Source organism: Bufo gargarizans, chromosome 9 (genome assembly GCF_014858855.1).
Source record: "Bufo gargarizans isolate SCDJY-AF-19 chromosome 9, ASM1485885v1, whole genome shotgun sequence".
NCBI classification, from domain to species: domain Eukaryota; kingdom Metazoa; phylum Chordata; class Amphibia; order Anura; family Bufonidae; genus Bufo; species Bufo gargarizans.
In genome coordinates, this window is record NC_058088.1 from 179,119,098 (window position 1) to 179,172,919 (window position 53,822).

Consider the following 53,822-nt stretch of genomic DNA (forward strand, 5'->3'; position numbering starts at 1 on the left):
ACGGATCAGTTTTGCCCTAATGCATTCTGAATGGAAAAGGATCCGCTCAGAATGCATCAGTTTGCCTCCGTCCCGTCTCCATTCCGCTTTGGAGGCTGCCTGCAGCGTTTTGGTGTCCGTCTGACGATACTGAGCCAAACGGATCCGTCCTGACACACAATGTAAGTCAATGGGGACGGATTTGTTTTCTCTGACACAATAGAAAACGGATCCATCCTCCATTGACTTTCAATGGAGTTCATGACGGATCCGCCCAAAACACAAGTGTAAAAGTAGCCTTTAATGTCCCTGTGTCCTGTATGTATGTACAGTATATAGCAGCATACATTTTTTGGTACATTACACAGGGACAGATATATGGATTCAGCATATAGTGGCCCCGTTCTTTGCTTATACATTAGACCAGAAATCAGCAACCTTCGGCATTCCAGTTTTTGTGAAACTACAATTCCCAGCATGCTCCATTTATTTCTTTGAGAGTTCTTATTATGGGTTAAAGAGGACCTTTCATCGGTCCAAACATTGTGAACTAAGTATCATGCCATATACAGCGGCGCCCGGGGATCTCACTGCACTTACTATTATCCCTGGGCGCCGCTCCGTTCTCCCGTTATGTCCTCCGGTATGTTCGGGGATTTGGTTATAGTAGGCGGAGTCTGCCCTTGTTCTCCTGGGTGTCTCCTTCTCCTAGGCTGTAGCGCTGGCCAATCGCAGCGCAGAGCTCACAGCCTGGGAGTTTTTTTCCTCACAGGCTGTGAGCTCAGCGCTGCGATTGGCCAGCGCTACAGCCTAGGAGAAGGAGACACCCAGGAGAACAAGGGCAGACTCCGCCTACTATAACCAAATCCCCGAACATACCGGAGGACATAACGGGAGAACGGAGCGGCGCCCAGGGATAATAGTAAGTGCAGTGAGATCCTTGGGCGCCGCTGTAAGAACAAAACGGAAGTTACTCTGTGTGCATTCAGTTTCCGTATGTCCGTTCGGCAAAAAAAATTAAAATAGAACATGTCCTATTATTGTCCGCATTATGGACAAGGATAGTACTGTTCTATTAGGGGCCAGCTGTTCCGTTCTGCAAAATACGGAATGCACACGGACGTCATCCATATTTTTTGTGGATACATACAGTTGTGTGTATGAGGCCTAATACTGAGAAAGACTGATTTTCTATACTTAGAAAGCTAATACACAATACTGGTGTCTTTATAATCATATATTGTGCCTGTGAATAAACCAGTAATATGTATTAGATTTCTAAGCATAGAAAACCCTGCTTCTCAATATATTAATGCCTTATTCACACAGTCAATGATTTCGAGGCAAAACCAGGTGCAGATCTTTCCATTATACCTTGGGTCTGTGTTGCCTCCACTCCAGGTTTTAGCTCACAATCACTGATGGAAATCACTGACTATGTGAACAAGGCATAAAGCTATAACCTTTTATTATGGGTTAAATGAGGGAGAAAAACCCCCAAAAAACTGAAGTCTGTCTTGGGATTTGAACTTGGGACATCTACAAATCGAGGTTGACCACTTATCTTCATATTGAGAAGAGTAATGTTTTACACTTAGAAAGCTAAAACTTATTATTGGTTTCTTTATAATCATATATTATGCTTGTGAATAAACCAGTAATATGTATTACATTTCTAAGTATAGAAAACCCCTCGATCCTCGATGTGATAAGGCTATAGCCAGGAGATAAGTGGTTAGCCTTGCATGTAGATATGCCTTATCACATTGAGAAGAGTGGTTTCTATACTTAGAACGCTAACACTTATTATTGGTGCCTTTATAATAATATATTGTATCTGTGAATAAACCATATGTATATTAGCTTTCTAAGCATAGAAAAATTATATTCTCAAGTAGTGTATATGATGATATGTACATGCTGGGACACAGCTCTTCCCTCAGCATGCTGATGTCTAGTCCTGTCAATCAAGTGGACAGGGGAGCGTGCAGAGTGCAAGGGTGGTACAAAAGCAGTGCTCCAAGGATTCAGCCCCACCATGCTCATTTGCATATAATAAAAACACAGATATGTCTGCAGCTGATCAACATACAGACAAAAGAAAGGTATCGTTTTAATCAGTATGATCAACCCTACTATATAACTACTTCAATGGTCAAAATAGACCTAGAATCCCTTTAGGGGTCTCTAACTAATGTTAAAATTAATATTTTTATTGATATGTATTAAAAGATTATCCTTCACACACACAAGAAAAGGGGAGTATATAAAATTATCAGTGTCTGGTAGCATGTGAGCTAAATCCTCTTATAGTGACTACCACAGTCACTAATTACATATGTCGGTTCACGGACAACCAAGTGGTGGGTGTGTTTGTGGGAGTCGTGTTAGTATTTGACATGTATTTCACACTTATATACAGGTAGGCAATACGGGTCTCATCCACCCGTCTGTCACCACCATCAAGAGTTAACCAATAGATATTTTGCAGCGATCTCCAGACACGGTACACCACTTGCTACACGCGTGCACTCCTGTCAGGGCCCACAGTCTCTATTCCCTGCCAGGGGTAGACGTGCTGCAACAATGTTGCCACGTCTCGCCACTATCTGCACTTGAATTGGTCCTCAGCTGACCTTCGCTGAGGGCCTGCCTCTATTACTATTGATAGAGGTCTAGCAGTGGCCTATTCCCTCAGTCTAAACACACCTTACACACTAGCTGTCCCTCGTCCTAACTTAATCCGATCCTCACTGCCAAACAACTGTCTAAAACCTAAAGACGCGCTATACCACCCCTCCCAGCTAAGCCTCCTATGAAAAGACAAAAAAAAGAAACACGAGAGGCACAGGTTTTTACTAAAAGAATAGACTTTATTAAGCATTGTAAGTCTTTCTAACTGGAAACCAAGCTCCTCCATGAAGCACTCCTAAACATTCTGCATCGTAAGTTCACCACCTTCTCAACAACAGCAGACATTCTCATGAGTTTTGCCGCTCTAACTTACATTGATAAACTATGGAGATGCTGGGGGCAGGGATTACAGGACAGGAAGATTTCGGGAGGTGGGAGATAGTTACACATTACCCATCCACTAAACAGGTGACTAGCATAAAAGGAGTGGGGCGTTTATTAACAGGGGAGAAAATATAATCCAGAAGCCATGTTTTATTTATTTTTTTTAGATTTTTTTTTTTAGATTTTTTTTACTGTAATTAAACACAGACAGTATTAGTTAAACATGAAATTACTAACAAAGATTCATTGCAGTGAAAGATTCACCTAGCTAAATAAAAACCTCCAAGAAAAAAAAAAAATTAATAAAAAAAATAACCTGAAGAGAAAGCGGGAAGTTTATATTAATTAAATCAGGTGTAACAGGGAGCGGGCTTACGAAATATATATACTTACACTTTGAAAGATTTCCTTTCAAAGGTTTCGGTTTTTTCTTTAAAAAATAATTCATTAGCCATTAGTTACCACTAAACCAGGAAGAAAAGAAGCGTAATATCACAAGTACGTGTGCGCAGCGGATACAGATGGGTCAAAGGTCTACACCCAAAAGGAATCGGGTGCAAGGACGTTTTTTTTTCATATTTTTTTGTTGTTTCTTACATTTAAGTCTTAACAAGTAAATGTTAGTTTTACTTTTATGTTTTTTTTTGTTTTCATTTCAACATCTATAAAAAAAAATAAAAATAAAAAGTTAAATCTGAAAAAGACACGTTATTTCAGCAGTGGGAGAATCATCTCCGAGGATGTGACAGAGCCATAAAAAGTAAAATTAAATGGTCAAGAATATATGACAAGTCAAAAAAGACCACGAATGGGTTTTACCGGCTGCACCCGACATCAATAATGGAAATGATTGGATGTCGGCAGGCAGCGTTGCACTCCACAGTCTTCCTTGCACAACACAGTCGCTATACGGCCAACATGGTCAATGGACGGGCGGTATACGGCCATGACACTACGGCGAAGATCTATGTTAAATGTGCTGGCTGGCAAAGGTTTCGTCTATGGTGTGTTGCGATAGAAAAGTGGGGAAGGCCCCGGCCCCCAGAATACTGGGAGTGGTTGGTATCAACGTCATAGTACTGCACTGCTGTGTAGAGTCAGGTAAAAGTGTCATGAATGTGTCTTGTCAGACTGTGCACAATACAAGAAGACACAAATACTGTTCCCAAAGCTTCCTGCCGTCCAACGGCCAAAAGCCGTGGCCCATTTTGGCCTTGGGAACCTACCAAGGTTGATTTGAGCAATATGTATTATAATCAAGAAGTGTAACATCAACAATAACCGCCCGCCCTCCCCTCCCCCTTAACACCAAAAGTATATAGCCTAGCCGGGGTAACAATTCTAACAGAAGGAAGGGCTGCTACCAACCCCTTCTACGTTACGCGCGCTTAATCGGTTTAAGCCTACGATTCTTGTTTAAAATTACCTTTCCAAAATTAAACGAGACAAAAAAAGTCTATTGAAAAAAAGTTTCGCTGGCGTATACGCCAAGCTGTCTCTGTGCGCATCCTGAATGCAGGCAGGACACACGTCACGGTGGACACTGGCGCGTCTAACGTCAGAAAGGTTATCAGGAAAAAGTGCAGCTTTAAACAATTCTGTGATATAAACGAGATTAGCGGTTACTTAAAAATTCAACGTCACAAGAGATTACGGTTAGTGAAAAATCATTTCGACAAAGCCCGGGTTGAGCGTTTCTAGCCCCTCTTGCCCAGCTATGTAAAATAATGTGCGTAGAATGCATGATAAAAAAATAAAAAAAAGACTAAAGCAAATGTTGAACATTGTAGCTAAAATCTAAAAAATTTTAAATAAAATGTAATCAATACGGCAATTAATAGTGGATAATGAAGTGGATGTTCACGTGTGATTAAAATTAGTTTTCATCGTGAAATGCAGTAAATACGATAAAAAAAAATTATTATATTGTAACGGCTTAAAAAAAAAAAAAAAAATCACAAGTTGACACTTTGGGTGGGAACTTGCTGTTCTTTTCCCCCCTTGTGAAATGTCAAGACCGGTTCCCCCCTTATGAACAAAACAGTTTTGCCCTCGGGTTACCTTGTGGTCATCATGGGCATGATCCGTGGCCACGGTAATAAGTCCATCCGGGTGGCCGTAGTAGTAAACAGAGGGGGATTTTCGTCACGATTCCTGGGTCGAGCGCCCCCCCACCCCCAGGACATGTATTTGATAACAATGCCTAAAAGAAGAGACCCGAGCAGCAGGGCATCAGAGGATGCCGACATCAGAAGGTGGCTTGGCATGAACTCCCGTCAAGAATGGGAATGTGAATGCCTAAAGCCTGTTATGCCGCCAGATGGTATTTTTTTTCTTTTTTTGAGGTTTGATAAAGACCATTGTAACGTTACCTCCCCTTCTTTTGTATAAAGTTTTGAGAAAATAAAAAATACAATAAATCCCCCCCCACAAACGCATGCAATGTAAAGGGCTAATAACAGCACCGCGACACTGCCAAACTATTCTACCAGCTGTGCGCTGGATCGGCTCAGCTCTGCCGAGTACACACTGTAATAACTTCTAGTCAAGGTGGGATGGAAGGGACAAAGTACTATTATAAAGGGGTAGGAACCGGTGTCTATCTTATCCATGTGATTCACGCTGTAGGTACCACTATGCTCAGTAGAGGATGATTGGGATCATAAAAAGAAATAAATAAAAAAATGATAATTTTGTGTAGAAGGCTATAAAACAGAAAAACTGAGCCTTACCGATCCCCTGTCGCCACTTCGGTTTCTGCATCCTGGCCACCATGTGACTGCTGCAGCCAATCGCTGGACGCAGCAGACACCACTGTGGTCACATGTCATCACTAGAGGCCAGGAAACAGAGACCGATAAAGGCCCCTATACACAATAGTGCATTGTCAGCAGAGTCTAATGTGTATGGGGAGCTCCCAAATCTACCTCAAAAAGATGTCGGGGGAGATAAGGATTGGGTCCAGTGAATATTTTCATCTGATCCTTTTGTGCTCCCAGGAGATAAGCATGGGCGCGCACGATAGGATCCGAAAGATGGTGAAAGAGGTATCTAACCCCGGCTTTTTACGCTCTCCCCATTGACAGTACATACACGCTTGGCTGAACTAAATGTGTCTAAGTAAAGGGGATCAGTAAGGGTTCATAGGGTTCTAAGCTTTTTATAAAAAAAACTGCAAGGGGCTGGACAAACCCTTTAAGCGTCTCAATCCTTGAAACAGGTACAATCTAGGGCCGGTTTCACAAGGTCATAATATGATGGCACTTAAATGGCATCTGTCAGCAGTTTTGTACATATGACACTGGCTGACCTGTTACATGTGCATTTGGCAGCTGAAGGCCTCTGTGTTGGTGCCATGTTCATATGTGCCCGCATCGCTGAGAAAAATAATTTTAACATATGCAAATGAGCCTCTAGGAGCTGCCAAGCGCACAGGTAACAGGTCTGCCAGTGTCATAGGTACAAAACTGCTGACAGATGCCATTTACGCATCCTCAGCCAACACAGTTTATGGCTCAGTTGAATAGTGAAGAGTCCGGGTGTTACGGCTGGAATAGGGTCGCTGTATTATGGCCGTGTGGAAATGGCCTAAAGGCTGATCAGAAGTGTCACAGACTCTTCTCAATGCTGCTGAATCATTGGATTGGTGACGATCAGAGCCCCCATTTCTCTTTAATAAGCCGTTGAATGGAAGATCAACTGTATAAAGACCTCTCAACATAACTGGACCTAAATTGGTGACAAGTTCCCTGTAACACCAAAGAATTTGGCTAATTACTACAAACAGGGAAATGGTACTGGTTGAACAGCGTAAAATAATGACCGCCTCTCCCCAATACACAGGTATAGCAAGCGGATTTATACCAACAGCCAAAGAAGCTATTAAACCGAGAGATGTACAAAAATGCTCCGTAACCCTCATGGATAGAAACGTGAACCACCATTATTCCCACTTATATATTTATAAGGCAAGTAAGGGAAGGAAAAAAAAAAACAAAAAAACACCAAATCTCTCTAAAAGTCCCAAAAGAGAGAAGGAAAAAATAAATAAAAAAAGAACTGCTTTGGGCTACTTTCACACTCGCATTTTGTTCGGATCCGATCAGATAATACAACCGTCTGCATCCGTTCAGAATGGATCCGTTTGTATTATCTTTATTACGGTTCCGTATTGTACACCATTGAAAGTCAATGGAGGATGGATCCGTTTTCTATTGTGCCAGTGAAAACGGATCCGTCCCCATTGACTTGCATTGTGTGTCAGGACGGCTTGGCTGGCAAGAAGCGTTTTGATGTCCGTCTCCAAAGCGGAATGGAGACTGAACTGAGGCGAACTGATGCATTCTGAGCGGATCCTTTTCCATTCAGAATGCAAACTGATCCGTTTTGGAGCGCTTGTGAGAGCCCTGAACGGATCTCGCAAACGGAAAGCCAAAACGCCAGTGTGAAAGTAGACTTCCCACCGAACAGTCCCCTCTCACTGGATGCAAGACGCTGCCCATAGTCTGAGCTCAGAGAATCACACAAAGACAACTTAAAAGATGGGAGGAAGGACTTTGGAATTTTAAGATCGTTCCCTACTGGGAAAAAAGGGAAGTCGTTCCTATATTTCTAGTGACGGGTGCAGAGCAACAGGCTGCGAGCCCATCAAACCAAGAAAAAGCCGATGGGTGTCGGGGTGTTTCTTTCATCAACAAGAGTAACAGAAAAAAAAATTGTCATTTTTCGTTAGTTTTGGAGAGGTGGGCGCCAAGCGAGGATTCCAAAAAAATGGAGCGCTGGACACGAGAGCTAAATCTGCCCTCTCCTGTTCTAGTGAATTACACGTCCGGAGTACAGTTCAGACTCACCACAAACCTCCCCCCAGCAGCGGCAGCGTTCTCGAAGGAATACTGGTTCTGCTTAGGATGCAAATGTGGCTTTTTAACTAAATATATATTTATAGGTTACATAAATAGATCTCTCTCTGCCTCTCTCTGTACATAAAGTCTGTGCACAAACGTATGCATATTCACAATATACACAGTGAGCCCTGTCAGACGAGTCCTAGGTGCGTACCCGGCACGGATCCGCGGCAGACGCTGTTATGCACATACAATCATTCACAGTACGTCTTCGCCATGAGGTTTCACCTTTTGTGACATCAAGCAATGTGTGCGAGGCTCCCCTGCCTAGCGGGGTTATTCCATTTGCTACCAGTGGGCTAAAATGGAGAGTTGAACCCTTCTCTGCTCCATTTCCTCCAAACTTTGGAGCAAAGACTATACGAGTGGTTGGAACAATCTGCAACGTATCATGATATAGGAGCCTGCTAGGAAATGAAGGTACGCAGCCACGTCCGGAGGTGCCGCTGACAGGAGTGGGTGCGGAGGGCACGTGATCTCACCAGCGTTCTATATGGCTAATATTGCCCCAAAATGTATGAAAGAAATGGAGGATTTATTTTTTTCCCGGTAGCAATTGAAATGACCCAGCATAAAACACAGGCTTGACCTTATCTGAAGGCAGGAAAAATCTGCCCATGACAGTCCTCTTTCCTGAATGTCCCCTTTGTACAAAGGCCATATTTATATATATATATATTTTTATATATATATGTACATATAAAAAATAATATTAATAAAATTCTGACAAAAAGTCCCACATTATCTACAGGATCGGGTAGTCTGGCAGGAGGATAATAGGAGGAGGAGTGTGAGGCAGGGAGGCACGACTCAGTACTGAGAGTCAGTCAGTATAGATCACCTTTCTCCTAGTCCGGAAGCAGAACACTATAAGCTCTGCTTCATCACAGTAGTATCCTGTGGCAGAGACGCTCTATATATTGCAATTCATTCCTTCTATGGACAGGAACAACTAGCAGCATTGCAATATACGTCACAAACCAGAACTCATGGCTTCTGTACTATATGGGTTGGTAGAAATAAGACGCAAGTCACATACTTGCGTCAGAACCGGGATCATACTGAATCAGTGTTTTCATATATGCCCTCGTGCTAGGCAGAAGGTCCATTAGCACGGAGGACAATGTATGTGGGCACCACAGTAGACCTTGACAGAGCACCATAGAAGATTTTGGTTAAGTATGTGTGCAGAGGGACTGCATGTTGTAGTTTTAAAGGGGTGACGGGGTGTCTGTGCCTCCCTATCATACTCTCCTCCTCCAGGTTTGCCCTGCACTGCTCACTCCTCCTTCTGGAGGGCTGCTGGACCCAACTTTTCGTCACGGCAGTTGTCCGCGCCTTCGCTGCTCATTCCTGTGAAGTGAGGGGTGTTTCCATTGCTGCAAGGCTCACTGCATTCTCTGGGTAAGGCACATGCTACGGTTTGAGGGCTGGATTCTTCCTCGGTGACTGCGTTTCCACCGTTCCCATTCACATGGGACGGGCTACGGCCTTCTGTCGATCCCTAGAGGTAAAATGCAAACGTGAACAGAGTGACGAGAAATGATATCTCATTTGACATTGTATCTATGCTCACTGCTGTTTGTCATCATCTACAACAGTTTTATGATAACCTATACTTTTAATGATGAGCTGATCACAAGGGATGCCAGCACCTCTTGAGATAAGCGGTTATTGCCAGGGGAAAGCACCGGCATTCTTCATCTGGTTTGCAGCAGCCTTCCCCTCTGCTTTAGCTAATGTGGTGGTGGTGGGGAATCTGAGCAGGAGACTCCCTCATCTTACATCCATATTCCCTGAGCTGACTAAAGGCTCACGTCCATGACTGTAACGCGGATAACGGCCGGGTGCGTGCCTGCAGAAATGACAAACTGACAAGTAAAGGAAATTTTTTTGCAGAGACTGAGAACAGCCAGATGGATGCAGACAGCACATGGGGTGCTGTCTGCATCTTTTGCAGCCCCACTGAAATAAACGGGTCCGCATCCGATCTGCAAAAAATGCGGACCGAACATACGGTCGTGTGGATGAGCTCTAAACCAGATAATCAGTTTATGCTAGCCAAAGATATTTGGCAACCCAGTGATTTCTGGGGGATCCATCACCAATGTAATGGTTGCAATTAGGAGAAGTAAAGGTCAGGGCTCTATTAGACCAACAGATTATCTGACCAATTTCTGTCCAATCAGACCAGTAGTTGGATCTGTGTGTGAATGACCATCTGACCAATCATTGGTCAGAAACTCTGTCAGATGATCTGTTAGTGTAATACAGCCCTGGATTAAACAGGATAGATTTGTTTGTTAATATATGAAGGATTAAAGGGTTTTTCTCAGACACACCTGACTGTGGAGGTGCGATCACTGGGGGCCCCGCCGATCACAAGAACGGGGTTCCCCTGATTGAATGGAGAGCATAATTTCTGCTCCAAATCAACTCTATGGGACTGCAGGAGATAGCTGAGCCTTGTACAGTTATCCTCAGCAATCCTATAGAGATGAATGGTGCAGCAGACGTGTGACCGTCGCTCCATTCAGGTGCATCAACCCTACCAGACGCTTCTCATCAGCAGCATATGGCGTAGGTGTTGTTCCTAAGGTAAACCCCTTTAAACCAGGGCTAGCAGTGTCTTGCTGCAGCTTATCTTACCAATATATCAACACGCATGTTCCTAGGAACATCAGAACCAAATAAAATCTAATAAAATAAGACAATATATCTCGTTTTATGTAAAACCACATCTGAGAGGTTTAAAATTACGGCAGCTACAGAATTGCCCATCATCTACAGACCACCCGTGCTTGTTACCTGTTTGTTCACTTTTTTGTTTGTTTTTGTCACTTTATTAACTGAGTTGTTATCTCTTCCACGTCTGAAAATAAATAAAAGTGAGTAAAAAAGCTATGAAAATGGACATTATACATTTCACATTATACAGCTGATATTTAATTCAGTAAATTGTATTCAGCCGACCACATCTGGCACTTAAGATACAGACAATCTTAGGGTATGCGACCACACAGCGAGGGGGCAATGCGGATGCAATGCTGCAGGTACCACCCGGCCGTATGAGCTGAAACATGGTCAAATTAACTAGTTAGGACCGCAAAATTTAGTTAGTCTGCATTGTTAAAGGCCACATGGCACCCGCAATACCATTAGGCCACTAACAATGCAGACCGACTAAACAGTGCGGTCCTAATTAATTGGACCACAATGCAGCTCATACGGTTGCACAGTATTGCACGGCCATGCGTGTGTCACAACCATGCCATGTAGTCATACCCTAAGGATCTGTACACATCATCGTTCTGGCTTCAGGTTACCATGGAAGCCGCAATGCTATAATAACACAGTCGCATGATGGACACAAGAGGCATCCGACGGGCCACACTGACTTATAATACGGTCCATCAGTTTCGGCAGATAAGTCAGTTTTTTTTTTACAGGAAAATATACATTTCATATGAGAAACAGAACTGCATGCGTTGAATTAAAGGGGCTGTCCAGCACTTTACAAGGCCTGTCCTAATGGGTTCCGCAGCAGCGCTGGAACTACAAAGCCCTGTCTGTCGTGCACTGCACGGAGCTGGATACTGCAGTGCTGCTCCCATTCATTTAGATGGGAGCCACTCTGCAGTAACCAGCTCTGTCCAATGTACAACGGATGATGCTGTGTAGTTCTGGTGCCAAGCTACTGTAGGACAACTGATGGTCAGGGGTGCCAGACTTCCACTTATCAGATAGTGATGGCCTATCCTGAGGACCATCACTTGTAAAGGATTGGACATTTAAGCAGAATACCACTATCCACAGACCTCCAAAAACAGATCAAACACATTGTATCGTACACTCACCCTTTTCCTGGACCCCCAACAGAGACAACTTGCATGCCAAAAGCTCCCCGACCTCGGGAAGGTTTACTTCCGGCCCACTGTCCTACAACCATACCCGCAATCTCCAACTTGCCTCCTTGTGGGGGGATTGGATGAACGCCTGAATTGGAGGGAAAAAAAAAGGAGATTTTTGTATAACTTACCAGTTAAATCTCTTTCTCGCTCTTCCTTGGGGGACACAGACCTTGAGACCTTGGGTATAGCTCAGCTCCCTAGGAGGCGTGACACTAAGTAAAACTGTTAAGCCCCTCCTCCATCAGCTATACCCTCAGCCTGGAGATAGAGGCTACCAGTTGCGTGTCCAAGTAGTGAAAGGATAACAACCAATAACGGAAACAACCAGCCAGCAACCCAACGGGGCGCCAGACCATAACCCTGTAACCAAACACAGAAGGGTGGGTGCTGTGTCCCCCAAGGAAGAGCGAGAAAGAGATTTAACTGGTAAGTTATACAAAAATCTCCTTTTCTCGCCCATTTTCCTTGGGGGACACAGACCTTGGGACGTTCAAGAGCAGTCCAAGAAGGGAGGGACCACAAACCCAAGGCGGAACACCACCAGAGCATCAGGAAACCGCTGCCTGCAAAACCAGGCGGCCCAAAGCAGCATCCGCTGATGCATGCGTATGCACTCTATAGAACCTTGTGAAAGTGTGCAGAGAGGACCAAGTGGCTGCTTTGCACAACTGTTCAGCCGAGGCCCGATGCCTCTGCGCCCAGGAAGCTCCGACTGCTCTGGTGGAATGAGCAGTGACGCTGAAAGGCGGAGCTCTACCCTTGGCTCGATAAGCCTCAGACACCGCCAGTTTAATGAAACGGGCAATAGCCACCTTGGAGACCGCCAAACCCTTGCGCGAACCCTCCGGAACCACAAACAGGGAGTCCGTGCGCCGAAAGGATCCGGTGACCTCCAGATAAATCTTCAACGCCCTGACCACATCCAGACGGTGCAGTTCCCGTTCTCTGGGGTGGGAAGGAGAGGGACAGAGCGACGGAAGGACGATGTCCTCATTGATGTGAAAGGCGGAGACCACCTTTGGCAGGAAGGACGGGACAGGCCGAAGCACAACCTTATCCTGGTGGAAGATCAGGAAAGGTTCGGAGCAAGAAAGAGCCGCTAACTCCGACACCCGTCGGAGAGATGTGATGGCCACAAGAAAAATGACCTTGCAGGACAGAAGGCGAAGGGAGACCTCCCGTAAAGGCTCGAAGGGGGCTGATTGGAGCGCCGAGAGCACCACATTCAGGTCCCAGGATGGAACTGGAGGGCGGTACGGCGGAACAGAGTGAGCCACCCCTTGTAAGAAGGTCTTAATTGGCCCCAGAGGGGCCAGGGGACGCTGGAGAAGAATAGACAGCGCCGAAATCTGTCCCTTCAGAGAACTGAGGCTCAGCCCCAGGTCCAGACCCGACTGGAGGAAGGACAGGATCGTGGGAAGAGAAAACCGGAGAGGTGGGATGCTCCGGGACTCACAGAACCCCAGATAGGACCTCCAAACCCGATAGTAGATCCTAGAGGACACGGGCTTACGAGCACGGATCATGGTGCGGACTACGTCCGCGGAGAAACCCCGTCGCGTTAAGACGGCGGTCTCAATAGCCACGCCGTCAAACGTAGCGAGCCTAAATGCTCGTGGAAGATCGGTCCCTGAGAGAGAAGGTCTTCCCTGGAGGGCAGTGGCCACGGTGCGTCTGCCAACAGCAACATTAGGTCGGCGTACCAAGACCGGCGGGGCCAATCCGGGGCGATCAGAATCGCGGGAACGCCCTCTGCCGCGATCCTCCGAAGAACCCGTGGCAGGAGGGGGAAAGGAGGAAAGACGTACAGAAGGGAGAATTCGCGCCACGGAAGGACGAGCGCGTCGGCGCCGTACGCCTTCGGGTCCCGTGCCCTGGCCAGGTATCGGGGGACCTTGTGGTTGAATTTGGAAGCCATGAGGTCCACGTCGGGGCGACCCCAGCGAAGACAAAGGGCTTCGAACACCTCTGGGTGCAGGGACCATTCTCCCGGGTCGATGGTGGACCGGCTCAGGAAATCCGCCGCCCAGTTGTCCACCCCCGGGATGTAAATCGCGGATAAGGCCGGCACATGCGCCTCCGCCCAGAGGAGAATGAGGGTCACCTCTTGCATCGCTGCAGCGCTGCGAGTGCCTCCCTGATGGTTTATGTATGCCACAGCCGTGGCATTGTCCGATTGGATCCGAAAAGGGTGGCCCCTCAGTAGATGGGTCCAGTGTCTGAGGGACAGAAGAATCGCCCTCAGTTCCAGAATATTGATTGGAAGTCTGGACTCCGATAGAGACCAAACGCCCTGGACGGACCGGGGAGGGAAAACCCCCCCCCCACCCCCGTAAGCTGGCATCGGTGGTAATCACCAGCCAGTTCAGTGGGAGGAAGGACCTCCCCCGTAGAGGGATATGCAACCACCAGCTGAGGGAAGCCCGAGCCAGGGGAGGCAGAAGAAAGGTCCTGTCCAGACTCCTCGGTGATTTGTCCCAGGCCGACAGAATTGCCCTCTGAAAGGTGCGGGATCGGAATTGTGCGAACGGCACCGCTTCGAAACAGGCAACCATCTTCCCCAACAACCGCATGCTGGATCTGAGGGAAGGGCGGTGATGACGGAGGAGACTGCGAACAGACCCGCAAAGGGCCAGACGCTTGTCCGACGGGAGGCGGACCTCCGCCAACTCCGTATCCAGGAGCATCCCCAGGAAGATCAGTCGTCTGGAGGGGGTAAGAGAAGACTTGGGGTGGTTGATGATCCAACCGAACCGCGTCAGGGTCTCCAGAGTGAGTCCCACACTGCCGGATGCCTGAGAGAAGGAGGGTGCCTTGACCAAGATGTCGTCCAAGTAAGGGAGAAGAAAAACACTTCTTGAACGCAGAAGGGCCAAGACAGGGGCCAGGACCTTGGTGAATACTCGAGGAGCCGTCGCCAGACCAAAGGGAAGGGCGACGAATTGGAAGTGATCGTCCCCCACCGCGAAGCGCAGGAAGCGGTGATGACATGGAGCAACCGGAACGTGGAGATATGCATCCTGAACGTCGATTGAGGCCATGAAATCCCCTCTTTCCAGGGAGGCCACTGCGGACCTGAGAGACTCCATCCGGAATCTCTGCAGTCGGAGAAAACGGTTCAGGCGCTTTAGGTCCAAGATCGGTCGCACTGAGCCTTCCTTCTTGGGAACCACAAAGAGGTTCGAGTAGAACCCCCTGAACCTTTCCGTCGGAGGCACGGGGGCGACGACACCCTTGTCCATTAGAGAGCGAATGGCCGTGAAGAAGGCGGCCGCTCGTACGGGATCCCGCGGAGGACGGGACCGGAAGAAACGGTCTGGCGGAATGGACGCAAATTCGATCTTGTATCCGCAAGATACAATCTCGAGCGCCCATGCGTCTGAGATGTGGGCCCGCCATACGTTCCTGAACAGTAGAAGGCGGCCCCCCACCCGGGTGGGTGGGGGCGCACCTTCAGGCAGAGGGCTGCTGGCCTGTGGGAGCCCGTGTGGGCTGGGGCTTGCGCCAGGTAGATTGCGTCCGAAAAAACGGCTTCTTGCGTCTATCCTGGGCTGGGCCAGAGGAAGAAGAACCGGCCGCGGGTCTAGACCCGGTGGGCTTGCGAAAGGACCGAAAACGGGACGAACCAGCGCGACCACGGGGGGCGCCCCTCGGCCTGGACTGGGGGAGGTGAGTACTCTTCCCACCCGTGGCCTCAGATATAAGTTCGTCCAGACGGGTTCCGAACAAGCGGGAACCCGTGAATGGTAGGCCAGCCAAAGAGCGTTTGGAAGCGGCGTCCGCCGCCCAAACCTTCAGCCAGAGTTCCCTCCTGACAGAAACTGCCAGGGCAGAGGAACGGGCAATGAGGGCACCCGCATCAAGAGAGGCCTCACAGACAAATTTTCCGGCCTGGACAATTAGTTGGGCTAAGGAACGGAGGTCCTGTAGAGGGACGTCCGACCCTAACTCCCGTTCCAGTTGCAAACCCCATTCAGAGACCGCTTTACCAGCCCAGGCGGAGGCAAAGACCGGTCTAAGGGCCGAACCAGAGGCAGTAAATATGGCCTTGGAGAGGGATTCCGTACGACGGTCCTCAGCAGACTGGAGGGAAGATCCGTCTTGTACAGGAATAGTAGTGCTTTTGGACAGGCGAGCCACGGGAGGATCAACCTTAGGCGGGGACGTCCACGTGGTCACAGAATCCGCTGGAAAGGGATAACCAATGTCCAGCTTTTTGGGTGTAACAAAGCGGACGTTAGGCCGGGTCCAAGCCTTGGACACCACAGAAGAAAAATCAGCGTGGATGGGAAAGACCTTGGAGGCCTGTCTGGGGCGAAGAAAGGACACGCCGGCCTGTTCAGAGCTGGGGGGGTCATCGTGTATGTGAAAGGTATCACGGATGCTAGTGATAAGATGCCCCACCGCGGACGCCAATTTGGACGGAAGCTCTGAGTCCATGTCCACGTCCGAATCCGCCAGTTCTCCCTCAGAAGGCGTATCCCTTTGAGAGGATAGACTTGACTGAGCTCGCACGCATGGCGGAGAGAGCGAAGCATCTGGAGAAGATGTGCGCTCAACCCTTGAACGTTTCTGAATATGCCGGGCCCTGGAAGATTCGCTGGGAGGCAGGGAATCAGTGGGGGCGGCAGAAACGGTAGTCCCAGCGGGTGCGACAGGGATTGTGGCAGCCTGCGGGAGAGGCGGTCTATCCACGAGACGGCCCACTACGTGTGTAAGGCTTTCCACCGCCTGAGACAGAGACCTAGCCCAGTCAGGGGGTTCAGAGGCACCGGGGGGCGCAGCAGAAAGCGGGCCCTGCACCGGGGCCTGACATGCAAGGCAATGCGGCTCAGATTGCCCACGCGGAAAAAGTTCCTTGCAGGCGGTACAGGCATGGTACCAGGGTTTGGGGGCACCCGTGGGATCTGACATGTTGAAAAAGTGGTCGTACCCTGATACAGAGACCACAAGGGGTTGCAGCAGCTATGACCAGGAGGGTTAGGAGAGGGTTAACTGTCCTACCAGTGTCAGAAGAACGTCAGGAGTGAAGTCCGAAACGCAATCTATGCACCAGGAGTCTCCCACGTGGCTCAGCTTCCAGAACGGAGTGAGGAAGCGCGGCAAAAAACCTCAGCAGAGGCGCGGGAAGAAGCTCCGCCCCCTACACGTTTGAATGTCTCCTGTGAAGGAGAACGTAACTCCGCCCCCAATGACGCGCGCGCGCGCGAAAAAAGAGCACGCCCCCTGCTGCCGTGACTCTCAGGTTTATGCAGGAGCGTGAAAAACGAAAAACTTTTGTCCGTAGAATAAGGCCCGCAGGCCCAAGTGCGCGGCGATATGCAGGTGGGTGACCTCACCGAGCCTCCTCTGTCACAATGTCCCCCGCCGAGCCCGAACCGCCGATGTCGGGCCTAAGCCCCGCCCCCCGATCACGCACGGAGCGGCGGCGGCGGGGAGGGAGAAGGATGTCAGGAGAGTAATCCGGGCCCTATAAACAGCGTGGGGAATCAGCCATTGGGGAGCGGAAGCAGCCGCAGATGGGGAGATCTACAGAGCGCTCAAATGACGACCACGGGTGCCCCCCCAAACCCAGTGCAATAGGGACAGGGTATGGGCTGGAAAAGCCATCTTACCTGTCTTCACCCTCAGTTCCTTCCAGCAGGGTCGCCCCTTCAGCTACTGGCACCGCAGTGGCAGGAAGCTGGGAGAGGGGCTTTGCGTGCGGGCGACCCCCTAGCTGGCGGGATGTAGGGGAGCCATTGCTGCCCAGATCCCCTATTGCTTCTGTGGGGGAGGCAGCAGTGCAGATAGTTGGCACTGGCGCAGCTCACCCCGGGAGAGCAGAGAGGCCAATGCGTCTCTGGTATCCCTAGGAAAAAACAAAAAGAAAATAACAAATTAGAGAAAAAATTACAACAAGGAGAAAACAGCCCTGCAGTAGCAGGGAGTGTCTTGCCTCCTTGGACACTAAGCTAAAACTGGACACGCAACTGGTAGCCTCTATCTCAGGCTGAGGGTATAGCTGATGGAGGAGGGGCTTAACAGTTTTACTTAGTGTCACGCCTCCTAGGGAGCTGAGCTATACCCAAGGTCTCAAGGTCTGTGTCCCCCAAGGAAAATGGGCGAGAAAGAAAGTTACAAACAAAACGAAATACATCTTGTCTCATAAGATATAAAATACGCACCTGAAAAGCCTCTGTTTCTTCCAGGAGGAGGTGGGGGCATGGAACCCATGGCTCTAGGATACAGAGGTACAGGGTAAAACGGTGGCATCATAGGGGGCATAAATGGTGGCGGCGGAAGAAGAGGTGGAGGTGGTTGGCGATTGAAATTGATCCCCTCCAAGATGCTCTGTCTCATCTTCTCCACTTTGGCTGCCTGCTCTGCCTGCAGTGGGAAATAACAGACCACCATAATCTTGACAATGCGATTTACTATACAAAAAAACAAACATATCTAAACTGGCATTTTCTGAGAACCCATTATTCCCTTGGTCAGTGTCCTACCATCAAACATGGGCTTTACTAGGCAAATCTAAGACAATTGCAAAATAGCCTTCTTACCTGGCCATCACAAAGCTCAATTAATGGGACCTTCTCGCGGCCAGCCCGGATTAGCTTGCTCTGGAAAAGCTTCCCATCAAAGTAAATCCAAGGACAGCAATGTTCCCAAGGTACAGGCTGGCCACAGGCATCATTGGCAAAGAGTGCAGTGTCCACCCCACTCATGAAAAGAGCTGCCAGTTGCACTCCACGAGCATCTAGTTTTTCAATCTATTCAATATCAACAGTGTATTAAAATCAGCAAATTTCTCCTAAGCTTTAGGCCTCATGCACACGACCGTTCCGGTTTTTTTGCGGTCCGCAAATTGCGGAACCGCAAAACACAGAAGACGCCCGTGTGCCTTCTGCAATTTGCGGAACAGGACAGGCGGCCCATTGTAGAAATGCCTATTCTTGTCCGCAAAACAGACAAGAATAGGACATGTTATATTTTTTTTGCAAGGCTACGTAACGGAGCAACCGATGCGGACAGCACACGAAATGCTGTCCGCATCTTTTGCGGCCCCATTGAAGTGAATGGGTCCGCATCCGAGCCGCAAAAACTGCGGCTCGGATGCGGACCAGAACAACGGTCGTGTGCATGAGGCCTTAGACACATCCTGAAATATTGATGAAGAGTCCATCTCTTACCTTGAGCTCTTGAAGTTGGTCTGGCTCATACAGTTGAGAAGATACAGCTTGGGCTAAGAAGGCTTCCAGCTCATGCCTCAGTAATATCCTTCCTCCCGGCCACTGCATCATATACCTGCAAATAACAAGAAGCTGTGACTCCTCCACGTCCAGAAAAGCCCAACGACTCGTCCAACCCTGTAAAAGGAGAATGCCAGTGCTCCTCACCGTAGTACGCAGCACATCAGGAGGAGATGAGTGGGGACGTTGGCTGGGTTAAGCATGCTGGGGGTATCTGACTTCATACATGCCAGGAAGGCTCTCATTCTGCGGTTCTTGTCTTCTACAGCTTTGCCGAGCCATAGTTTCTTCAGATTGGGGCAGGTCCATTCTCTAAAGGTCAATGCTGACACCAGCTCTGGTGTTTGAGGAGACTTTCCTTTATAGGCGGACCATTCCTTGATGATCACTGGTGGAACTGGGGACGTAAGTGAACAAAAAATAAATAAAAATAAATGACACTGGAAAGACGGATCTGGCATTTCAATGCATTTGTAAGAATGATCAGGATCCTGATCAGTCTTACAAATGCCATCAGTTGGCATACGTTTTGACAGATCTGGCAGGCAGTTCCAGCGACGGAACTGCTTGCCGGATCACTCTGCTGCAAGTGTGAAAGTACCCTAAGCTGACCAATCACAGATGCAGTGAAAGTACCTAAAACTAAACTATTATAGAGTTCCAATACAATCATATGCAGATGGTTACATGCACATGCTGATCCCAATGCAAAGACCCCAGGTCCCTACATTATTAGTGAGCACAGAATATATTGGTGATTACTCGTGATTCTAGTCCTATGACTTATAGACTATATAGAATGAATATCCAGAAAATACGACAACTCGACAGGGCAGCAGTGAACAGCAGATGGAAATATTCTTAGGAAGATTATGCAGCTTAGCAGAACAAAGGATTTGTGTAGAGCAAGCACAAAACTAGCAGAGACCGGAAGTAAACACGTAAACTCTGGAAAATTTCAGTAATATCAGGTCCGGAGATTTACTGGTGTTTGCCTTTCACACGTTTCATGTCGGGCGTGTTCTCACGGCAGAGGAAATGTTCCGGGTGATTAGGAATGGGGCAGGTACTTCAACACACCCACTGTAATTTTGGGGAACATTTACGGGTCTCAGAGAAAATCTGCATTTAGCACTAGGGCGGGAAAAAAAAAGGGACAGATATTGCGGATGACGTTCACACACAGAGCTCCTCCGGGTACACTCCAGAAAATATCTGGATAACCTTGTAGGTGCGAATGGGGCTCAAGTGTCATATAGAGCTTGTGGTTTATTATTAAATAACCTATTAAATGCTGGGAAACTACATACCCTTTATACACAGCGATTGACACAAAATCAAAACAGTATAAATACAATATATGAAATAGACAAGCCATAAAAAAAGGTACATTAATCACTTACTGTCCACAGGCAGGCGACGACGCATGGCTAGTCGCTCCAGGCGCCTCTGGGTCTCAGCAAGGCTGAAAAGGACCCCATATACATACTGACGAGCTGGGCGGAAGAGGATGGCAGCAGGAGGAAGGTCTGCATTGCACTCGTCCTCTATGCAAACAGGCAGTTTAATCTCACCCTATGGAGAACAAAAAAATAGATAACCTGATGAGGAGAGTTATCTTGGCTGCCATAGCAGTAAGTAGTGCTATACACAATACAGCGAAGGTAAATAGACTGTACAGGGCAATGATCGGGAACAAATCATTCATCCCATCCCAGTGCTCATTCAAGTGCACTGGTGACTTGCAGCGCTGGGGTCCTAGGTTCGAATCCAACCAAGGGCAACATCTGCATGGAGTTTATATGTTTGTGTGGGTTTCCTTCCACACTCCACATATTGATAGGGAAGTTAGATTGTGAGCCCCATTGGGCACAGCTTGATGCTAATGTCTGTGGAATTTGTCAGCGCTATATAAGTGTGTAAAAATGGATTTTTTGTACTCACCGTAAAATCCTTTTCTCGTAGTAGGCATTGGGGGACACAGCACCATGGGTATATGCCCAGCTGCCACTAGGAGGCTGACACTAGAAACAAAAAAGTGTTGGCTCCACCCAGGTGGGCTATACCCCTCTGCTAGAGCCAGAATAACTCAGTCAGTACAAAAAGCAGTAGGAACGCCACACCTGAACCAAAAAGAAACGGAGTGCCAACAAGTCTTGAACTGGGGAACCCGACAACCACAAGCAAACGCCGGAACCACGAACAAGAATAAATGCTCCAAAGGAAAGGGTGGGATCTGTGTCCCCCAATGCCTACTACGAGAAAAGGATTTTACGGTGAGTACAAAAAATCCATTTTTCTCGTGCGTGGCATTGGGGGACACAGCACCATGGGACGTCCCAAAGCAGTCCCTGAGGGAGGGAAGAAGAATGCCAAGACGGCAACCTAAAGCACCGCTGCCTGCAGAACCTTACGCCCCAGGCTGGCGTCAGCAGAAGCCAGGGAATGAATGTGGTAAAATTTAGAAAAAGTGTGAACTGACGCCCAGGTGGCGGCCCGGCAAAGCTGGGCAGCCGAAGCCTGATGACGCACCGCCCAGGAAGCCCCAACTGCCCTAGTCGAATGAGCGGTCAACCTGGAAGGGGGAGCACGGCCCTTCGCGGCGTAGGCCTCCTTGACAGCCGACCGAACCCAGCGAGAGATGGTGGCCTTGGAGGCAGGCAAACCTTTACGAGGACCCGCCGGAACCAGGAAAAGAGAATCCGAACGACGGAAGGGTTCCGTGAGGCGAAGGTACCAGCGGAGGGCCCGAACAACATCCAGGCAATGGAGAGACTTCTCCCGAGGGTGAGAAGGATTAGGGCAGAAGGAAGGAAGGATAATCTCCTCATTGATGTGAAACGAGGTGACAACCTTAGGGAGAAAGGAAGGAACGGGACGCAAAACGACCTTGTCCTGATGGAACACCAGGAAAGGCGACCGGCAGGAAAGCGCCGCCAGTTCGGAAACCCGACGGATAGAGGTGATTGCCACAAGGAAGGCAACCTTAAACGACACAAACGACAGAGAGATGTCTGCCAAGGGCTCAAAAGGAGAGGACTGAAGAGCATCGAGGACAAGATTCAGGTCCCACGGCTCCACCGGAAGGCGAAAAGGAGGGGCTCGGCGAGCGACACCCTGCAGAAAAGTCTTAACCTGAGCCCGCGCGGCCACAGAACGTTGAAAAAGGATCGAAAGGGCAGAAATCTGCCCCCTGAGAGAAGCCAGGCGAAGCCCCTTATCAAAGCCAGCCTGAAGGAAGGCCAGAATATTAGGGACCGAAAAAAGGAGGGGACGAAAACGTGCGGACTCGCACCAAGCAAAATACGCCCTCCAGGTCCGATAGTAAATACGGGCCGACTGGGGCTTCCGAGCGCGAAGCATCGTCTGAATGACAGAGTCCGAGAGACCACGGGCCTTCAGGACCGCGGTCTCAACAGCCACGCCGTCAAACGAAGCTGCGGTAAATTCGGGTGGAACAGAGGGCCCTGCGAAAGGAGATCGCGGCGCAGGGGAAGACGCCATGGAACGTCGGCGAGCAGGAACACGAGATCTGCGTACCACGCCCTGCGGGGCCAATCCGGAGCCACCAGAATCGCCGGCACCCGGGCTGCCTTGAGACGCTTGAGCACTCGAGGCAGAAGAGGGATGGGCGGAAAGAGATACAGAAGGTCGAACTGAGACCAAGGCAGAACTAGGGCATCGACCGCTAGAGCTTGTGGATCCCTGGACCGCGCAACATAGCGCGGAAGTCTGTGATTCAGGCGAGACGCGAAGAGATCCACGTCCGGAGTCCCCCACCGGAGACACAGTTGATGAAACACCTCCGGGTGGAGAGACCATTCGCCCGGGTCGACGAGCTGACGACTGAGAAAGTCTGCCGCCCAATTGTCGACCCCGGGAATGTGGACGGCGGAGAGAACGGGAACGTGGTCCTCCGCCCATCGCAGGATCTGAGAGGCCTCTTGCAGGGCCATCACGCTCCTGGTGCCCCCCTGATGATTCAGATAAGCCACGGCGGTGGAATTGTCCGTTTGAATCCGGATCGGGAGGCCGCGCAGACGAGAAGTCCAGTGCGACAGCGCTAAGAAAATTGCCCTGAGTTCGAGAACGTTGATCTGCAGGGAGGATTCCTGAACAGACCACAGACCCTGAACCGTGAGGGACTCGAACACCGCTCCCCATCCCGAGAGGCTGGCATCGGTCGTGATCACCCGCCAACTGGGAGGGAGGAAGGACCGGCCCAGGGACACCGTCCGAGGAAGCAACCACCAGGAGAGATCCAGGCGAATCTGAGGGGGGAGACGAACAAGGCGATCGAGACCCTCCGGGGACTTGTCCCACCTGGATAAGATGAACATCTGAAGGTCCCGAGAGTGGAATTGGGAATAAGGAATGGCTTCGAATGAGGCCACCATCCTCCCCAGGACGCGCATACACGTCCTGATGGTCAGAGAGGACGGCCTGCGGAGAAGATGCACCCCCGCCTGAAGAGAAGAAATCTTCTCTGGGGGAAGGAACACCCGCCCGAGGCGAGTGTCGAAGAGCATGCCCAGAAAGAGCATCCTCTGGCGTGGGATAAGGGAGGACTTGGAGTGGTTGACAAGCCACCCGAACTGAGCAAGAGCCGAGAGGGTGATGCTCAGGCTGGACAGATTGTCCTCGGGAGACGGGGCCCGAATCAGAAGGTCGTCCAGGTAAGGCACCAAGGCGACCCCTCTGGCACGAAGAAGAGCCACGAGGGGAGCTAACACCTTGGTGAAAACCCTCGGTGCGGAAGCCAGACCGAAGGGAAGGGCTACAAATTGGAAATGAAGAGAACCCACCGCGAAGCGAAGGAACCTTTGGTGGGGAGAGGGCGATGGGAACGTGGAGATAGGCATCCTGAATGTCGATAGACGACAGGAACTCGCCCAACTCCAGAGAGGCGATCACAGACCGGAGGGACTCCATGCGGAAATGACGGACCCGGACACAGTGATTGAGCGCCTTTAGATCCAGGATAGGACGGAGTGAGCCGTCCTTTTTGGGGACAGTGAATAGGTTCGAGTAGAAGCCCCGAAAACGTTCTGACTCTGGAACCGGAACGATGACCCCCAGAGCACGAAGGGAATGAATGGCCTGAAAAAACCTGTCTGCTCGGGCGGGAGACATGGGGGGGGACGTCAAAAAGAAACGACTGGGCGGAAGGTCGGTGAATTCGATTCTGTACCCAGAAGAGACCACCTCGAGAACCCAAGCGTCTTCTACGTTTGCCCGCCAAACATCCCGAAAGACGAGCAGGCGCCCTCCCACCATGACGGGGATCGAGTCATGCGGAAGGAGGCTTAGTGGACTGGGGACGAGCGGGCTTGGGCTTGGCGTGCCAAGAGGGCCTGGACTTAAAGGAAGGCCTGGAAGGCTTCTTGTCAGATCGGGCAGGAGGGGCCCGAAAGGACCGAAAGGACTGCGTCCGGGAGGACGACCCGGGGAAACGACGGCGGCGAGGCTGATTCTGAGGAAGAAGAGAACTCTTACCTCCAGTGGCCTCGGAGATGAGCTCCTCCAAGCGTTTCCCAAAAAGCTTTCCACCGAGAAAGGGAAGAGAGATAAGAGCCTTCTTGGAGGCGGAGTCCGCCGCCCAGGAACGAAGCCAAATGGTGCGGCGGATAGCCACAGAGTTGGCGGCCGCACGCCCAGAGCGGCGAGCCGATTCCATAGAGGCGTCACAAAGAAACTTGGAAGCCTGATAGATCTGGGAGGCAAGCACTGCCAAGTCCCCCTGGTCAGAGTCAGCAGGTAAGGCACGGAGAAGTTGCTTTGCCCAAATAGCGCATGCCTTGGCGACCCAAGAGGCGGCAAACGCAGGGCAGGATGGCGGCGCCCGCTGCGATGAAAACGGACTTGGCCAAGGAGTCGACCCGTTTATCAGCGGGATCCGACAAGGAAGCCGCATCAGCCAGGGGAAGCGTAGTAGCTTTCGCCAGACGAGCGACCTGAGGATCCACCAGAGGGGGAATCGTCCAGAGATTGACCGAATCCTCTGAGAAGGGATAAGGGACATCAGAAGCCTTGGTGAGATGAAGGCGCCGGTCAGGGTGACGCCACTCCTTGGCAAGGAGCGCGTCCAGATCCTCGTGATTGGGGAAAACCACGGTGGACCGCTTAGAACGGCGGAAGGACACTGCCTCCAGGGAGGAGGACGAGGGAACGTCCTGTACATGGAGTGCGTCCCGAACGGCCCTGATGAGATCCTGCACGGCTGCCGACATCGCCGAACACCGCTCAGATTCAGAATCTGAAGCGGAGGAGTCCCCAGGAGCGGCGGAAGCGGCTGAAGAAGAAATCTCACCGGACTCAGACCTAACCGGAGAGCGATCCGGGGTAACTGAGGAGGAGTGGGACCCAGTCGAGACCGTACGTGGTCGCTTGCGGGACCGAGTGCCAGAGCGAGGATGGGAACTGTCGCCAGGCGCATCACCAGCGGTAGAGGCCCTGCCAGAGGCAGCCGCAATCTGGGCAGGGAGACTGTCCAGGGACTGCGCCAGGGATTGGGAGAGGCTAGCAAGGCTACCTATGGCCTGGGACAGGGTAGCAGCCCATTCCGGGAGAACCGACAAGGTAGGGGCCGCAGGAGCGGACTGGGCGGGCCCGGGGGCGAGGCACTGCACACAGAGGGACGTAGGTTGGCCGCATGGGAACTTCCTATTACACACAGAGCAGGCGTAATGAGTGGAAATGGCGGCGGGGGGAGTGGGGGCCTGACCAGAGGAAGACATGAGGGCGGATGGTGGAACCTGGAAAGAAAGAAGTCAGCCAGAGGCTGCCTACCACGACCAATGGTGCTGTGTCCCAGGAAACCGATCGCAGGAGGATCCGGGCGCAGAGAGAAGATGGCGACGCACGCGAACACCGCTCAGATCAGAGGCACTGAGAAGCCGTTCGGAAGAAGAAACGCCCCCCCAGCAGCCCGCGCTGGCGCTGGATTGGGCGGAAAAAGGAGATTTTTGTATAACTTACCAGTTAAATCTCTTTCTCGCTCTTCCTTGGGGGACACAGACCTTGGGTATAGCTCAGCTCCCTAGGAGGCGTGACACTAAGTAAAACTGTTAAGCCCCTCCTCCATCAGCTATACCCTCAGCCTGGAGATAGAGGCTACCAGTTGCGTGTCCAAGTAGTGAAAGGATAACAACCAATAACGGAAACAACCAGCCAGCAACCCAACGGGGCGCCAGACCATAACCCTGTAACAAAACACAGAAGGGTGGGTGCTGTGTCCCCCAAGGAAGAGCGAGAAAGAGATTTAACTGGTAAGTTATACAAAAATCTCCTTTTCTCGCCCATTTTCCTTGGGGGACACAGACCTTGGGACGTTCAAGAGCAGTCCAAGAAGGGAGGGACCACAAACCCAAGGCGGACCACCACCGGAGCATCAGGAAACCGCTGCCTGCAAAACCAGGCGGCCCAAAGCAGCATCCGCTGATGCATGCGTATGCACTCTATAGAACCTTGTGAAAGTGTGCAGAGAGGACCAAGTGGCTGCTTTGCACAACTGTTCAGCCGAGGCCCGATGCCTCTGCGCCCAGGAAGCTCCGACTGCTCTGGTGGAATGAGCAGTGACGCTGAAAGGCGGAGCTCTACCCTTGGCTCGATAAGCCTCAGACACCGCCAGTTTAATGAAACGGGCAATAGCCACCTTGGAGACCGCCAAACCCTTGCGCGAACCCTCCGGAACCACAAACAGGGAGTCCGTGCGCCGAAAGGATCCGGTGACCTCCAGATAAATCTTCAACGCCCTGACCACATCCAGACGGTGCAGTTCCCGTTCTCTGGGGTGGGAAGGAGAGGGACAGAGCGACGGAAGGACGATGTCCTCATTGATGTGAAAGGCGGAGACCACCTTTGGCAGGAAGGACGGGACAGGCCGAAGCACAACCTTATCCTGGTGGAAGATCAGGAAAGGTTCGGAGCAAGAAAGAGCCGCTAACTCCGACACCCGTCGGAGAGATGTGATGGCCACAAGAAAAATGACCTTGCAGGACAGAAGGCGAAGGGAGACCTCCCGTAAAGGCTCGAAGGGGGCTGATTGGAGCGCCGAGAGCACCACATTCAGGTCCCAGGATGGAACTGGAGGGCGGTACGGCGGAACAGAGTGAGCCACCCCTTGTAAGAAGGTCTTAATTGGCCCCAGAGGGGCCAGGGGACGCTGGAGAAGAATAGACAGCGCCGAAATCTGTCCCTTCAGAGAACTGAGGCTCAGCCCCAGGTCCAGACCCGACTGGAGGAAGGACAGGATCGTGGGAAGAGAAAACCGGAGAGGTGGGATGCTCCGGGACTCACAGAACCCCAGATAGGACCTCCAAACCCGATAGTAGATCCTAGAGGACACGGGCTTACGAGCACGGATCATGGTGCGGACTACGTCCGCGGAGAAACCCCGTCGCGTTAAGACGGCGGTCTCAATAGCCACGCCGTCAAACGTAGCGAGCCTAAATGCTCGTGGAAGATCGGTCCCTGAGAGAGAAGGTCTTCCCTGGAGGGCAGTGGCCACGGTGCGTCTGCCAACAGCAACATTAGGTCGGCGTACCAAGACCGGCGGGGCCAATCCGGGGCGATCAGAATCGCGGGAACGCCCTCTGCCGCGATCCTCCGAAGAACCCGTGGCAGGAGGGGGAAAGGAGGAAAGACGTACAGAAGGGAGAAGTCGCGCCACGGAAGGACGAGCGCGTCGGCGCCGTACGCCTTCGGGTCCCGCGCCCTGGCCAGGTATCGGGGGACCTTGTGGTTGAATTTGGAAGCCATGAGGTCCACATCGGGGCGACCCCAGCGAAGACAAAGGGCTTCGAACACCTCTGGGTGCAGGGACCATTCTCCCGGGTCGATGGTGGACCGAACAAATTAGAGAAAAAATTACAACAAGGAGAAAACAGCCCTGCAGTAGCAGGGAGTGTCTTGCCTCCTTGGACACTAAGCTAAAACTGGTAGCCTCTATCTCCAGGCTGAGGGTATAGCTGATGGAGGAGGGGCTTAACAGTTTTACTTAGTGTCACGCCTCCTAGGGAGCTGAGCTATACCCAAGGTCTGTGTCCCCCAAGGAAAATGGGCGAGAAAATGGAACCTCCCAGAGAAACGCCCACAAGGGGAGGGAGCAAGAGAGGAAGCCCGGGAAGCCCAGGAGGCGGAGACGGAGCCCGGCCACGTGACCGCGGCCTAGGCCGAAGCAAAAGCCGGGGCCTCTAGTGATATCCAAGCGCTGCCGGACGAGAGAGAGAGCGCGGCACCCCTGCCTGCCAGCGCTGGAGAAGGCAAATGTCAGCACCGCGGACAGGCAGAGGAGGAGGGGACACAGTCACCTGAGGTAGGGAGAGGGGAAAGCCGAAAAACGGCCGTCTTAAAGGAGCAGACCCCATTAAAAAAGCTCCAGAAGGATGGGTGAGAAGGAGAGTAAAGGAAGGCCACAGGCTATACAGGGGCCATACTCACCCTCCGATTAATTCAGGCGCAGCATGACCACCCCCTCGGCGGACTCAACACGGAAGCCGTGGGTCCGCCGGAATCCACTGCAGAAGCAGGTCACGTTGGGGACTGGGTGGCTGCAAGGTACCCGAGTACGCGCCCGCAGGGGGGCAACTAAGGTGGAACACGATGGAGCCACCCCTGCTACCTGTAGAGAAAAAAAAATAATATATAAAAAAATTAGCAGAAAGACCTGCTAGCAGGTCATGTCTGCCTCCTACGGACACTAGAACTAGACTGAGTTATTCTGGCTCTAGCAGAGGGGTATAGCCCACCTGGGTGGAGCCAACACTTTTTTGTTTCTAGTGTCAGCCTCCTAGTGGCAGCTGGGCATATACCCATGGTGCTGTGTCCCCCAATGCCACGCACGAGAAAATAATAATAATAATTTACATGATGCAATTGTTTCCTCTGTATGAGGATGCCACAATCACTCATTCCCATACAGATTGTTGGTCAGCAGCACATCTCTGTTTACACCTTGGTCCCATCATTTTCTGGATTGGTGGTGGACCGAGAGACCATGGTATAATAGGTTTACACAGGACAATACTCTGCCGACAAGGAGCTTTCCTAGAAACACTAGATCCCAATAATTGCTCTGTGTAAAGGTGCCACTAATTACCCGATGAACAAGTAAATGTCGCATCGCTGGTCCGGTCACCTCAATCATTTCTAAGCGGCAGGTCACCCTGCTTAAACAGCAATCTGCTGCCCAGAAACAATGAATCTGTATGGGTACAAGGAATCACATGCAAATGCAGTTTTCACCTCCTCTGATGAGCAAGCAAATGTCAGAAATGAACAGATCATTCCCAATAATTGCCTGCTGTGTTGACCTTGTAAAGGGGTCTTTGGAGAGGTCTTATCCTCATAAAAAATGCGATGGCCTATTAATACGAGATGCCAACAAGTTCTGATTGGTGGGGGTCAAACTGCCGAGATCCCCAATGATCCAGAATGAAGGACCCTTTCACAGTTTTCCCTGCACAGCGATGCTCCCCATCAGACAGGGTGGCAGGAATGATTACTGGGCAGAAGGACCAAAGGGACCTTAGTCCCATAATTTCCTGGATTGGCGGGGGCCTCAAAGACCATGGTATAATTTTGCAATGGGGAAATATCGTAGCAGTCGTGTTGCAAACCACATAATTCTGAAGACCATAGGTCCATATATTGTAGGCCGAAATATGAAATGCACATAGCTATGAGCTGCCTACTGCCCCCTATGGGCAAAGCTCAGAACTGAAAAATTGTCTTAAAAGCACTTCCCATAAAAGTACATGAAAAGAGATGTCCTGGGTTATAATTTATAATGAAAAATGTACTACAGCAAACTAAAATAAAAAGAGGAGAGTGATGCATTCGAGACTCTCCTAACATGGCCACTGCTGTGTTATCATCAATGTTTGCAATGTAAAGAACTGAATGAGGTGGGATACAGTGACCTCTCAAGTTGGCCATGCAAAGCAGGGCCTACAGCATGGAGCGAGGAGAACAACCACATGAAGCAAGGTATATCCTGTCCTCTCTGTCCTTGGATGTCTTACCTTGGTAAGGACATGGTAAATGTATGGATACATAAGACCACGGCGATGTCTGTGTTCTGCCACCCGTAAGACTTCGGGGGCCACTGGAGGTAGAGGTGGAGTGGTGATGTCCATGTGGTTCCGTGTCGCCATGGACAACAATGATGGAATCTGGGATTCATTGTGCCCCATGTTCTGGCCAGTCTCTCCACCTCCTGTCTGGTGGCCCCAGTTGTGGGATAGTTTGTCACCAGAGGATTCCTCCCAGTTAGTCTTATGCTGACGGGAATCTGTCACATGACTGCGTAAAAAGAGAGAAAGAAAGAAAAGTCTCTCACAGCAAGATTTCCAAATCATATGGTTAAGGCTGCAACTAAACTAAACAACAGCTTAAAGAAATATATCAGGTTTCTACAACAGTGAAGGAACGTCGAGTATTACTTGGATGCGGCGCCATTCTGGTCTTCATCAGAGGATGAGGAAGGTGAAGATTCCTGGCCTGATGAAGGAGAAGGCTTCAAAATCAAATGATTGTGGAACTTGGAACCGGTCGTGTCATATGGGAGAGACCAGCCCGAAAACTGGCCCCCTTTCAGAAGGTTGTCATCATGGAAGTGAGAGAAGTCACCCATGTGGTGAGGAGGAAACACAAAGCCCGAGTTGGGGCCGGGAGGAAATGCGTGGTGCTGATACTGCAGCTTTGCGGGCATCTGGTGTCCGAACTGTAAGGAAAGACATTTGGTAATTTTCATAAACAACCACCTGTCTTCACAAACCAGAAAATGCGCCACACTTATCCACGGGTTGTATCTGGTACTGAAGCACATTCCATTTCAAGGGGTGGGTGTACAATACTGACGACCTATCCTCAGTATAGGTCATCAATATCAGATCATTGGGGTCAGATTCCCTGCATCCCTGCTGAACAGCTCTTTGAACAGAATGCGGTACTCTGTTAGAACTGCGGCCTCTTCCTAAACCAGTGATGTCACTTTCATCAGTCACGTGGCCTGGGTGCATTTCAGTCCCATTCAAGTGAATGGTCCTGGGCTGCAATACCAAGAACAGCCACAATCCAATGGACAGCGCTGTGTTTGGCATGCTGTGAGGAGGCTGCATTGCTCGTTCCAGCGCGGCAGCCCTTTCAAAAAGCCATGAACAGGGGTGAGAGGAGTTGGACCTCCACCGATTTGATATTTATGACCTCTCCTCAGCGTAGGTCATCAATATTGTACTCCAGGAAAACCCCTTTAAATGTATGGGGCTGAGCTACCAGACAGGCCATGGAAAAGAGCTGCGTTTTCTCTAACCCCAGACAACCTGTTCAACAACAACTAATCACAGTATGCCGTACAACTGTGTTCCTAAACTCCAGTCGTCAGGGCCCACCTGCCGGTCATGCTTTAAGAATATCCCACAGAATGAATACTATGAAGTCCTGATGCACTGACAGTAATATCACCTGCTGAATACTAGGAAAATCCTGAAAAACATCACCGGCAAGTGGGCCCCCGAGGACTGGAGTTGAGGAACACTGCTGTACAAGACACAAGCAGACAAACAAAACTTACCATAGGCTTGCCAATAGGTACTCCTCCCATTTGGTTGTGTGGTAGAGGGGGAACTCCGAACTGATTGGGCCCAAATCCTGCAACTTAGGAAAGCATGAACTTAGAGGCATTCTCCAGCAACCAGCACCCCAGTTACGATACACTGCCAACATACTCACCGACAAAAGAAGGATTGAGATGGAGAGGCCACTGTTTGTTGGTGACCGAGTAATATTCCACGGCCTTTTTAAACCGCTCAATCTTATCTTCTGTCCTGGACTACAACGCAAAATAAATATAATATATGTCAATGAGCACAGCTCGCTCGGTGCTGACGGCTTCCACAGTGATGCCACAGTTCAAGTAAAGTGACCCAAGTCAAGAAAAATAAATAAAAAATTACATTAACTGGGGAGCGAACAAAACACTTCCCTGGTAATTTCCTGTTCAGCTTCAGATCCACCAGTCCCCGGGCTCCTCTTCTGTTGTCCAAGATGGCCGAATTGCTGCTCAGGCTGCCTGATGCCCACCATGCATTTGGTAGCCCAAGACAGTTGGTGCTGCCCTCGGATTAACCAACACTGCTCATGTGAAAAGCGCTGTCCAATCAGGTAGTCTGAGAAGCGGTGCGGCCATCTTGGAAGGCAGAAGAGGGGCCCAGGTAAGTGTTCAGTTGGTTCCCCAATTAACGTGATTTTTATTTATTTTTCTTGAACCAGAGGGTGGCTTTAATATTAAAACCACATGACAATATGGAGCTTTGGAATTTCTGGACAGGCGCGTTAAAGAGGCATATCACATTGTGGTCCCGCCTGGTCCGAGGACGTGTGAATTGGGAATGTTGGACATTACAAACTGTAACTCGCGACTGGGGGTGCAGCGTCCGCTCTTCAAGGCCAGGAAATGAATTGCTAAATACTGCCTTAGACCCCAGCCCCCCCTCCAGGGCTTATTTTTTTTAACAGAATGGACGAGATCCTTCGCCTGGAAAAAGGAGTATATATTAAAAGGCAGTATAGGCCAAGTTTACCAAAACCTGGGACAAGTGGGTATCTTATAGGACTGCTGCGACACAACATGGCATATGATTATCTTGGCTGTGTTAGGAGGAGTGGTTTCAGAGATACGTGTGGTTTTGGAGTATGCATATACGAGATCGGGACTGGGAAGGATAATTATGGTGGGTGGCCTGGAGGGGAGGAATTGAGAGACTGGGTTATCATTGAAAGGGTAGGGGTTAAGCTCATGCTACGTGTACGTTCCACTTTTGCGTTCCGTATACGGAAAAATTAATTTCAATGGGTCCGCAAAAAAACAGAATGCACCCCGTATGCGCTCCGTTTCCGTTCAAAGATAGAACATGTCCTATTATTGTCCGCGTAACGGACAAGGATAGTACTGTTCTAACAGGGGCCAGCTGTTCCGTTCTACAAAAAACGGAATGCACATGGACATCATCCGTATTTTTTGCGAACAGCAATATACTGAAAAAGCCATACGGTAGTGTGCAAGAGGCCTTATCTTCCTCAGTGCTCTGATACATTATACCTATGTAAGTGGGTGGGGGGCGGTTTATTCAGTAACATTCTGTGTTACATTTTAAAGGGTATATTTCTATATCATGTGCTTTCATTTTTGAAAATTGGATGTCAATTATGGAAAATGTCTTGATATCTTTCTGAATGTCCCATGGGATTGCATGCACTCCTCCCTTTTTCTTCTTTATGGGTTTTTCATTTTTTTTCCTGTATATTGAAAACTAACAGGATTTAAAAATAAAAAAAAAATAAAAAAAAAACAAAACACACACACGACAGACTATTCAGCTATCCAAACTAGAAATGTGAGTACTCACCTGTGAGTGTCTGAATATCTCCTTCCCCACGGCATCTAGATTAGAAGAGTCTTTAATAGTGGCCACGTACTCGGAGACGGCTTTTATAACCACGTCACATGGTGGCAAGACAAGCTGGTGTGCACGGACCTGGAAGCAGTTGGAAGTCATTAAATTGGAAGACATAAGAAAACGTGGGACAGATTTACTAAGGCACATGCGCCAGACACTTTTTGCGACACACTAGGGGGTGAGGCCAAGTAGAGTTGCATCAAATTTATTCTTGGAGTGCACCATGATATTGGCGCATAATTCTGATTTCTATTAGCCAGCCACGTGGTGGTGTAAAGAGAAGTGTCTAATACACAAGATGCACCAAATCTATCACACAAATTTGTGATGAAGTGGGTGCATTATCTGCCTCGTTGTCTTTTAGGATTGGCTTACTATCTGATTGCTTCTTTAATCAGCAAGATAATTGCTAACGAGCGTTCGCTGAAACGCTTGTTAGCGATTATCTGGCGGTGTAAAGCTGCCGCCGATTACCCAATGAACACTTATTCATGGGGTAATAGATCATTTGTGCGGACACAAAAATGGTCGGCAGATCGTGTTGTATAGACACTATGCTGCCGGCAAACAATGATTCAGCATGGGGACGAGTGATGGCATTAGTGATCGTTCCTTCCCATACTGTGGAGGAGATCACTGCATAAATACAGAAGTCTCCTACACTGACAGCCAGGCGATTGCCTGCTGTATCAGCCCGTCTAAAAGGACCTTTAGGAGAAGCTGGCCTGATGATCAGCAGCCACTGCAGGAAGGGGGGAGGCTTAGCATTGAGCAGAGTGGCTCATAAAGTGGGGCCCCTACTACAGGCCATTGAAAGGTGAGGAAGATGCTGAATTCGCTAATAAGCAATAATGTACTGAATTCAAGAGCATCTGTCAGCATGATCAACCCTAGTAAATGAGTGGATTTCATTTGGCTGTTTATTGCTCTGAGATCCCAACAGTGCATGCACTGATTGTACTATCGCTGGTGCAAGATTCCAGAGCCAGGCATGAGGGCAGTGAGGATGGCTGGCTCTGGGACTGGCAAAGTGGTGCTCCGAGTAGCTATGCCCGCCCCTTGGTGATCCGAGCACCTAATTAGCATATACATAAATGTATTTATTTTATTTTTTTAACTACATACTGGACTGCTGCACTCAGCATGATCAACCCTAACAGGCAGTATGCCTGATTTACTAGGTTGATCATGCTATTGCCACGTATCAATACCGTAAGTATTTTGGAGGCATTGCAATGAATACTTATTAACCCCTTCTACCCCAGGCCATTTTTCGCAAATCTGACATGTGTCACTTTATGTAGTAATAACTTTGGAGCACTTTTATTTATCCAAGCCATTCTGAGAATGTTTTCTCGTGACACATTCTACTTCATGACAGTGGTAAATTTGAGTCGATATATTTTATTATTTATGAAAAAATCCCAAATTTACCAAATTCACAATTTTCCAAATTTCTATTTCTCTGCTTTTAAAACAGAAAGTGATACATCATACAATATTTATTACTTAACATTCCCCATATGTCTACTTTATGTTGGCATCATTTTGCAAATGTCATTTAATTTTTTTAGGACGTTAGAAGGCTTAGAATTTGAGAAGCAATTCTTAAATTTTTTAAGAAAATTTCCAAAACCCATTTTTTAAGGACCAGTTCAGGTCTGAAGTCACTTTATGGGGCTTATATAGTGGAAAGCCCCCATTAATAACCCCATTGTAGAAACTATACCCCTCGAGTTACTCAAAACGGATTTTTACAAACTTTGTTAACCCTTTAGGTGTTCCACAAGAATTAAAGGAAAATGGAGATTCATTTTCTAAATTTCACTTTTTGGGCAGATTTTCCATTTTAATCCATATTTTTTCTTTAACACATCGAGGGTTAACAGCCAAACAAAACGTAATATTTATTACCCTGATTCGGCGGTTTACAGAAACACACCACACGCGGTCGCAAACTGATGTAAGGGCACACGGCAGGGCGCAGAAGAAAAGGAGCGCTGCATGGTTTTTGGAAGGCAGATTTTGCGGGACTGGTTTTTAGATGCCATGTCCCATTTGACGCCCCCCTTATGCACCCTTACAGTAGAAACTTCCAAAAAGTGACCCTATTTTGGAAACTAGGGGATAAGGTGCCAGTTTTATTGGTACTATTTTGGGGTACATATAATTTTTTAATTGCTCTATATTACGTTTTTTGTGAGGCAAGGTTAGAATTTTTTTTTTTACAACATTCATCTCACAGGGTAGATCAGGTACTATTTTTATAGAGCAGGTTGTTACGGACGCAATGATATCAAATATGTCTACTTTCTTTGTTTCAGTTTTACATAAAAAAGCATTTTTTGAAATTATGTTTTTGTGTCTCCATTTTCGGAACGTCTTATTTTATTTATTTATTTTCTGCTGATCGTCTTGTGCAGGGGCTCGTTTTTTGCAGGAAGAGTTGACGTTTTTATTAGTACCATTTTTGGGTACATATGATTTTTTGGTCATTCATTATTACACTTTATGGAGCAAGGTGACAAAACTTGGTTGTTTTGGCACAGTTTTTATTTATTTATTTTTACAACCTGAGGAGTTAAGTCATGTGACATTTTTAATAGAGATCGTTACGGATGTGGCAATACCTAATATGTATACTTTGTCTTATTTATTTAAGTTTTACATAATAGCACTTTTGAAACAAAAACAAATATGTTTTAGTGTCTCCATAGTCTGAGAGCCATAGCTTTTTTATTTTTTGACCGATTGTCTTAGGTAGGGTCTAATTTTTTGCAGGATAAGGTGACGGTTTGATTGGTACTAATTTGGGGGGCATATGCCTTTTTGATCGCTTGATGTTGCACTTTATGTGATGTTAGGTGACCAAAAAATTGCTTTTCTGGCACTGTTTTTATTTTTACGGTGTTCACCTTTTTTTAGGTCATGTGATATTTTTATAGAGCTGGTTGCTACGGACGTGGCAATACCTAATATGTATACTTTTTTATTTTATTTCACTTTAACACAATAATAGCATTTTTGAAACAAAGGAATTATGTTTTAGTGTCTCCATGTGAGGGCTGCAGTAAACGATTATTTTAGAAATTGAGTATTCTATTAATTATTTTTTTACGATTAATTGAATACTCTAATAAGAAAAAAATGAATTAATAGACTATTTTCCTTTATAAAAACTCATCAGACCCCCCTGCCATCAGTCTCCAACACCCTTCGGTCCCCCCTTGTGCCATCAGCTCTGTTCCCCCAGCGCCATCAGCACTCCCCCACCCCAGTGCCATCAGCTCTCTCCCCCCCCCCCCCCTTGCACCAGCAGCTCCACCCAAGGCACAGCGTCATTAGTTGCTATGACGCTGTGCACCTCGGGTGCCCAGCCTTAGTCGCACCAACTTACCTTTCCAGTAGCGGCGCCGCCGACACTCCATTGTTCCCCGCTGCTCTACGTACGTCAGGTCAGTGCAGCGCGGGACCATGGATGTGCTGTGGAATGTCCGGAGGCCCCCTGCTGGAAAGGTGAGTATTGCGGGCCAGTGGGAGACGACTGAGGGGAACTAATAGCAAGCGCTTCATGCCCGCTCCGTGGTCACGTGAAAAGTTTGCATCGAGGATTTTTTTGTGTCAAATTACTCGAGTATTCGTTGCAGCCCTAATCCATGTTCTGAGCGCTATATTATTTATTTTATTTTTTTGAGATTTTCTTACGTAGGGGCTCATTTTTTGCTAGATGAGGTGACTTATTGGTACGATTTTGTGGGACATATGCCTTTTTGATCACTTGGTGCTACACTTTTTGTTATGTAAAGTGACAAAAATTGCTTTTTTTTTTTTTTACACAGTTATTTTTTATGGTGTTTATTGTACAGGGTGGATCATGTGATATATTTATAGAGCCGGTCATTACGGACGCAGCGATACCTAATATGTGTGTTTTTTCCTATTTTTGTATTATAAAATCAGGGGAAAGGGGCATTATATATATATTTTTTTTACTTTATTTCTGTCCCACAACTTTTGAGGGTCCGATCCCCTCTGCAATGCATTACAATACATCTGGTTGCCTAGGAGACCAGGCCTGGATCTCCTCGTATCCTGTAGAAGGTAGGTCCCGATGCCGTGCAAGGCATCGGGCTGCCTTCTCACCCATCGGTTTCCCGCCATAGCAGGGCGGGGACCCGATGGGCTTCCTCACCCGCCGCATGCACTTTCTATGCCGCGGTCAGCACTGACCGCGGCATAGAAGGGGTTAATCAGCCGGCGTCAGCTTTTACAGCGAGACCCCTGCTGTAAAAGCCGATGCCAGGGGATTAAACCCTTCTAAGCCGCGGTCAGAAGGTGCATGCTGTGGGTGAGGGAGCCCATCGGGTGCAGTGATCGCTTCGGTGCCTGCCCGATCACCATGTACTATTACGTCATATGTCGGTAGTGGATAGTGTTTCAAATTGGCCCAACCTGTTTTACTCAAAAGGGGGTGGAGTTTAGAGGAAAGGGTGTGACTTTGTGGGAAAGGAGTGAGGCCAAAGAGGCCTTGCGCCCAAATTCTGTCTCAACGTAAGTAGGCTATTAGTTGGTATAGAGTTGGACAGAAGTGTCTATCCCTGCACCAATCCTATCATCCTGCCTTAGCCCCTGTGATAAATCTGGTGCAGGTCTATAGGTTACATCATCTATAGGTTTAGTAAGTCACCTTGAGTGAAGCCAGTGGATGATCTGGTCCCAGCAAACTCCAATGAAATGCGGCCAAGTCCTCATCAGGAAGAATATGATTACCTACAGAAATAAGATTACAGGGCTGGTTTAATGGACTAGCGTACAGACTTGGCAATACTACATTAACTGCAATGTAAAGAAGTTGTACCCTCAGAACCCCTCTGAGACGAGCGTAAGGAAAGGGAAACATTTTGACCACACACACTGGCATCCAGGGAGGATGCCACCAATTTATTTATTTTTTTACCTCTCCTCTAACTAGTGTCAACAAGCTAATTAATACAACGTGATGCCCGCTTCCACCTTGCCTCTGTCCCTGGCAGACTGTGCCCCTCATGATCTAACAATAGCCTAAGTTATCCTATGGTGTGCAAGCATGACCACGGCTGCTGGATAGAAGTGTGGTCCGTAACCATGGAAACAAGCAGTGTATAATGTGATGGAAAAATGAATCAGTCCAGCAAAGGAGGCAATATGGATAATCACAATACATTAGGAAGTGCCTGGTATTAACTTTCTCTACTTGATAAATGCCATTTGCTGAAGTGAGAGAACCCCTTTAGTGAGCATAACTCAAAATAGATAAGAATATGCAACTGGGTCAGCACACACAACTCCCCACTGAAAAGGGACATCCTGGATTTAAAAAAACATTGCTGCTTTCTTCCAAAAACAGCACCTCGCCTGTCCACAGATTGTGTGTTATGGCAGCTCAGACTCAATGGGGCTGAGTTGCAATACCAGCCACAACCCATGGAAAGGTGTGGCGCTATTTTTGGAAGAAGTAGCCATGCTTTTTTAATGCCAGATAACCACGTTCTTTACATTCAGGGATCATTCACCAGTCCATGTCTGTATAGGTTCCACATTCACAGTCCAAATGTTTGAATGGATCCCCCATTCTCCTATACACCACTAGTTGCAATTTATCACCCCGAGAACAAAAGGAGCGGGCAGCTGAAATCCAATATGCCCGATTCATATCTCCTCCAACACTTGCTGTTGGCGGGGGTAGGGGAAGCCGCCATACACATGAGATGGTCGACCAAAGTTATCTAATGTGCAGGCAGAGATAGTTTAAAGTTATCTGCAGGTGCAAACTGTGAAATCTTGTAGGAAGTAGAGTTTTCCTTTAGGGCTCATGCACATGAACGTATTTTCTTTCCGTGTCCGTTCCGTTTTTTTTTTGCAGACCGTATGCGGAACCATTCACTTCAATGGGTCCGCAAAAAGAAAACAGAAGTTACTCCGTATTTCCGTTCCGCAAAAAAATATAATATGTCCTATTATTGTCCGCATTACGGACAAGGACAGGACTGTTAAAATACGAAATGCACACGGATGTTATCCGTATTTTTTGCGGACCGCAAAATACATAAGGTCGTGTGCATGAGCTCTCGGAGGAAAGAGCAGAGGTCACTGACTTGTACATGCGTGTTTATGACTGCTATGGCTAAACCTAGCCTTTTATCACACTACAAGAATCGCTCGGCGTAGGGTATGCACCGAGTAGCTTGAACAACTCTCCAATCTCTGCAGTCTAATGAGTAGATCGCTTTTCGAATAGCTATGGGGTGGGATTTTAGAGCTACTTCTCACTTAGAAATCTCTTTAAAGGGGTTTTCCAGGCTTTTCATATGGATGACCTTTCCTTAGGATACAGTCATCAATATCAGATCGGCCGTGGTCCAACACCCGTGCGAGGAGACGGTGGGTGCCATATCAACAGCGAGCAGAGAGACAGCACGTGCGCAGGGTGTGTGCCTTCTCTTCATACAGCTGAAGTGCCTGGTATTGGACCCCCACCAATTTGATACTGATGACCTATCCTGAGGATTGGTCATCAATATTAAGCTCCCTGGAAAACCGCTTTAATGCAATCCCTACAGACAGCGATTATCTTTGCAGCGTGATACAAAGTGTAGGTGTCATCCCATTGCAACTGCTTATTCCCTATTGCTCAGCCATCAATGGCTGTCTCATAGAGGTGAATGGAACAAAGCAGCCCCCAATCTCATAATCGATGGATGGACCCCTAACAATCAGCCAATTATCCCCTCTCCTCTGCATAGGAGATGCGTTTTTGTAATAGGACAACCCCTTTAACATCAACAGAAGACACTTTGTGTGACGAGCATTTTCAGACCCTTCAACGGTGAAAACATCACCCAGAACGTCTCTCAGCACAAATGATTTAGGGTCCGTTCACACATATAACAATGTAAAAGCACAACAAGAAGAGTTTGAATGGAGCGGAGGTCCTGCCTGCATGCCGCTCTATTCAAAATCTATTGGACAGGCAGAAACAGCCAAGCGTTTGTAGGGATCTCTGGGGGTCCTGGAAATGTGCCCCTAACAATCATACAGTTACCAGCTATCCAACGTAACATACCCTTTGCAAATCTTTAAGGGGCTATTCAGGACTTCAAAACCGATACTAAAGGACAGACCATCAATATTAGTCAGTCCAATCCTCAGCAGTCTGAAGGGGGCGTCCCCTCCATTGTTTTTAGCATATATACTGTTAGTGGCTGTGCCTGATAGGCCATCAGCTCTGAAGTCTTGGTTTACCCCTTCAAATCTGAATTTAAAAAATAAATAAAAATCTATCATTTTAGGTATACAGCGTCGATGCGGACCTATTTGTAACGGACGACAAACCCTGTGTAGTCTGACCCTGCAGTCATTTTGCCATCCCTCTTTCTAACAAAACGGTAGTAAAAAAAAAAAAGTGACTGATTAATCTGACTACACAAGGTATGTTTGAAGTCTGTTACTATGGAGACACCTAGGTTTGCATAGGAGCTGTAGACACGAAACTATACATTTTTAAATAACCACCATTTGCAAAATTGCTTCATTTTTATGCTAGATTCACTGGAACACTGTTGTTCACGTACTGATCCAAATTCGGGGTCAGCAACCTCCGGCACCCCAGCTGTTGTGACACTATAACTCCCAACATGCTCTGTTCACTTCTATGGGAGTCAAGCAAGTTGGAGGTGGTACTTTCACCACAGCTGGGGGTTGTTGATCCCCGATTATGTGGGTGCACTCACACACCTGTACTTTGCTTTTGAAACTTACGTGCCTACTGAGAGTCACACCGAAGGACACACAACCCTTGTCCCAACTGAAATACATTACCCTCACAAACAGGATCTGCATGATACAGATGCTACATGTGTGCTTAAAAGGGGTATTCCCATCTCAGACAATGGGGGTATATCGCTAGGATATGCCCCCATTGCCCTATAGGTGCAGGGCCCTGAGGACAGAGCAGGTATGGTGGTTGCCAGAAGACCCCGGGGTCCCACCACCACCAAGTGCTCTCCCCGTAAGTAGTGAATGGGAGCACACTGCGCTTGCGCAGCCACTGCTCCCATTCATTTCTTTGGGGCTGGCGGAATCAGCCGAGCCAACGCTTGGCTATTTTCAGCGGTCCCATAGAAATGGAAGGCGGCTGATCATGCACAGTGCGCCCTCCATAAGCTTTGGGGCTCTGTTCTAAGAGTAGGGGCCCATTGTCTGAGATGGGAAAACCCCTTAAACATGGGCAGAACACGCGCCTGCATGAACTCACCCTTTTAAAGGAAATCAGTCATCAAATATATCTCCAAGTAATAAAACCAGCTGACCCAAGAGGTATGCACCCGTCAGCTGAATTTAATGGTGTTGGTCCCATCTCGCTATGTGCCCGCATTGCTTAGAAATTTGCCTTTTAATAATATGCAAATGAGGCCCTAGGTGCAAGGAGGGCTATCCTGTTGCACCTAGAGGTGCTGCTCACTCACTTGCAGGCCACGCCCCCACCTATTCTCTGGTACTGTGCCAAAGCCTACGCGCAGACACGATTACATCTTTACTGCCTGGCCCTGTGTTAAGGCAAAGTAGTTGGCCTGCCAGTAAGTGAAGCCTCTAGGTGCAATGGCACCACCCTCATTGCACCTAGGGGATCATTTGCATATTATTAAAGAGAACCTGATGGGACCAGCACCATTAAATTCAGCTGGCAGTCGCACACCTCTCAGGTCAGCTGGATGGATTGAGATCTATTTGGCGACATGCTCCCTTTACGCTGCAGAATTTAGCCCCTTGGTAGCTGCCTTACCCAAAAGGGCAGCGAAGATGGGGAAGGTGCTCATCTTGAGGCCCAGCTGTTTGGCCACCTCTTGCATTAGAAACTGGTTGGTAGTGAGATTCTTCCCGTTCCAGCTGAGCTTGAGGGCGTGCGAGCTGTAGTAAGCAGGGATGTTACACAGAGCGTACTCAGAGTCATGAGCAATGAGGCCATTAAATCCGTTCTCCCGAAAGAAGGATACCACTTCCAGGTGATGATCCTCCAGACTCTGAAACACCTGAAATGCAGGAAGGGTCACCAGGTTTGTGATTATTGTGGTTACTTGATGTCACGTCACATACGAATGCAGAAGCAGAGCAAGGGGCAGAGAAAGCCTAGTGACAAGACAGAGGGGACGTTCCCCAGACGCACACCCACAAGCAAGGGAAGGACAACAGCGGTGAAAGCTCAGCACAGACAAGGCACAACTACACACGGCTAATTTTTGGATTCAATTTTAATTGCCCAAGCAAAACTAAAAATAAATAAAAATAAAAAATGGCTGAAGCGGTTTCAAAAACTTTATTAAAAAAAGAAATCCGGACATTTTCAAATAGTGAAGGTTCATGACGCTGAAGAGCACGTGTTCACACTTAGGCCGCATGCACACAACCGTGGTGTGTTTTGCTGATCTGCAAAACACGGATGGCGTCCGTGCGCGTTCCGCAATTTGCTGAACGACACTGACCGCCTTCAATATAAATGCCTATTTTTGTCCGCAAAGCACGGACAAGAATAGGACGTTATAATTTTTTAGCAGGGCCACGGAACGGAGCAACGGATGCGGACAGCAAAAGGAGTGCTGTGCGCATCTTTTGCAGCCCCCTTTGAAGTGAATGGGTCCGCATCCGAGCCGCCAAAACAAAGGACGTGTGCATGAGGCCTTACTAGGATGGCGTCGCAGACCCCAAAGTTTAGTGTAGGTCAATAAAATATTGCGCCCCCCCCAGGAGGGGGCACTTCCAACCAACCCAGCACTGGTTTCCTCATCCCCAACCCAAAGTGACCAGGTAAGTGATCGAACCCTGCGGCAGGTATGGACGCTGTGTTCACAGCTATCACCAGAGTACAGTGGACAGACATAACGTAGGTCCTTTTTCAGAGATTATAGGGAAGTGGTGGGCTTCTGGTCCAGTCCCTACAAGGGTTCACCCAGACTGGGCAGACTGGTTTTACATGGAATGTTTGTCGCTGCATTGTAAAATGAGAAATCCGCAGCATAAACTCATAAATCCACAGCACGGGTCAACCTCTGAGATTTCTTAAAAAATAATAATAATCTCATCCTCCACTGGTGCTGTGAAACACAGCGGATCTGCCGAATACAATCCCACAGCCTGTCCGTCGGTGCTGGTGTACTGTGCATCCACATGGGGCATATTTTGCAGATTTTCCCCTTGGCATTGCAGAGTAAAATCCAAGCCAGAAATCTGACCTGCTGCGGATTTAAAGGGTTGCAGACATTTTTTTCCTGCAACATGTGGATGAGATTATTATATATTTTTTTTTTAATCCATGACTGGGAAGGAAAAAGGTTACCGAGACTCCCACTTCCAATTCAGCGCTGTAGGCGGCTCAAGCATACACAAGTTTATCTCCTGTACATAGCCCTACCTGGAGACGGGAAAGTGAAAGGGCCCACTGGTCAGACATAAGTGGAGGGTCTCAGCACTAGGAGCCCACCGATAACCACTTCTGACATGTAACTATGCGGATTCCCCTAGGCAGATTATACAACCACATTGGTGAGCCATCGTGTGCAGCCTCTGCGAGGGGAACGCTACGACCAAGGCAACCTGCATCCTTGCCACCACTAGTTCAGCAGACTACATTTACCTAGAAATTGGTGTAAAGTATCAACATTTGATGCAATTTAGCAAAAAATGTTTTCTAGTTTTTCTCCTATTTGCAAATCAAACGCGACAAAACTAATCCACCACGTGGGTCAAGATGTGACAGCCACGTGGTCGTTCCTGCAAATGACAGAACATGTCCTATTCTTGCAGACCAGAATAGCCAGTTCTAGTAAAGGGAGCGTGAAAACTGCGGCATGCTCGAGGCCAGTCTCCGTGTTTTAGGGATCTGTGGTTTGTGGACCGCAAAACGGATACAGCCCTGTGCGTGAGGCCTTAGACAAAATTAGTAAATGTTGCTGAATGGGCGCTGGTTGTAGCATTTTACCTTCCAAGAAACTAGAGAAAATAAAGAGCAACTGGTTTCAGATATTTTAGTCCCTAGGGGGCAGTATGATGGAAGACATTTCATAGGACATCAGTAACAGGGGGGGGGGGGGGGTACAGACATAATGCAACCATGCAGGACACGGATGACCGGTCATTTGCAGATATGAGCAGCTCTTCTAATAACAGAGCAGGTTTCTGGGGGTCAACACCTAATCAACAAGCAATATAAGCCATGATAACTTTATATTCTCAGTACTGCCCTAACCTAGGACCCTTCGAGTCTTAATAAATGTGGGACTTAGAGGGGTTTCCCCAAAATCAAATATTGGTAAGGTATCCTCAGGATAGGTCATCCACATGAGATCAGTGGTGGTCTGACTCCTGGACAAGTGCTCCGGTCTAGTCATATACCAAGCACAGCGCCATATGTAGGATAGTGGCTGCACTTGGTATTGCGGCTCAATCACATCCACTTGAACGGGACTGAGCTGCAAAAAGGCCATGTGACCGATGGAGGTGACTTCAGAGGCGGAGGAATAAGCTGCAGCACTTGTCTGAGCGCTGCAGACACTCCCAGCGGCTGATCGGCGGGTGTCGGACCCCACCGATCAGATATTGACGACCCATCAATATAGAAGTCCTAGGAAACTCTGGGTGAAACACCAGGACTATCAGTGCTGGAGACATAAGGCCGGACAGTCACGTGCGATCTGTAAGACACGTCCAGCAGACATCAGACTATACCCAACTACTACAATTAAAAGGTGCGATGTAGTCACACAGCTCGGAGGATGGAGGAGTAGTAGTCTGGCTCAGCCTCACACTATACTGACGTGCTAAAGTCCAGTCACAGATCCGTCAAAGGGGTAGCTCAGGACTGGAAAAACATGGCGGCTCCCTTCCATCAACAGGAGCTGTGTCTGGTATTACTACGCCCCTTTAACGAATGCTATAAAGATCGCCATCCAAGGTAAACCTACTCCAGGAGGAGTAGTAGTAATAACCCACATGAGAACCTCAAAAACCACCACTATAAGGAATTGTCTGCTGGGGTCAGTAACCGTCGGCACTGCAGCTGCTGTAGAACTACAACTCCCAGCGTGCACACTTGCTCAGCTCTTGTTGTAACCCCCATAGGAATGAAAGGAGGATTCTGGGAGTTGTAGTTTCAGAACAGCTGGAGACCCAAAGATTTCCGATCCCTGTTATAGAGGATTACAAAGACTAAAAAGGTGGTCTAGGACTAGAAAAAATAAAAAATAAATGCTATTTTCAAAAAACAGCGCCACCCCTGTCCACAGGTAGCCTGTGATATTACAGCTCAGCCCCATTCACTTCAATGGAGCAGAGCTGCCATACCAGACACAAACAATGGACAGGTGTGGATTTGTTTTTGGGGGAAAAAAATAAAATAAAATGAAGTCATGTTTTTCTAACCATGGAAAACCCCTTTGGGATTGCTATGCTGGACAACTCTCCCAATCGTCCCATACACATGCATGCTTGGCTCAGCTGTGCATGCACATGTAGTGAATGGAGGAGAAATCTGCAGCCAGATGACCCTTGCAGCGGTTTATCTCCCTAACAAAAGGATCAGGCAGTTGAAATCCAACATGTCTGATTCTTAATCTCCCTCGACATGACAAGAGTCGGACAAAAAGATTTAAAGGGGTCAACATGAGATCGGTGGGAGTCTGACACGGATCAGCTGTTTGGGGACGCTGTGGCGCTCCGAGTGTCACAGGCTCCATGCGTCGTCCATTGTACACTGCAGCTCAGGCCCATAGGTCACGTGACGTCATATGGCCTACGATAGTGATGCCTAACCTCCGGCACAGAGATGTGGTGAAACTACGACTCCTAGCATGTTCCATTCATTTCTATGGAGTTGTAAGAACAGCCAGGCAAGTGTGCATCTTGGGAGTTGTAGTTTTACCCCAGCTGGAGTGCCGGAGGTTAGCCGTCAGACCTAGGAAGAGGCTTATGCCCCCTTCATACAGCTGGGGTGAGGGGTGTCAGACCCCCCTCTGATATCAATGACCTATCCTGAGGACCGGCCATCAATATAAAAAAAATAAAAACTGAGAACCCCTTTAGCTTCAGGGTTTATTCACATGCAGCAGATTAGTAGAGCAAACAGCGTATACAGATGAACGAGTCGCAACAAATCTGCTGCCTGTGAGGTGCCCTAATGATAATTACCTGAGCGAGCAATACTTGTACTGGAAAATAAATGGTCACAATTGGGGTACATCTGCCACTGCCCACCATTCGGACCGTCATAGCTGCAAAATTCAGACCCTGCCATTAAAGTAGCATTCCCGCAAATTTGTATTTGATAAGATACATGACGTCAACTGTAGTGAAGGTAATCTTCTCACCAGTGACTGAGTTATAACCTCCCTTCTGATCCTCAGCGGTGTCATGTGACCAGCACTGTGACTTTCCAACACAGCATCTTGTGTGTGGACAGGAAGCCGGTCTCTCCATGTATTCCTATGGAAACCTCAAATTCCGTCTCATAGGAATGACTAGAGTAAGTCACCGACTCCCTGTCCTGTGTTGGTCACATGACACAGCTGAGGATCAGAAGGGAGGTTATAACTCACAGATACAGTCACTGGTGAGAAGCCTGTACCTGCAAATCTGTCACCAATAGACTAGGCCCCGAGTCAAGCAATGCCACCGCTGCAGGACAGGCAAGCACAAGCATGCCCGGGCTGGCTAAGTGCTTATGGGCATGCATGTCTGGTACTAATCTCCTGGACTGGGTATGTTGAATCTCCCCCCTCGTATGAGTTAAGAGGGGACAGCCATGCCCAAGAGGATATAGCCACCCAATCCTCACACATTGCTATCCTCCTTTGGGATAGCAAAAAAGTGGCACCTCCATCTATATTTTAAGAGGACCCGTCCCCTCTCCTGACAGGTCTGTTTTAGTTACTACTTGCATTCCCCATGTGAGCACAATGCTGGAGCATCCATACTTATGGCTATATTGGGTCATTCTTGTATTATTCCTGCTAGAAGTTAGCAGGTCCATATAGGAGTGTGTCCTCTGCACAGTCTACAGCAGGGATCAGCAACCGTCAGCAGTCCAACTGCTGTGAAACTACAATTCCCAGCACGCAACATTTATTTCTATATGCGTTCTTAGAAGAGCAGAGCAAGTGTGCATGCTGGGAGTCGTAGTTTCACAACAGCTTGAGTGCCAGAGGTTGCCTACCCCCTGGTCTACAGTATAGTCCAGGGCTGTGAAACTACAACCCCCAGAATACACACTTAAGGCTCACGCACACGAACTTATTTTCTTTCCACTTCCGTCCCGTTTTTTTTTTTGCGCAACCATTCACTTCAATAGGTCCGCAAAAACAACGGAAGGTACTCCGTGTGCATTCCGTTTCCGTATTTCCGTCCCGCAAAAAAGTTGTGCATGTCCTATGGTTGTCCGCAAATCACAGTCCGAGGCCCCATTCAGGTCAATGGGTCCGCCAAAAATACGGAACACATCCGTATTCTGCGGATCAATACTGTAGAAATGCTATGCCCAGCTCATATGTTTGGTGATTAATAAGTTATGTTTTGTGGAATAATGGAACAGAAGAGGACTTGAGAAAAAAAAAAAAAACTCAGATACGGAACGGATCCGTTAAAAAACGGACTGCAAAACAACAACGGTCGGGCGCATGAGCCCTAAGGCAGTTGTTTTTGTAACTCACATAGCAGTGAAAACCTACAGCCCTCCAGCTGCTGCAAAACGACAACTCCCAGCACGCCCAGACTGCCTACAGCAGGGCATGGTGGGAGTTGTGGTTTTACAACAGCTGGAGGGCCGCAGGTTGAGCATGCCTGGTCTAAAGTATAAATCAGTGCTGCCAATGTCCAGGGCACACACCCCAAACTGGTAACGCCAATCTGGACCTGCTAGTACTCCGCTCAGAACTTCTAGCAGGAATAATAGAGGGATAGTACCCAACCTAAAGCGACAATAGATACCCCAGACTTACAGGGGGGGTGCAAGCGGTCGCTAAACCCCATGCAGCGCCCACTTCGACTAAACACAGCTGGGCGCCTGCGGGCACAGATGGCAAAACACAGTGATGGACCACAAGGCACAGCATGCTCAAGGAAAACCCCATGCATTAGTGGGATGGCACCAGTGGCATGACCAGGAGCTAGTCTATAGGGGGGGGGGCACAGACATGGCACAGGGTGGGCACACTGCACAGTCCTGGTTACCTTCACTCTGAACCGGATCATGGCCAGGCGAATGCAGTGCGCCAGGCAGGCGGGCGGCAGGAACCAGGCCCGGGGGGGCGGGGTGCCCTTGTTTCCAACGTGGCTGACAATCAGCTGGGCCGTCTGCCGCTCGCCCTGCGCCCGCCGGGCCCACTCGGGTAACCTCTCTTTGGCCAGCGTGCCGTTGAACATGGCCACCAGCTCCAGGCCGCCCTGGTAGAGACAGGCCTGGGACAGCGCCGCCAGGTAGCCCAGCATGGCGTTCCACTGGCCCCCGCACACCCAGTCTGTCTGGTAGCCGCCATAGAGCCGCTGGAGGGCAGAGTCCGCGTCCACCAGGACCCGGCAGGGGGGAGGATTAGGGGGCCCCGCCGGGGAGGGGGGCTGTGGTGGGCCAGGGGGCAGCGGGGCTGGCGGGTATCCCCCGGGTGACAGGCCCGCGCGGTGCTGCTGCCGGGCCACCGTCCGGGCCAACTTCAGTAAGTCAACGGGCACCACGGCCCCCGGGCATCGCTTCTCCAGGAACTCCTGGAAGCCCTGCACCCCCATTGTGCCGGGCCCGCGGCCGGACAGCGAGGAGGACGAGAACCCGGATGAGAGCGAGGCGGGAAAATGGAGGGGGAGTGAGCGGAGGACGCGGCGGGGGCTCGGGCGGCTTCCTCCCTCTTCACAGGAGCTGGGTGCGGGGGGAGAGTCCCTGCGCGGCACAAGCCGCCATCTTAATCGCCTTCTTCTTCGGCAGCTTTTTACTACTACGCCCCACTCTTACTGAGGTGGTTGAGGGGGCGCAGTGTTCTCTGGGACGTGTAGTCCCCGCCCCTATCGTCGTCGACTAACGCCTGAGACATGCGAACTACAACTCCCTACAGCCGCAGCGCGAGTCGACGTCTACAGTCGTCTTCTCTGAAGAGCGCGGTGGACTCTGGGAAATGAAGTCTTCGCCTGGTTACTAGCGACCGCAGCGTACGAGAAGCGAACTACATCGACCGAGAGCCTGCGCGGGGTCAAGCTCCGTCTTTACCTAATGTGCTGTTAGATAAACCGTTTGTGCTGTTTTTAGTCAGGGGAACATGTCCGCGGCTAAGAATAATGATCCGCCGTTGCTTCATAAGCTGAATAATAGAATACGAATGAGTATACTGTAGAGAAGGGGGTAGGCGGAGCCTCAATGCATGCTGGGAAGTGTAGTTTGTACGTCACTGGCGGCAGGCACGTTGGCTGACGCTGTTAGCGACCCAGGACTACATTTCCCGGCAGCACATGTAGGGGCTTTCTGCCATTCTAGATTGCCTTTCTGAAAATAGGCATAAAGTTTTTTTTGCCCTGATGAGGGTTTTGTGTGAAAGTTGCTGATATTTTATACCCCATTAAAGAAAGATGTCTGTGCCTGGTACAGGGGGCATGTACTTTTCTGTCACTGACCAAAATGGTAGGCACAGGTTCATGCCATTCAAAGTGCCCACCCTAGTTATCAATAGGTGGCAAGTCAAAAACTGGCGTCAAAGGGTCATGAATCAAAATATTGCCAGCCGGTGTGTCCCCTTCTCTTATCCGTGGTGAAGCCAGGGAATGGCGTTTGCAGCCCCCAGTTGGCACGGTTACGGGATTTGTAGGGATCAAGTCATGGGGGGGGGGGGGGGGGGGGATAGACATACATCTTAATGTGCCACCCACAAGTGTGCCTTAGGCTTCATGAAGACATCGCAACATGGGCGCAATTTATCTTCTCTATTATAGTCACAAATCCTGTCCCGACTGCCAGTCTTTTGATTCTGGTTGAGCAAGGATTTGGCGCTGTAATATGGACGCTAGAACGCACCCACATTACGGCCGTCTGCGTGGGCCCTAAGGCTGGGTCACACACGTAGCGGTCTGTTGGTCCCCATCTGTAAACCTCCACACGGATGCAGTCATGTGTGCCCCTGCAGCCAATCACTGACCTCAACAGTGACACGTGAATTAACAAGCGATTGTTTTTGACATGGAATCTGCGCCAAAATCCCCTTTAAAAAAAATTCTGTGTGAACATACCCTAACGTTCCTTGTTAGTTTTGAATGCGCTCCCGGCTTTGGCTGCAAAAAAAACTTCATGTGTGATTCTAGCCTTTTAGACAGGCAAGAGGCCGCCGCCGCGGACAGCAGCTAGACGGGCTGGCGGCGACTCCTGGTAGGTTGGCACAGGTATCTGGAGCCATGCTGACTGCAGGGCATCCCACAGCTGCTGGCAGAGGTGTGCGGGAGGATCGGTAGCACGAACACAACGGTGTAGTGATTCATCCATGAAGATTTATGGCTTTGGTGCACGTGTCCGTTTTTTGCTCTCCGGGGACACTGCTCGGCTAAAAATAAATTTTCTGAGCATCTCCTATTAATGGTTGTTAAATACGGATGGCATCCGTGTTTTTCACAGACTCAGACTGTGATGGATCCGTAAACGGACAAAAAATAGGTCATGCCTCCTTGCTAAAATACGGATTTGCGAATACACACAAATGGGTACGTGTGCTGTCAGTGAATCACTGAAGTGTGAATAAGGCCTAGGGTGTATTTTTAGTTTGCGTCTAATCCGCATTTTTTTGCTGATCGCACGCGGACCCATTTATTTCTATGGGGCTGCAAAAAAATTCGGACAGCACAGGAATGCCATCCGTGTGCTGTCCGTATCCGTGCAGCAAATTATAAAACGTCCTATTCTTGTCCAGTTTGGGCCACAGGCACACAAACGTATTTTCTTTCCGTGTCCGTTTCCATTTTTGGGGAACGTATTAGGAACCATTCATTTCAATAGGTCCGCAAAAAAAACTGAAGTTACTCCATGTGCATTCCGTTTCCATGTGTCCGTTCCGCAAAATAATAGAACATGTCCTATTATTGTCCGCATTACGGACAAGGATAGGACTGTTCTATAAGGGGCCAGCTGTTCCGTTCCGCCAAATACGGAATGCACACTGACGTCATCCATATTTTTTGCGGACCGCAAAATACATACTGTTGTGTGCATGAGGCCTTAAGCATTTGTTTTTACCATAGGGCCTGCGAAAACCGCAGGATGCACATGGATACAGTCATGTGAATGTAGCGGTCCATTCACATGTCCGTAGTGTATTGCGGATCCGCAAGACACCCGTCCGGGACCCCCATAGAACTGCCTATTCTTGTCCGCAATTGCGGACAAGAATAGGACATGTTCTATTTTTTTGTTGGGGGGGGGGCTGCGCTCCGGAAATACGGATGCGGAGTGCACATAGTGTGTTCTCCGCGTCTCTTCCTGCCCCATAGAGAATAAATGGGTCCGCACCCGTTCCCGATATTGCGGAACGGATGCGGACCCATTTGCGGACATGTGAATGGACCCTTAAGGGTAATACTGCTCTTATAACGGAGCGTGTTTCCCAGACTGAATAGTGTGAAACTGGCCTAAAGCCAGGCAGCTATGTCTCCCAATACCCCCGTGCTTGGCCAAGGATGCATGTGTTTTGAATAGAAGAAAGCTGCTGCCGGACACAGCACACAAAGACTGAGCATGCTGAAATCCTACTGCCTAGTCCAGGGATCAGCAACCTTCGGCACTCCAGCTGTTGTGAAACTACGACTCCCAGCATGCTCCATTCACTCCTTTGGGAGTTCTGAGTACAGCCAAGGAGGTGTGCATGCTGGGAGTCGTAGTTTCACCACAGCTGGAATGCCGAAGGTTGCTGATCCCTGGCCTAGTCCTTTTTTTCACTCATATCAGTTGACCTTCGACGGTCGGGCCTACCCCGCTGAAACTTGCAGGTTAGGCTGGCATACATCCAACGTATGGTACTTGACCAGCTATGGAAGGTTATCCAGTCCGGAGTCTTCTCCCTGCACTGCTCACTCCAGTCCTATGTTCTTGAGATGATCTGGTAACGGAAATACAGAAAACCTTGCGTTTTAGTTAGTTTGCAGGCTGAAGTCTAGATTGTCTCCATCTCTTCCTCGACTTTACTGCCAATTTCTCCTTCCATTGAGGTATCGATACAATAGTTGGCACAGTGCCCACGCACACTAAGGGTATGCTACGGTATTTTAGCCTCCTATGTCCTTACAGACAGATCAGGGTTCCTGTCCTTGGCTTGGACGTTTCGTGCCATGGACAACCCCTTTGAGGATGTCACTGCAGAGCGGTAGTTGCTATATTCACGTTATGATGTACTTGGCATAGCAATGTTAATGCTATTTCTGTAAAATGTGATCGTTGGCAGCGCCAGCCAAGACGCTATCACGTTTCTCATGAAGCTTCACACGTTGCGGTCAGCTGCCAAATCATTGTTCTCACACATAACGACAGCCGGAGAGGATCAGCAGCAGCTTCCATCCATTATCCCACCAGTCCCTTGCCAGTTGATTACCAGTTCAGTTTTAGGGCTCATGCACACGGCCATTATGTGCATATGCATTCTGAATGGGTCTGCATCCGTGGTGCGGTGAGCATACGGCTGGTGCCCGCATATTGCAGACCCGCTGTTTACGGGCACGGCCGAGTGCATGAGCCCTTAATGTATGTACCAGGAGCAGCAACAACCATAGTCGTTATCCAGTGACGGAGCTAGAAATGACTGGGCCCCACAGCAAATTTTTGAATGGTCCCACCCCCACCCCCAGTAATTTGTTAGCGACCCCTTCCTTTCATGCCGCCCCCCACTCCTGTGACTAGTAAATATCGCTCTCTCAGACCAGCTGCATAAGGATATATTCACATGCAGCATATTTACTGCAGAAATTTCCATGACTGAAAATACTTTCCATATGAACAAGATTTTATTTTTTTCTGCCGCACCCATGAATTTCTAAAATGCAGAAACAAATCTGCCCGTACGCGTTCACCTAACATTTATGAAGGGTAGGGCTGCAGCTATCAATTATTTTGGTAATCAAGTACTCTATCGATTAATCAAGTACTCTAATAAGAAATAAAACATTAAGTCTTTCTTTATAAAACTCATCAGTCCTCCGTGCCATTAGCTCCCCCAGTGCCATTAGCTCCCCCAGTGCCATCAGTCCTCCGTGCCATTAGCTCCCCCAGTGCCATCAGTGCTCCGT

General features: G+C 48.9%; 1 protein-coding gene across 2 annotated transcripts; it reads right to left on the reverse strand.

Moving 5' to 3' along the window:
- Positions 1 to 7,328: 7,328 nt before the first annotated feature.
- On the reverse strand, positions 7,329 to 49,514 carry FAM120C (family with sequence similarity 120C). 2 transcript variants are annotated; one of them, XM_044305979.1, is made up of 16 exons: positions 48,759 to 49,514; positions 42,328 to 42,574; positions 38,194 to 38,276; positions 33,456 to 33,584; positions 31,780 to 31,879; positions 31,622 to 31,698; positions 30,492 to 30,772; positions 30,072 to 30,351; positions 20,451 to 20,622; positions 19,195 to 19,444; positions 18,988 to 19,102; positions 18,358 to 18,567; positions 17,980 to 18,181; positions 11,759 to 11,897; positions 10,710 to 10,773; positions 7,329 to 9,405 (listed from the first exon to the last, which is right to left on the reverse strand). In XM_044305979.1, the coding sequence occupies exons 1-16, from the start codon at positions 49,305 to 49,307 to the stop codon at positions 9,181 to 9,183; spliced, it is 3,123 nt and encodes a 1,040-aa protein (XP_044161914.1). In that variant the 5' UTR covers positions 49,308 to 49,514; the 3' UTR covers positions 7,329 to 9,180. The 2 variants fall into 2 exon arrangements, with proteins under 2 accessions (XP_044161914.1, XP_044161913.1); XM_044305978.1 differs by having other exon boundaries at positions 31,622 to 31,704.
- Positions 49,515 to 53,822: the final 4,308 nt, after the last annotated feature.

Bases quoted from the DNA above. Each gene is read 5' to 3' on its own strand.
- FAM120C (XM_044305978.1), bottom strand. From the start codon at position 49,307: ATGGGGGTGCAGGGCTTCCAGGAGTTCCTGGAGAAGCGATGCCCGGGG. The intron at 20,623-30,071 runs GTAAGACATCCA...TGTTCTCCATAG, and splicing joins TTTACCATGTCCTTACCAAG to GGTGAGATTAAACTGCCTGT. The intron at 10,774-11,758 runs GTGAGTGTACGA...ATTTATTTTCAG, and splicing joins GTTGGGGGTCCAGGAAAAGG to ACGTGGAAGAGATAACAACT.